Here is a 72,089-nt window from a genome sequence, read left to right on the forward strand (position 1 = left end):
CTATCCATGCTGAAAACCGACATTTTATACCTATCTATTAACCAATTTCTAATCCATGAAAAAATCATAGAATTATAGAATCATAGAATAGTAGAAATGGAAGGGACCGCAAGAGGTCATTGAGTTCAGTCCCCTGCCCTCACGGCAGGACCAAGTACTTTCTAGACCAGTGGTGCTCAACATTTTTTCATTCATGACTCCTGGAGCTGGGAAAATTTTTGAGCCCCTTTAATTTAAAGCACCGGTTCATTCCTCTGACACTTCACCCGCCCCCACCGTGTTTACATCAGGCACCAAACCAGGAATGCAAAATGCCGGCCAGCCCAGATCAAAGCGCTGTGATCTCCCCATGAAGACATGTTGCGCACCAGTGATCTAGACCATCCCTGTCAGATGTCTATCTAACCTGCTCTTAAATATCGCCAGAAATGGAGATTTCACAACTTCCCTAGGCAATTTATTCCACTATTTCACCACTCTGACAGTTAGGAAGTATTTCCTAATGTCCAACCTAAATCTCCCTTGCTATAGTTTAAGCCCATTACTTCTTCTCCTATCCTCAGAGGCCAAGGAGAACAATTTTTCTCCCTCCCCCTTTTGACACTCTTTTAGATACTTGAAACCTGCTATCATGTCCCCCCTCTATCTTCTCCTTTCCTAACTAAATGAGCCCAATTCTTTCAGTCTTCCTTCAAAGCTCATGATCTCTAGACCTTTAATCATTCTTGTTGCTCTTTTCTGGACCTTCTCCAATTTCTCCCCCCTTTCTTGAAATGTGGTGCCCAGAACTGGACACAATACTCCAATTGAGGCCTAATCAGCGCAGAGTAGAGTGGAAGAATGAATTCTCATGTCTTGCTGACAACACTCCCGTTGATACATCCCAGAATAATGTTTGCTTTTTTTTTCCAATAGTGTCAAACTATTGACTTATATTTAGCTGATGGTCCACTATGACCCCTAGATCCCTTTCTGCTATACTCCTTCCTAGACAGTCGCTTCCCATTCTGTATGTGTGAAACTGATTGTTCCATCCTAAGTGGAGCACTTTGCATTTGTTCTTATTAAACTTTTTCCTATTTACCTCAGACCATTTCAAATTTTGACCTTATCCTCCAAAGCAGTTGCAACTCCTCCCAGCTTGGTATCATCTGCAAACTTAGTAAGCATACTCTCTATTCCACCATCTAAATCATTAATGAAGATATTGAACAGAACCAGTCCCAAAACAGATTCCTGTGGAATTCAACTTGTTATGCCCTTCCAGCATGACTGTGAAGCTTTAATAACCACTCTCTGAGAATGGTTACCCAGACAGTTATGCACCCACCTTATAGTAGCCCCATTAAAGTTGTATTTGCTTAATTTATTGATAAGAATGTCATGCTAGACTATGTCAGATGCTTTACCAAAGTCTATGTATACCACGTCCACCACTTCTCCCTTACCCACAAGACTTGTTATCCTATCAAAGAAACCTATCAGATTAGTTTGACATGATTTGTTTTTTTTACAAATCCAAGCTGGCTGTTACCTATCACCTTGTTTTCTTCTAGATGTTTGCAGATGAATTCCTTATTTACCTGCTCCATTATTTCCCTGGCACAGAAATTAAACTGACTGGTCTGTAGTTTCCTTGGTTGTTCTTATTTCCCTTTTTATAGATGGGAACTATATTTGCCCTTTTCCATTCTTCCAGAATCTCTCCCAACTTCCATGATTTTTCCAAAGATGATAGATAAAGGTTCAGATACGTCCTCTAACAGCTCTTTGAGTATTCTAGGATGCATTTTATCAGGACCTGGTGACTTGAAGACATCTAGCTTTTCTAAGTAATTTTTAACTTTTCCTTTTCTTATTTTAACTTCAAAACCTGCCCCATTTCCACTAGCATTCACTATGTTAGCCATCCCTTCTTCATCAAACTTCATGGTCAAGGCATTCCCTCTTCTCCCATGACAGCTTACTTTGTTTAGGAGCCTTTGGTGAGGGACTTTGTCAAAGGTGTTCTGAAAATCTAAGTACAGTAAACTTCCAATAATCCAGCACCTTTAGGACCGAGGGGGTACCGGATTATCAGATATGCCGGACTATCAGAAGGGGGGGGGGATATAAGGGGTCTGGGATGAGGTGGGGAAGATGCCACCCCAGACCCCTCATAGCCCCCCCTTCCAATAGTCCAACTCTGACCCAGGCATCCCTGATTCAGCCGCTGCTGGTCAGTTTCAGCAGCGGCTGAATCAAGATGCCTCAGGCAGAGCAGCTGGGGGGCTGCTGGATTGGTCCCCACAGTGCTGAGGAGCGGCGCTACTGGACCAACTGGGCAGCACCCCAGCTGCTCTACCCCAGGTGTCCCCAAGTCAGTCGCTGCTGATACTGATCAGCAGCTGACTCCAGGAAGCCCAGGACAGAGCAGCTCTGCCCCCGGCTTCCCCGATTCAGCCGCTGGTCAGTTTTAGCAGTGGCTGAATCGGGGAACCTGGGGGCAGAGCAGCTCCAATGGTCTGGCTGCCCGGAGCACTTCCGGGTTCCTTATGGTGCCGGACCATCAGGAGTGCCAGACCATCAGAGTTTTACTGTATATTACATCCACTAAATCTCTTTTGTCCACATTCCTGTTGATCTCCCTCATAGTATTCTAGCTGACTGATGAGGCATAATTTTCCTTTACAAAAGCCATGTTGACTATACCCCAACAAATTGTGTCCAACTATGTGTGTGACAATATCGTTATTTTCTATAGTTTCAACCAATATATTGCATATAGGATGGTTCTTTCACTCCAGAATTTGCTTTTCACTTTGCTTCAGCAATGCCTGGCTTTAATGACCTGGAGGATATACTGCAAGAAACACCCATGATCCAATGATTTTCCTTTGAGAATGAAAAAAGCTTGTGAAATGAAGTGGTAGAGAGATGGAGTTTGTGTCTGCTGCAGTGAATATCCTTTTAGAAGTGTTTTGTTACTTAAAATCTTTTCATAAATGTATAATGTGTCCAGAAGAGAGAATATGCTCAACTAATTGATATTTTCTATAATACAATAATTTAATATAAAACTTCAGTTACGCTGTACAATTACTGTGACCATAGCTCTCCATGAAAGTTATATTATAACCACATTTATAATAGCAACAAATAGTATGCAAATTATACATTTACCATGTATGTGTATATCTACACACACATTACTTATATGAAAAGTATGTTATGTCCAATTTAAAGTATTTTTTATTTAATTATAATTAATTACAATTCTCTAATCTTAATCATTTTGTCCAATACTAGAAATTGTTCTGGAATTCATGAGGCCAATTTAGAGGGGAAAAAACCCTATTGTCATTGCCTTTTTGTAACTTTATTTGTATGTCTGATCCAAACCAGAATGAAGCTAGGACTGTGAGGTACAAGGGAGGAAAGCTCTTAATTTTCACCACCATTTTACAATGATGTCATATGAATGGTTGTTTTAGCCTAACCAGGTTTGGACACTTCAAACTCAGTTAGCATTTTTAGAGATGGTCTCAAACTGAGTATTGGCACAGAATTTCATTTCAGATATGATTCTATGTTCTTTTCCAATTTCACCTATTTTCGCTGACCCCAGTTTCATCTGCTTCAATTTCAGGTATTTTAAGTTGTGCATACACTGAACAAGTATATTTAAATGGACATACTAGAAGCTATAAAGACAATATTAACATTCACAAGGGCTTATCTGAATCCAAAATTGACAAATGCCATACAAATACGTACTTGTTTTATGAAACAAAAGACAGAACTATGTAGCACTTTAAAGACTAACAAGATGGTTTATTAGGTGATGAGCTATCATGGGCCAGACCCACTTCCTCAGATCAATATGTGGAAGAAAATCGTCACAACCATATATACCAAAGTGATACAATCAAAAAAATGAATGCATGTGAAATTGACAAATCAAATTTTAGAACAGAGTGGGGGTGAGGGCAGAAGGTTAGTGTCCGTGAGGTAATGACAATAGGGTTGCTAATTAGGGAAGCTATCTTTATAATGGGTGAGATAATTAGAGTCTTTGTTTAAACCCATACATAAAGTGTCAAATTTAAGCATGAATAACAATTCTGAAGCTTCTTGTTGAAGTCTGGAGTTAAAGTCTCTTTGAAGCAATATGCATGTTTTAAGGTCATTGAGGGAATGGTCAGTCTGGCTGAAATGGCAAGCAACAGCTTTCTCTCTGTGAGAGAGTCTTATGTCTGTTTTGTGTACATTGATTCTTTGGTGAAGTGTCTGAGAAGTTTGTCCAATGTACATAGCAGACGGACACTTTAGGCACATGATGGCATAAATTATATTTCTACATGAACAGGAATATGTGTTCTTGATCTTATGATAGGCATGGTTCGGTCCAATAACGGTGTCAGCAGAGTCAATATGTGGACAAAGCTAGCACCGGGGTTTGTTGCAAGGGAAAGTTCCAAGGTTGGCATTAGTGTGGTATGTCCTGTGATTGTTTTGTGTCTGCCATGAAGTAGGTAATCACAGCTATGAGTCACTCCATACAACATAATGTCCTCTCCTTGAATTCAAACACCAGGATTTGAATAAATAGATTATGTTGAAGGAAGACAAGTGCATCTGCTATAAATGCTGGTGAAACTAGCATGAACCCCACATAATTTCGGATACAATAAAAGACTAATTAAACTGGCCTAAGTCTGGAATTGAAAGATTACTAGAGTATGTCAAGGGAGATTCCACATCAGCAGCTGATTGCTTGAGATAGAAGATTTGATCAGTTATGACAGGGCTAATAAAAATGAGTATCAGCACCTGACCATGTTCTGGGAGTGTGCCATTAGTAGAATTGGGAATCACAAGAGAATTTTGGCAAATGCAGGTGAGTAAATTAGGTCAGGCTATAAGAGTCTGGGTGACTTTCCCTACATCAGAGGGGGTCAAACGACAGCTCATGGACTGCATCCAGTCTATAGGTCCAGTCTTTCTGGCCCCATAGCTCCTATTGGAGAGTGGGGTCAGGACTACCTTGCTGACGAGTAGCTATCCCAACTCTGGGGCAGCTCCCTCACAGCTTCAGTTCCCCTGCACCTGGAGAGTGCAATCACCATGCCTCCAGTCCAGTCAGGAGGCAGGGACCAGTGGAGGCTTGATAGATGGTGGGTAATCCTAAGGGAATGGTCAGGGCGTGGGGAGAAGTGGAGGATACTTGGGGGCGGCAGGACACACCTGGCTGTTTCAGGAAGCACAGCAGCCCCCTGACTTCCCTATCTGGCCCTCCATATAATTTCCTGAACTCTATGTAATTGTCAGACCAAAAAGTTTTCCCATCCCTGTCCTAGAATTATGGAATCTTTTATTTGATAGTGGTATTTAGTTAGGGGAGCATGTCATGGTGAGAAGTGACCATCAGGGCTGTCCTTTGGATTTATGGGGCCCTACACATTACTTTAAGCTGAAGCGGTTATGCCCAGTGGCAGCCTGGGGGTGGGGATGATGAATTTTTAGAAATGTAATTTTGTAATCATCAGCCACTAATGAAAATACTAATGAAATATTTTTAAAACAAATTTTTAACTAAGGTCCTGTAGACTAACTCAATAAATACAGAAACTGACAAGTGTTGGCAAATGACAGTTAAATGGCTTCATTACCACTTGAATGGCTCTTTCACAGGTATTGATAATAGATCTGACAAGCTTTTTCACTTTTAAGTTAACCAGATCCTTTCTGGAGGAAGCAGATCCACAGAACAGGCATAGGAAGAGTCAGATGGGTGAACATTAAGACCCAGTGGTGCCCCAAATATTTGGGTGCCCTACACAACTTGAATTCTGCATATGGATAATTCTGCTGTTACTGGAGTTTAGCAGATTAAGCAGCACTGGGATTTGGCATGTCTGCCTAGCCTAATGCAATTAAATTAAGCGGTTAAAAGACAGTGCTTAGCAATGGACCCCCAAAGAGAGGCAGCAGGGAAAAAGAGACGGTGATGGGTAGTGGCGATGGTAGTGCATCAGCTGGAATCAGAAATTTGTGAGTTGATCAAAATTTAGGTAAATTGTAGGTAAAACACTAGACTAAAATCTCACCTTCAACATAAATAATTAGAACTTTCCTGGCAAAACATCATATTGATCATAGCACATTCAGGAAAAGTTAAAGACCAGATAACCAAATATCTGATAGTGACACTCAGGTGCTACAGATTCAGTCCTGTAGTATGTTTCTTCAAATGAACAAAGCATCAGACTATATAAAAGCAGATCAGCTGAATACTGGACAGAAGAAGCTAATGTTGTCTTCTAAAGTGCAATCAGAAAGATCTAGCATTAACACTCCATTAAGATGAATAGTAGTTCATACCTCGTCAAGCTAGCCATAAGTGTAAATACAGAACAAATCAATAAGAACAGTAACAATCTTCAGATCTTATATTGTATTTTACATACAAATGTGTCAAAATGCTTTAAAAAGGAATTTAAATTACATCATTTGAAAGAAAAAAGGATAGGGAATCTGAAGAAAAGAGAAGAAAATTGCCAAAAATTAACAGTAAATTGGTGAGGGCATGTCTATACTTACCGGAAGATTGTCACTCTGATAGTCAATCTTCTACCATTCAATTTAGTGGTCTAATATAGACCCGTAAATCCAACGTTGAGGGCAGCTCCCACTGGTCTCTGGTACTTCTCCTTTTGCGAGGAATAAGAGATGCCAATGGGAGCTTTTGCTCCTGTCAGCTTCCCACAGTGTGAACGCCACGATGTCTCAGCTTAAGGTAAGCCGACTCTAGGTCCAGTGTAGCCCTAGCCTGAAAGTTTTGGAAGCAGACTCCAATTCTTCTGATTCCCAGTAAAGAGCCCAGTTCAGTGGATCATGTTGCACTCTTGGGCTACATCAAGACTGCAGGCTTCTTTCTGGAAGAGATCTTTTGAAAAATCTTCTTCCGAAAAAGTGAGTCCACAATGCGAAAGCACATAAAAAAAGCACTATGCTTTTTCAAAAGAGAGAATCCACACTGAATGGATGCTCTCGCATTTAAGCAGCGATTACTATGTGCTTTTTCCTCTTTCCTCGTCTTTTGAAAGAACTCCCTCTTCCCCGTCCACACATGCCTTTTTCCGAAAGAACTCTTTCAGAAAAAGGCTTCTTCCTTGTAGAAAGATGTTTACAAATGTCAGAAAAACCCCCTCTGTTCTGTCAATTTTTTGTTGAAAGAATGTGATTGCAGTGTGCATGTAACGGGAGTTTTTCAGGAAAACAGCCATTTTTCCGAAAAAAAACTCTGCAGTGTTAACATAGCCTTGGATGTATCTATTACAGTTTTGCAAAAGTTTGTCTTCATAACAAGAAGGATTGCAAAATGTTTGAAGAAAACATAAATGAAAGTATATTGTAAATCCAAGGAGAGAAACTTGGCACCTGCAGATGAGAAAGGCTGGACAATTTGGGTGGCAAAAAATTAAAAGTTCAGTTCTGAGTGTTGCTTTAAATGTGGAGCAGCTGTAATGGTACCATAATACAATAAATTATATTTACAGGGTATTGTGTTAATGTTTACAATGAACAAACTGAACATACTCAATAAATGTTATCCACATTTTCTGTTTCATAAATTCTCTTTGCATGTTCTCTAATGTTCATGAGAATGAAAGGTTATATTAAAGTGCTAGTCAGGAAGAATGTCATGGTCAAAGCAATCTGCAAGCACAGCAGTACTTTGACTGTAACCTGAAAGCAATTTTCAATGGAAGTGTTACAGCATCTCACATAAAAATTGATGTACGTGTAAAGGCATGCTTTTAGAGTCTGTTAAGTAAGCTAAAGAGTATGCAGAGTTGGTATTGTATATAAAATCTACAAGATGTTATTTCCACTTATTGTCAGAAGGTAACACATACTGTGTCACCTTGATCTCTCTAAAATAATTAAGAGAAAAGGCTTGATGCAATTATATCATGGGTTTCTTTAATGTTATGTAAGATTAATAAACAATTTATTTATGATTTGTAGCATGTAGTAATCTAACTTACTTGCTTGGCTAAGGAGATAGATCTTGAAACATGCTTTTTATGGTGAAATCAATTTAAAACTTCCTTTCCATATTTGGTTGTCAGTCACTATCAATCAGTATAACCTTTTAAAAGGAAAGCATAGGAGAATTCACTGGTTCCCATTACTTTGTAACTTTTCAAAGTAATCATATGGGAAGTGTGAATATGAACTATACAATGTTGCATAAAGTTAAATAATGTTTTAGCTGCATTGCATCGTATATTTATTATATGCTGTATGCCATTTTCTTTGTTTTTAACTAGGTTGGAAATATGCAGCTTTTCATACATAGTCATGGAAAAACATCAGTATATAAGAAAGCTAGATATATGCTGTGATTACAAAAGCAAACCTTGCAGTTTTCTCCTGAAGTCAGCAGCTTGAAGTCAGTTTTCAGCTATGCCAGTGTAAATTTGGAGTAACTGTTCTGACACCAGTGAAGTTACTCAAAGTTTCTGCCTCTTCAACAAAGCAAGATTTAACTTCTGGATAGACCACATTTTTTTCTAAACTGTTGCATAACATTATGATGTCATTAAAATCAGATTAATCAAACCTTACTCATCCAGTCATTGGGATTTTTCAGTGAACATGGGTTGCAATATCACAGGTAAACTGGATAGGCTTATTATTCAAAAGTGTGAATGAATGCTTTTCATTATATGAATTATTCATCAGGTACCTAGACTGTTAAGTACTAATGATGGACAAAATCCACCACTCTACAAGAGGGTCCACACAAGAAATAAGCAATGTAGCCAACTCATAATTTAGTTGGTATGATGTGGTTACTTTAGGAATTCAGTTTTCATTGAAAAAAAAAAAAAAGTAAGTTCCTGCTTTCATGGTTGCATAGAACATCTTGAAAGTGTTTCTGCTAAAGACTCAAAATTCAAAAGGCAAATACAAATGATTCATTTTAAAATTCGAATTCTTTTAAAAGTCTAATGATTTTTGGACTTCGTCCATGATTTTTCAATGCTTGGGTTTAGTAATACATACCATGTACCACATACATTTCATTATAGACCTGTTTTAAATAGAACTTAAGTGGTATGAAGGATTTGAGAGACACCTCTGTCTCAGATTTATTCTCAATGAAAATCGTATGATATTCTTGCTATGCACTGATGGAAGGGTTAAAAGATTTTAGAACAAATATGAATAGCAAATAAAAAATACACATTCTCTCACAAATAACACTAGTCATATTGCACCCCAAATTGATAAAATATAATCTGGGTTTCTGAGGCCTGGTCTATACTAGGACTTTACATCAACTTTAGCTTCATATTGTCGATTTTCTAAGTGATGCAGCCATGCTACCAAGGTTCTCATGTTGATCTTAAGGACCATGGAAGTAGATTTAAGTACTCCTGCTTTTTATGAGTAATTCTATTCCAGACCTTGCACAGTCAAATTTATGGTAGCATAGACATACCATTGCCAGAAAGTTGAGGCTTTCGGCCTCTGAGAGGCTTCCCACAGTTCCCTTCCCCGCCCAATCTGGCCAGAACTTATGCCTTTACTGCTCTCATTAATGAGCACAAAAACATTGTGGGAAATGTTGACTGGCCTTCCCCATGTGGTCAACTTTGTGAGCACATTTTGAGTAAGCAGCATACCGTGGCACATGTGGAGATGACCTCCAACAATCCTACTAACACTGCAATGACTTTGAATACTTCTGCTCCCATGGGCTCCAGTTTCCAGGGCCACAGAAAAGCACCAGTGTGGAGTGCCAGGAGATCTCATTGAGTCTTGGAAAGACGAAGCCATCTTCTACAAGCTCTGAACCAGCAAAGAGAAGGCTGACACTTATGGGAAGATCACAAGTTGCTTGGTGGCTAGAGGCTATTCCAGAGACTCCCAACAGTGCAGAGTGAAAATCAAGGCGCTGAGGCACTCTTGCCACAAGATGAAGGAGGAGAATGGATGGTTTGGTGCAACACCTCACAGATGCCACTACTACGAGCAGCTGGATGCCATTTTGGAGAGGAATCCAGACAGCTTCCCTAGCATTGCCATGGAGCCCAGCCAAGACATGCTTGGCATCAGCATGGTGGACAGTATGGTGGGAAAGGGGCAGGAGGAGAAGGCAACGACTAGCAAGCTGGCAATGCCCGAAAGCTAGGAATTGACTTAAGGCAATGGGGTGTGATGTGCAACACACTCTGTGCCTACACAGTATGGGGGCCCTGGAACAGTTTGTTAATGTGTCTGCAGGAGGAGCAGGAATCTTGGCTGCACAACTCTATGAAGCTCTCATACAGGAACTCTTTGATCCTTCTCACAAGGTTTCTGGGGAGGCCAGCCTCATGCACCTTTCCTTACCAAGCCACCAGTAAGTGGTCTGGAGTCATTGGACCACTAAGCATTTCAGCATAAGGCTCAGGTTTATGGCCAAATTCAGTCAGCATATGCTCCCAATCACTTGTGTGATTTGAAGACTGATATCTCGCATATCAGCTTGGAGGAATGAGAAGAGGAACCTATTAACACTCTCCCTGTGAAGCCACAGGAATTGCCGAGACCCCATGACATGGGAGGAAGAGAACTCAAGGAGAGCTGGACCCTCAAGGTCCGTGGGAGGCAGAAGGCAGTCTCACTCCTGTTTCCTGAGCACCCCTCTCCCTTTTCAGTTCCAACTTCATTCCTTTCCCTGCTGATTTCTCCAAATAAAAACTCCTGTTTTTTGAACAATGATCTTTTTACTGTTTGAACTGCAGGTCTAGGGGATTAAAGACAAACACACAGAATATAGAGGCAACTTATTGATAGCCACGTGGAAGAGTCTCAAAACAGGTTTTGCATAAAACTGTCCTTCACAACTTTTGATTTGCACTGCACCTTGCTATGCTCTCCGTATCACACTGGTGTCTGGCTGCTCAAAATCTCTGGCTAGGTGCTCTACTTCAGCCCCTCACCCTGCTAGATAAGTTATCTCCTTGCTACTGCACAGATTATAGAGCACAAAACATGCTGCCTCCACAAAGGGAATGTCACATTCTCAGTGGTCCAACTGAGCCAGGAGATTCCTAAATCTTCCCATTAAACATCCAAATGCACATTCAACCACCATTCTGTGCCTGCTCAGACTGTTGTTGTACTCTTTGCTGGCATGCAGGCTGCCCATTTACTGATTCACGAGCCATGAAGCAAGCAGTAGGTTGGATTGCCATGATCACAATAGGCATTTCCACATCTCTGGATCTGATTTTTCTACGTGGAAAAAAGGTGCCACTGTGCATCTTTTATAAGAGGCAGGAGTCTCTAAGGATGCAAAAATTATGTACTTTTCCCAACCCTCCCACACTGATGTTGGAGAAACCACCCTTATGATCCACCAGCACCTGTAGCACTATGGAGAAATACTCCTTATGGTTGAGGTATTCTAAGGCAAGATGGTTGGGGGCCAAGATGGGGATGTGCATTCTGTCTATGGCCCCATGTTCTGTCTACGGTGTCCATGTTTCCCAGAGTCACAGCCTTCTGAAGCAGGATGTTATTGATGGGCTTGGCTATTCATACAATAGCAGCCCTCACTGTAGATTTTCCTATTCTGAACTGATTAGCCACTGAATGGTAGCTGACTAGCCTGGCAAGCTTCTATAGGGCAATTGCCACATGCTTCTTCATGGTGAGAGCGGGTCTCATTCAGGTATTCTGGTGCCTCAAGACAGTGGAAAGCCATTCACAAAGTTCTAAGAACATGGCCTTGTATATTCAGAAGTTCTGCTGCAATTGCTGATCATCCCATCTCTGCATCACAATGAGGTCCCACCAGTCTGAGCTTGTCTCATAACAACAGAACCAGTGTTGTACTGTGTCCAGAGGATTGACAGGCGGCTGTGCTAGCATAAGCGCCAGGCCTTGCATGAGCAGGGCCTCCATGCTACACCAGGCTTCGTCCTTGTCCTCTTCTTGGAAGCACGACATATGTACTCTCTCTCAGTAGTGCACTACAACACAGGTCACCATCACAATGGCTTGCTGCAAAGCGGGCTCATGTTCACACTGATATGGCATCTACACAGGTGACCAGGGTACCATAAAGCACAATCACACTGCTTCCTCTTGATCTCACACAATGGTGAAGGGAGTAAATGGTGACACTGGTGACATGAGCCTATCTAACCACCTGCTGCAAGGTTTTGGATCCAACAGGCACTGCAATCGGAGCCCAGAATTCAAAGCTGCCCATGGTGCTTCACTTTCTGAGTAAACAGTAGGCTCCCTAATAGGGATGTGCTACTTTGTACTACATTCCATTCTTCCCTGCAGTGAAGACGTGGTCCTTCAACTTCATAAAATTGGGTGGTAAGAAATCAGCCATATTAGATTCAACCTTATTCATAGTGCAGACATACCCTGAATGTTCACAAACAGAAAATAAAAGCGCTTGAAACATGCCAGTACAAGTGACCCATGCAAGACTTATTACATGTTATTACATGTTTCTTTGTCAGTTTGTTTCTTTTTGTGAATTTTATGTAAATTATAAAGTAGGGATTTGATTATCTAGTTAAGGTTCAACAGTAATAATGTGATATAACAACTACACCAATCTGGGTAAATGAAACCAATAGCCTAAGCACCCTTTTTTCCTGCTTCAATTTTTAGATCACAAACTAAACCTTGATTATTAGGTGGCTAAGCAAGATTAGTGTAAATGAAATAGGAAAGGTGACAGATTTCATTGACTATAACCATCTGTGTACAAAAACTGGAGCTAATTTGGAACAGGTCAAATACAAAGCCTACCTCCAGAGCCAAGTTAAAAGCATATGATTCATTATGTAAATCAAAGCTTAGCTTAGGTTTTATTGAAAAAGTTCAAGCTCGTGCTGTTCAAGTAGGTTCAATTTCATTTGTTTTTCCTGTGTTGTTTGTATGAGTCTCATTGAAGCTGTTTCCATGAGTGCCATCTCATTATTTTACTTCTCACTGTAAAGAATTTTAAAGTACTTTGTATGAAAGATGCCTTATAAAATAAATTGGTTTGAATTTTGAATAGAAGAGTGAGAAAGTTTCTTACATTTCAACCTCCTCAGATTTTTGTCATTAAAAAGTTATCACAGTGACTCCTCAAAATACTGATACTCCTCTGTATGGGCTGTGAAGAAATAAAAAACAATGTCAAATTTTACATAAATAGTTCACCTTTCTTTTGGTGAATTTCTTTTTTTTTTCTTTCACCGCAACCTCTTTGTTATAATTGGACTCATACACCCCACCATTTTCCAAAGCATATTTTATGCACAAAGTATATAATTATATTTAATATTGACACATTTCTAAGACAGTTAATAAATACATGTTGAAAGATTAAAGAAGTTTCAAGCAATTGGGTTAAAGTACAGAGTGATAACTCCTTATAAAAGGCTTACACATACCAATGTAATCACTCAAAAATATCCTTATGCTTCTATTCTGCTTTTTATTTTCATCTTATAGTTAAATTCCCTGAGGGGTAGTGCCTGGCTGAAGCTAATGGCCTTCAGCTGTGCCTTGTGCTTTCAACTCCTCCCAGTCAGTCATTAATCCCCAAGAAATGACCTGCACCTTGATCATTATTGCTTTAAAAAGTCACTAAGGATGTTAATGAAATCTAAGTAGTATCTAGGTTACCACCAGAGAGCATAACTTCAGTAATATATGAGGAATGATGTTTGATGATCTACAATATTTCATATTTATGAGTAAAGAAGAAAGTTAAGGAGGCTGCCTGCAATACTCCTTACTGAACAGGCAATGTCATCAAGTGCCTTTAAGGAAATATTTATTGTAATGAGACCTGCTGGTATAAGAGTTACAGGAGAAAGAGGGCAATGCTTTTAATTAATGGAATTTGTGTAACAAGAGCTGCAGGCAAATTGGAATAGGGCACACAGATTCACACAGAATCTAAATTAATTCAAAGTCTGAATTTGTCAAATTCCTACAAGCACCAAAAGCAAGTGTCAGTCTCCTCAGACATTTAACATTGACACCATAACCATGGCACTATGGAAAGCTTGTTATGCAAAACAACAGCTATTTTTACTCCTTAGTGTAGATTATCTACCCCTACATTTTCAAAGCATTGCACAGAGATTTAGCTTTGAGACTCCCATTTGCATTCAAAAGGAGTTTGTGCCAAGCTAACTCCTTGCTCAGCACTTTGAATCATGTCCATGGCAAACTTTGGGGGGCATTTTGAAAATGCTACACACCAGTATGAAGAGGAGACAGAGAAGGTTGATAAAATATTAGTTTAACTATGAAATAACTTTTGTGCGGGATTTAAATATCTCTACCTGTCCAAAATATAGTTGAACGAGTAAATATTGCTTCGTTTATTAGGCACAGCGATAAAACTTGTTGCATAAGAAATAATTCATATTTTGAGGAACCTTAATATTGCTGACAAAAAATGAATCCAACAATATCAGCAAAGTATCAACATTATATTTTGCACACTACAGAGCTTGCCAGTCCTTTATGGCATTTCACTGTATGTGCCATTGCTAAAGATGTTCCCATTATTATCAGGTTTTGCTCTTTCTCTATTGAGCTAAACAATGCTCTATTATCCTTCTGGTTTTAATGCTATTGATTTCAGCAGAGGTGGGACTGGTGATTTTGTAACAGGGACTGCTGCCACCCAAGTCAGCCTGGTGGCCGGAAGTTACTTTGTGGCACCCTTCTACTTTTTCTCCTTCTTAAACTTCACACCCTCAGTGCAAAAGTAATTTAAATACCCCCTTCTGGGGTACACTTTATTCAGTCCACTGCCCCCCCGCTCCGCCCCCAGCTCCAACTCCAATTTAGAATTTATATCTCCATGCACACACAGTTAGAAAGGGAGTCCCCAACCCGCCTTGCTGCATTAGGGTCCCACCCCAATTCAAAGGTCTCATTCTTCAAGCAGAAGTTTGGCTCTGTATATCCCAACCACCTACTTAATGTCTTTCTCCCTTCATAAGTAGAGAGCTCTCACCACACCTTTCCAGTCCTGGGTTCCAGTCCATTCACCTGTCCCGGACTTTATCTATCTGGAACACATCCTTCAGGTTCTGATATCAACTCCTCAGGGTTTTCTCCTGCCTCCATGCACAATTTCAGAGGATGCAACCCCTTTTCCTGCATCTATCATTGGTTGGAGTAACCCCCCAGTGCGCCCTCCCAGTGTGATGTATAAATAAAGGAGGACACTCTAAAATAAGATAAATGTATTAGGGAATTAAATTACAATAACTGGGAAAAATGGGGATTTTATATAAGAACTAAAACAATCACACAAATGATAGTAAGCATCCTAACTCAACCGTGACTAAATAACAGTATATAGCAGTGTAGGGATTTCATCAGGAAGGCATGAAGCCTCGGCCCAAATGTTCCTGTTGGTCAGGAGGAAAAGAAGAGAGGACAGGAGAGAACCCCAAGAAAGTAAACCCCTGTTACATTCAGAGGTTATCAGCCTAGATGGTGCCGTGCTGCCGAGGCCTGGGACCTACTATCCTCAAGCTATTTGAAATCTCTCAGGGAGGAGCTCCAGGGAGATCTCTGCATAGAACATCTGTGATGGTGGTGGATCACTGATCGTTGATCGTAACTCTTCTCCCTTCCTTGTCACAGCTATGGTGGTCTGATGCTGACAGGAGCATAGATGGAAGATGCAACATTCCTCAGCAGCTGTGCAGGACCTTAAACTCACTTCTGTGGTGCGCCACCCTGGGGTGATGGCATGTTCTGAAAACCAGTTCTGGCTGGTAAGAGCCAGCATAGTTCAGATTCTCTGACTGCTGACAGGCACTCTAATCAAAATGGAATTCTTGGGTCTAAAGTTCACTGCCTCCGTTTTGAATAGTTTTAACTGAACTGTTTTAGTCCCAACAACTCGTACCTCTACCAAATGCCAATGCCACTTGCCTGTGCAGAAGGCGCAGATGAGCCACACATGACATGAGTCATCAGTAATTAGTCAGCATTTGATTGCAGGATCTGAAATCTTGCTAGCATAAGATGTCAACAGAAGGATCGAACTACCCTGTACAATGGCATTTTTTAAAAGCATCATGCATTATAGATAGCTATGAAGTTATACCAGATGTCTGAAACTGTGGGCATGTATACTTTTTTGGGTAAATGTTTAATATACTGCTATTCTCTTTGTCATTTACATACATTCTCAACCTTAGAAACCACTTCAGTATTAATAAATAAACTGCTATCTCTATCTACAAACATCCCATCTCTGCTTGTTCAAGGGTTAACAAGGATTTAAAGATAACAAGTGTTGTGGATAAGGGAGAAATGGTGGACGTGGTATACCTAGACTTTAGTAATGCATTTGATATGGTCTTGCATGATCTTCTTATCAATAAGCAAGGCAAATAAAACTTAGATGTGGCTTTCTATAAGGTGGGTGCATAACTGGCTGGATAATCATTCTCAGAGAGTAGTTATTAACCGTTCACAGACATGCTGGAAGGACAAAACAAGTGAGGTTCTGCAGGGGTCTGCTTCGGGAACAGTTCTGTTCAATGTCTTCATCAACAATTTAGATGACGGCATAGAGAGTACGCTTATTAAGTTTGCAGATGATACCAAGCTGGGAGGGATTGCAACTGCTTTGGAGGATCGGGTCATAATTCAAAATGATCTGGACAAACTAGAGAAATGGTCTGCGGTAAATAGGATGAAGTTTAATAAGGACAAAAGTAAATTACTCTACTTAGGAAGGAATAATCAGTTTCACACATACAGAATGGGAAGCGACTATCTAGGAAGAAGTACTGCAGAAAGGGATCTAGGGGTCATAGTAGACCACAAGCTAAATATAAGTCAACACTGCGATGCTGTTTCAAAAAAAGCAAACATGATTCTGGGATGCATTAACAGGAGTGAGCAGGACATGAGAAGTCATTCTTCCACTTTACTCTGTGCTGTTTAGGCCTCAGTTGGAATATTGTGTCCATTTCTGGGCACCACATTTCAAAAAAGATGTGGAGAAATTGGAGAAGCTCTAGAGAATGATTAAAGGTCTAGAGAACATGAGCTTTGAGGGAAGACTGAAAGAATTGGGCTCATTTAGTTAGGAAAGGAGAAGATGGGGGGGGACATGATAGCAGTTTTCAAGTATCTAAAAGGGTGTCACAAGGAGGAAGGAGAAAATTTGTTCTCCTTGGCCTCTGAGAATAGGACAAGAAGTAATGGGCTTAAACTGCAGCAAGGGAGGCTTAGGTTGGACATTACGAAAAACTTCCTAACTGTCAGGGTAGTGAAACACTAGAATAAATTGCTTAGGGAGGTTGTGAAATCTCCATCTCTGGAGATATGTAAGAGCAGGTGAGATAGACATCTATCAGGGGTGGTCTAGACAGTACTGGGTCCTGCCATGAGGGCAGGGGATTGGACTCTATGACCTCTCGAGGTCCCTTCTAGTTCTATGATTATATGAAGGCATTTTTCTGTATACTATTCTTTCTATATTTTCTCCTTCATACCTTTTTTTTCTGGGTGATTTGGTCCACCAAATGGCCAGTCTTTCACACAGCATCTGCTTTCTTTGTTAAACAAGGATAGTAATGAATTAGTCATGTTAATGGATTTTGGTTGAAAAAGTTCAAAATTTCTGACCTTAAACAAATTGCACAGTTTTACCTGGAGTTGCATTTCAATAACTTTATGTTAGATCATATCTAGTCTGATGTAACATGATGTGATCAAAATGATCACAGGTTAATCAGACAGCTGTATTTTTACTTGTTAACCTGACATATCTACTCTAATTTCCAATTTCATATGGAGAGGGAAAAAGGGGAGCGAAAAATCAAAACAGACGTTTGGAGCAAAGCTTCAGAAACATTACATAGAGCCAAACCATCATTTTGTTTAAAGATTTATACAATCAGTGAAAATCATCTTTCCAAATCAAAAGCTGCTATTCTGATAAGCTCTGTACATATTTTCTCAGCAAAAGATAAAGGAAAAAATGAAAACAATTATGTTCACTGGCACTTGTGTAAATTCTGGAATGAAAAGAAACAGAGTAAGACACGCTGTTTCTAGACTATGGAGTTTATGCATCCAGGGACTGCGTCTGCTCTTCCAACATTTTTTATGGAAGAGCAGATGTGCTCTTTCAGAAACCCTGTCTTCCTCATTTCACAAGGAAGAAGGGCTCTTCCGAAAGAGGAGGTTTTTCTCAAATTTGGGCCAGTGTAGATAGACCAAATTTCAGAAAAGCCTCTTCAAAGAAAATCAGAAAAAAGGTACGCAAATTGCACTCCACAATTTGCGTACCTTTTTCTGAGAAAAAGTGGTAGTCTGGACATTGCCTTAGACTGTCTCCTGTAATAATTTTTCAGTTTGGTAAATTAAAAACAAACGTTGTAAACTAAAATAATGGCAGTTGGTTCCTCCAAAATGAAAACTTTCAAATGAACCATGAATATTCAGCCTTCCAGAAGTGTTCACCATGAGATTACATAATAAACCCACATATAGTGGTAAGGTAATTACTGTGAACAGAAAAACCATATAATTACTGAGGGAACTAACTGGTTGTTCTGTCCTCCAAAAATGCAAGTAAATAAATTGCTAATTACATTTGTACCCGAATTTAACTACCAAATAATCTGAAGTAAATACATATGTACTATTGAGACTGTGCTCCCCTGCATACTACAAAGAATAATAAAAAGAGTAAGAAAGGTCTCTGACAGTTACAGGGAGAAAATTAGCAGCACGGTAGCATGTCCTTCCCTCTCCATAGTGTCATGATTAGTATGTAACTAAAGAGAAATGAGTCTGTGCTCTTCGTTGTTGGACTGGAGCATAAAACCCAGGAGTTCAGCATGAGCTTCTCCTTAGATAATGTAATTATAATTATACAATTTTACCAATTTTCAATGTAGCTTACTATATTTCCATATATTTCCACATTTTCCATTTATTTACCTTTAAAGGCAGGGGCAGCTTCCTTCTTTTATGTGTAGGTAGAATATTTATAGAGCCTCTGTGTTCTCTCTCTCTAGGACACTTCACCTTTATTTTTGCTATTTTCTTTACTTCAGAGTCCACTCTAAACTATATGAGCTTCATCAGAAAGGAGTTATGAGGTAAAATCCTGGCCCAGTTGAAGTCAATGGGAAAAGACTCAAAGTTGGCATATGTATGGTAGGTCCAATATGGATCTTCAGACAGTTGTAGTTCCTTAAGAAATATAAACATAGGTCAGAGCAAAGGAAAGGCTTCTGCTCTCACAGGTGTTGTAGGATTACTGGGGCTGATGCCATCATTCCTTATAGATCCGTACATTTGCTGTGGTTGAAAAGTCCTATTTACTCCTTTCTTTCACTAGCCCCTGGATTGTGTGAATGATTCAGACTCCAGGAGTCCAAACCAAGGAGTTCAGCATGAGCTTCCCCTCAGATAATGTAATTATAACTATAGAATTTTACCAGTTTTGTGTCTAATTTTCTACATTCCCTATGTAGTTACCACTGTAGTAAGGAGTAATTAAAACTAAAATCATTCTACAGGCAGTCCCCGGGTTACGTACAAGATAGGGACTGTAGGTTTGTTCTTAAGTTGAATCTGTATGTAAGTCGGAACTGGCGTCCAGATTCAGACACTGCTGAAACTGACCGCCAGTTCTGACTTACATACAGAATCAACTTAAGAACCCCAGACGTCCCCAAGTCAGCTGCTGTTGAAACTGATCAGCAGCTGATTCCAGGAAGCCCGGGGCAGAGCAACTCTGCCTCGGGCTTCCTGTAGTCAGCGCTGGTCAGTTTCAGCAGAAGCTGACTTGGGGACGCCTGGGGCAGAGCAGCTGGGGTGCTACTGGACCAACCCAGCAGCACCCCATCTGCTCTGCCCCAGATGTCCTGATTCAGCCGCTGCTGAAACTGACCAGCAGCGGCTGAATCAGGACCTGGGGCAGAGCAGCTGGGGTGCTGCCGGGTTGGTCCAGTAGTGCCCACGGGCGCTGCAGGATCAATCAGCAGTGCCCCAGCTGCTCTGCCCCAGAGTCCAAAACAAAAGCCTGGTCTGCTGGGGGGGGGAGCACACTAGCTGCGCCCCCCCCCCCCCCCCCAGCAGACCAGGGACACGGGGAGCAGAGCCGCAGCGGCAGCGAGGTGCCGCGCCTCTGAGGCTTTGCTCTGGCAAAGCCTCAGAGGCGAGGGACCCCGCCACGGCTGCGGCTTCAGTCTGCGGCTTCAGACCACAGGCACCCGGACTGAAGCCGCAGCCGCGGGGGGGTCCCGCGCCTCTGAGGCTTTGCCAGAGCAAAGCCTCAGAGGCGCGGGGAACCGCCGCTGCTGCCGCTCCAGTCTGGGTGCCTGTGGTCTGCTGGGGACCGTCCCCAGCAGACCACAGGCACCGGGTCTCAAGGGGCAGCAGCAGCGGTTCCCGCGCTTCTGAGGCTTTGCTCTGGCAAAGCCTCAGAAGCGCGGGAACCCGCCCGGTGCCCCTGGTCTGCTGGAGACGGTCTCCAGCAGACCAGGGGCACCGGAGCAGCTTACCAACGGGGCTTTCTCGCCCCAACTTCCGGGGCGAGAAAGCTCCGTTCGTAAGTGCGGATCCGACGTAAGTCGGATCCGCGTAAGTCGGGGACTGCCTGTATATATTTTATAAATGTATGTCTGTCTTGTCCGTCCCCCAGCTGTGTGACATGCACCCCTCCTCCAGTGGTACCAGCTGCAAAAATCATATATAGGTGCTTCTCACCTGGCATCAAACAGCTGTGATGAGACAAGGTTTGGATTGTCTTCTATACTCAGAGCAGCCTGCATACGCAATATTCCTCATCCCCAGCCCCATTCCAGAGCGATGATTTAAATGAAGAGAAACAAAACTTATTTGAGTTAAGGACTGCAGCAACTCTGGATAAATCTTCTAGTATATCCATGTGAAGAATAGAGATCTGAAAGAAAGAAAAAAATACTTGCCAATCAAAATGCTAGATTCTGGAACCTAGTGATGGCTAGGTATAAGCTAGAAATGGATAAGTTTCAGTTGCTAAAGTGTCCTTTTTTTTTTTTTTTAACCTAAAGGCCACCTTTGATTGAATTAACCCTCTGTGTGACCATCCATCCCTGATTTTAAGATATGATTAAATGTTTATAATGGCATCAGTTTTAGTACATTTGATTGAAGTTTATGATAATTTGATTGTATACCTGAAAAGAGTTGAAACATGCATTTGAAAAAAATATGTAATATACAAAAGGAAATTATGTTCCCTTAAAATGTCCCTTAAAATAAATTGCTGTCCCTTATTCTTTTCTGTTTTCTTCCTTTTTCCATTCAACAAAGGTGGTCACCCTCATCGAAACAGCTGAAAATAAACTGGAAACCTTGCACAGACTTAATACTAACTTGTTTTTATATTTACTTATTCTGTCTTTTCCCAATGGCACAATTCAGAATTTTCACGGTAATAATATAAATATGCCAGATATGCTTTAAGTTTCATTCTGATATGTTGATACAACATGAAATTATTGTATGTTTTGAAACTGAGTATTAAGGCTCACCACATTTACTAACAAACAGCTCCTTGTACAGTGGCTTTAAAGATGTCTAATTAAAACTCATTTCACCTGGCATAAATATTATTACATCATGAAAGGAATCCTAGAAATAACTGCTAACTTGTTATATGTCACTGTCCTTACTCTCACCTTAACTCCCAGTGATTTTGGAAAATTGTGTTTAGTTATTTAAAATTTTGTCATAAGCTGGCATAAGAAACACAATATAGGGCTGAGTAGATGTATACATTCTTTTGAAAATTCAGTGCTGCAGTCTACCAAATACCACCACTGGCCATATCTATATTTTGAGCATGCATTTCATTTCATTTTCAGCATGTGTAAGCTTATGTATTTGTAGACTGATATTCATTTGTACAGTCCATTGATCTATCTTTCAATGTACCAAGAACACTTTAATATAGAGTGACTTTAGGAGACTATATCATACAATTTTTATTTAGGTATTCCCATGGTGATAAAAATATTGAAGGATTGCCTTTTTCATAATAAAATACATTAATATCAGGTAAGCTATCCAGACATGAAATGGTATATTTCTATGACCATAAAATATACATATAGATTTCTAAAGAGCAGTCAAATGCACACATTAACAACAAACTTTTCATTCTTAAAAGATGACCATTGGTTTTAATGATAGTTTATTGATTATGTTCAAGCTTATGGCATAACATTTTACATTAAAACATATTTCTATTGGTAAGTAGATTTGGCAGAATTTGACTTTTTCATAATTTTGTCAATACTAACATAGACAGTCTTATATTTAAATTTTTTAAATTTAGGGAAATGATTGGGGCCAGCCTGCTGTTTAATGACAGATATTGAGGACCAAAAGTTTAACACACAAATTATCAACATTACATCAAATAATGCAAAATATCCTTAAATCAAAAACTTCTCATGTAGCATTTTTCTTACTTTGCCTATTTGTAAATGTCAACTATCAATAGAACTATATTTCATTGGTACACCGAAATTGATGTTCATCAACACTTATCAATAAAAATCTAATTGTTGCAGACCTGTTCATTGGAATTAAGCTAAATAAGGGTCTGTAATTGACTAGGATGCTGTATAAATTTCTCTAAAAAGTATAGATAGAGACACTTACGCATATGCCTAGCCTTAAGTATTTGAACAATACCATTTAAGTCGTCATATACTTCAAAAGAGACATGTGCTTAAATACCTTTCTGAACCAGGATCATACCTTTCTAGCACCAGTCTACACTAGGGAGTTATTTTGAAGTAATCCTTCCCCTTTATTTCAAAACAACAAGCAGAGCATCCACACTACCAAGCCCTTTATTTCAAAATCTGTACTCCTGCTTTCCTCAGGGAATAACACTTATTTCAAAATTTTGAAATAATGTTAGGGTATGTCTACACTTGCAGCCTAATTCAAAATAGGGCTGCAAATGTAGGCATTCGGAATTACAAATCAAGCCCAGGATCTAAATGTCCCGTGCTTGATGTGCATGTTCCCGGCCAGGGACCAATTTTTTTTGAAATTGACAAGCCCAGAATAACTGCCTGCTTCTACACGCGGCAGTGAAACGGTCATTTGAAATAAAGCCCTAGTTTGAAATACCTGTTCCTCCTGCAATGAGGTTTAACAATGGGTATTTTGAACTAGGGCTTTATTTAGAATGCCCATTTCACTGCCGCGTGTAGACGCGGGCAGTTATTCCGGGCTTGTCAATTTAGAAAATGGTGCCTGGCTGGGAACATGCAAATGAAGTGTGGGATATTTAGATCCCGGGCTTGATTTGCAATTTCAAATGCCTACATTTCCAGCCTATTTTGAACTAGGCTGCAAGTGTAGACATACCCTTAGTGTGGACATTAGCATGGCCAGGGACACAGGAGAGCTCCGGCCTACACTGGTCAGAGATCCTAGACTTCATCAAGGTCTGAGTGGAGGAGAACAACAATCCAAGATCTCCACACCAAAAAGTGAAATGTTGATGTCTATGGTCAGATGGCTGCCAGCCTGGCCAACAAAGGCCACCCCAGACCTTCGACCAACTCCAGATAAAAAGAGCTCCATCAGGCCTACAACAAGGCCAGGGAGCAGAGTGGATGCTCTGGAGCAGTACCACACGTGCCACTTCTATGAACAGCTCAATGACATCCTGGGAGTGGGTCTGGTCACCTCCCCCATCTCTTCCCTATCAGTATATAGTCCAGCCAGGACACACCCTGTGTCAGCCTTCACAAGGGAAGGGTTGTGAACAAGGAGAAGTAGGAGGAGGCCAGCCAGGCGATCATGCCCACCAGCTGGGACCTGCTCCTCAAAGGATGTCTCCCACATTTTTAGGATCCTGGGGAAGGCACTTCAGGTTAGTTCTATAACTTTCCCTATGCAAACACGGGAGCAGGTGATGGGCTGCAAGAGGCTGTGCACTCCTCACTCGACCTACTCATCCTGGGGATCACACAACAGCTTGTGCACTTGGGTGCACATGGAATGACAGTTTGGAGCACTCATCCCCATGATAATCTGTGATTGACAGGAGTGCTGGCCAGCATTTGGTTACTAAAGGGTTAATTTCAGGTAGCTAGGGGGCCTTGGCAGGGAGCCAGGAAAGCCAATGGGAGAAGGTGTTGAGATTTGGATTGGAAGACATACCTGCTGTTCTTTGTATGAATTTTAAGCAAGGAGTTAGGGAAGCAAGATGAATTGAACCAGGCAGAACTGCCTATGAAGAATACTGGGCATGGAAATGAACTGGACTTTAAGGCATGGATCATAAATAAATATGGAAGTCAAGTTGCAATCAAGTTTTTTTTGTTTTATTGTTTGGTTAAATTTCTCTGTGTTAAGTCTATATGCCCCCATGCCCAAACACTGTATTTTAAGCTGTATTCCAGAGATACAATTTCTCTGTATTTTAATCTGTTTTTTACTCAGCTGCTTTGTAACACATAGCAACCAAGTATGCTTTATCAAGTATATCTTTTTGTTTTGTTAATAAAAATCACCCTTTTTAAGCTGATGATTTGATTCTTGTGTCCTGGAAGGGAATAGGAGGTCTGTGTATGCGTGCCTAACTCTGAGAGGTCAGCTATCACGGACTGCAGTTTCTTTTCTCTTTTTTTTCCAAGCTCTCTTGTAGTAAAAGAGCTTTGGGGTGCCCCTTTGGAAAAAGTCCAAGTGCTTTCTTCCTGGGTTCAAGAAGAAAGGTACGGGTTTTTTTTTCCCCACTTGGTGGTGGCAACTACCTCCCACGGCTAGAGAAATTGTGACCTTGGGGAGTTTTTAAAGCAGAAGCCAATAGAGGTAAGGTATTTTTAAGGTCTCTTGAAGGACCCCACCTTTGGCACTCAGAGTGCCAGGTTCTTTCCTTAGCCCCTCCCATGTTGTATATCCCCCAAATAAACAGTCTTGTTTTTTATTTGCTCTACAGAGGAGGGAAGGAAGGTGGGAAGGGAGGGCAGATAAAGGGAAGGGGTAGGAGAGAAAGACAGAGGAGAAATTCAGGGGCCCCTTGTGGAGAGACCCCGGGGAGAGTATCACAGCTGGCCTTGGTGAAACTCTTCCTCAAGGCCTCCCTGATGAGCACAGCCCCTTGATGTGCTCTCCAAATGGCACTGGTGTCTGGCTGCTTACATGCCCTGACCAGCTGTTCAGCCTCTGCCCCCTCACCCTGGCAGAAAAGTCTCCCCTTTGCTCTCACAGAAGTTGTGGAGCACACAGCAGACTACCACCACAAAGGGGATGTTGTGCTCATGAGGTCCAGGCAGGTGAAGAGATTCCAGAACTTCCCCCTTAAGTGGCCGAACACATACTCCATCACCATACAGCACCTGCTCAGCCTGACAATGAAGTGCTTCATGAGCCAGGAGAACAAGGGGTTGGTTGCATTGCCCAGGATCGTGATGGGCATTTCCACCTCCCTGACTCTGATGATGCAGAAGGGGGAAAAAAGTGCCAATGGGCATCTTTTGGAGCAGGCAGGAGTTCCGGAAGATGCAGGCACTATGCACCTTCCCAAGTTTATTTTGGGGAAGCATCCCTTGTTATCCAGGAAGGCTTGCAGCACCATGGAGAAATACACCTTCTTGTTGATCTAGTCCAAGGCACAGTGGTCATGGACCAAGATGGGGGTGTGAGTGCAACACATGCCCCTCTCCCCCACAGTTAGGGGAGCCTGTCGTGGCAAAGCCATCAACGATGCTGTCCGTGTTGCCAAGAGTGACAACCCTCCATAGAAGCATGTGGTTGATGGCCTTGTCTACTTGCAGAAGCGTGGCCCTGACTGTGGATTTCCCCATGCCAAACTGGTTCCTGACAGGGCAGTAACTGTCCGGCCTGGCAAGCTTCCAGAGGACAACGACAATGCACTTCTGCAGGAGGATATCAAGTCTCATTCAGGTGTCCTTTCACCTGAGGGCAGGGATGAGCCACTCAGAGCTCCAGGAAGGTGGCCTTCTGCATGTGGAAGTTCTGGAGCCACTGTGGCATTCCACGGTGTCCAGGGGATTGAGGGACATTTGCAGCAGCTGGAGCACCAGGAGCTGGGTGATCAGACCTGGCAATCTGTAGTGGTTGTCATCCTGCTGGAGCAGCATGTGGGAGGTCTGGATGAACATACGAGGCCTGTGAGTCTGGCACTACTCTGAAACAGCTCTGGTTCCATCTTGTGAGTGCTGTGGCATCTGCAAAGGCAACCAGAGCACACTGTATCCATTTTGTGTCCCATGAGGGGGATTCAGTGAAGAAGTGGCTTGTGAGACATGGCTATAGAGAGGATTCCCTAAAAGCATGAGTCGCAGATTACCCGACCAAGTAGCCAAAGGAAGCGTTCACTGTCTTGGTGTCCTACCCAGAGTGCTTCAGGGAGCTCTAAGTGTGAGGCAGGCTCCAATCAGTGTGGACGTGCTATTTCAAAATAATAATTAACTAATTTCAATGCTCCCCCATAGTGGGGACATGCTAATTTGATGTAATTTTGGAAGTTTTTTTTTTAATTTTAGTAATTTTGAAATAATTTCCTAGTGTAGATATGCCCCTACAATTATGTATTCCTTATAGATAACTTTAAATTAAAATATACAATTTCATATGGAATTCAGCCCCATCTATAAGTGTCAAAAAGTTGGTTTAAGAATGTAATGAAAACAAATAGTTTCCTATTAAAGATATTTTTCATCAGAAAAATTTAAACATTTCAAAGTTGGTCGCAAATCTTTCAGTCATACAAAGCTTCCTAATTCCTAATTATGTGAATTGGGGAAGCAACAACATTGTAGGTAGTGAACAATGCAAAAAATGTAAACTTATCTGCCCGCCCATCCACCAAAACACTGCTACTTGCCTGGGTTTACTGGTGTCTACAGATTTCATGCCAAAACATTAATCAGAGAACACCACCTAGCAAAAACAATCAGGTACAGTAGGTTTGGAATATATGCAAGGAGAGTTCAGCAGGCAGCACTAGTCATTATGAAAGGAGTACCCCAGCATTAAGTAGGGCTAGCTCTACATTAGGAACTTTTGTTGGTACAGTAATATTACATATGCGCTGTGTCTAGACTGGCAAGATTTTCCACAAAATCATCTGCTTTTGCGGAAAAACTTGCCAGCTGTCTACACTGTCCGTTTGAATTTCCGCAAGAACACTGACGATCTCATGTAAGATTGTCAGTGTTCTTGAGGAAATACTATGCTGCTTCCGTTCGGGCAAAAGCCATCTTGCACAAATCATTTGCGCAAGAGGGCCAGTGTAAACAGCACAGTACTGTTTTCCACAAAAAAGCCCCGATCGCTAAAATAGCGATAGGGGCTTTTTTGCGGAAAAACGTGTCTAGATTGGCCATGGACGCTTTTCCGCAAAAAGTGCTTTTGCGGAAAAGCGTCCTGCCAATCTAGACGCGCTTTTCCGAAAATGCTTTTAACGGAAAACTTTTCCGTTAAAAGCATTTCTGGAAAATCATGCCAGTGTAGACATAGCCATGGGGTGTTGTTTTTGGAAACGTGTAAATGCAATTATACCAGCAAGCTCATTTAGAGAAGTGGTATAAGCCAGAAAAAGTGTATTTGTGCTTGCTGTCTCTCCATAGGAGGGTTTGCTAGTATAGAAATACCAGGCAAACACTTTCCAGTATAGACCTGACCTAAGTGAGTTCTATGGAACTAGATCTTAGTCAGAAAGGAACTTTGGGCTGTTGGCCTGGGGAGAAATTGTGCCTTCCTTCAGCTCTCTTCTACTGGGGTTGCAGGTCTGCTCTCTTCTTTGGCCTGCCACCAAATGAGAAGAACTCCTGCCTTTTAACTCCTACTCCAGTCAGTGCATTTGCTAACAGATGTGGTGGAGAGGTGCTCATCGAACCCACAGTAGTTCCTTAATCCCTTATCATAGAATCATAGAGTTGGAAGAGAGCTCAGAAGGTCATCAAGTCCAGCCCCCAGCTCTAGGCAGGACCAATCCCAACTAAATCAACCCAGCCAGGGCTTTGTCAAGCTGAGACTTAAACACTGCTAGGGATGGAGACTCCACTACTTCCCTAGGTAACCCATTCCAGTGCTTCACCACCCTCCTAGTGAAATAGTTTTTCCTAATATCCAACCTGGACCTCTCCCACCACAACTTGAGACCATTGCTCCTTGTTCTGCCATCCGTCACTGCTGAGAACAACTTCTCTCCATCCTCTTTGGAACCTCCCTTCAGGAAGTTGAAGGCTGCTGTCAAGTCCCCCCTCACTCTTCGCTTCTGCAGACTAAACAGACCCAAATCCCTCAGCCTCTCCTCATAGGTCATGCGCTTCAGCCCCCTAATCATTTTGGTCGCCCTCCACTGGACCCTTTTCAATGCATCCACATTCTTTCTGTAGCGGGGATTATGGCCCAGTATGGGGATTGTACAGACCATCATCTCCAGCCTATTTAAATGCCATTATGCTGGCCAATATGAAAGAGCACATGAACATATTTGACTTTTTTCTGAAATCTGAATCCCAAGAAAAAAGTGTTTAAAGACAGGTTAGGATCCCATTCACAATAGGTGATGTGGGGGTGGGGGGTAGGGTGAGGAGATGTTAACCATGTGAGGAAGAAGTGTGTTTGTAATGTGATTTACAGCCATGTCCATAATGACTACAGACAGTCTCCCTTATGACTACAAGTAGGAACTTAGCTTACAAACAGAGAGCAGAGTCTAACACCTTTTCTTAAAGTAGCACCTTAATAATTGAGACTACTCAGAAAACAGGCTGCTGCACAGTGGGGCAGACTCTGAACTCAGTGATATCAGATATACATCATGGTAAATGTGATTGGAACCTGAGCCCAGCGTAACTAAGATTGACAAGATCTGGACCATGTTGATTTAAGACATGATCTTGCAATCTTTGCAGTCCCCAAATTCCCACTGATTTTACTGGGAAATTGATAATAAAGGGTGGCAAGAACAAAGTTTTCAGTGTGTTTTGGAAATTGTTCCATTTAAAAATTGTTATAAAATACATGCAAATGTTCCCAGGATAATCATCACTGTGATGCTGGATCTCCTAGTTATAAAAAGATATAGGTCTGCTGGCACAGAATGTTGTTATAGCTCTGGAACTCCACAAACTGCTACCCCTTGCTCCCAGATAATCCTGAATTTTGGGACCTTCTGAGCATCCTAGAAAAAGTATCTGCTGGAAAGAGCTTTTGGAGAAGATTGAGAGAAAGCTTCCTGGAAGAAAGGGGAAAGAGGAATTTGCCTGGCTGAGCTCCTACTGAATGTTACTTTTAGTGCGGTTGAGTTTTAAATTACATTGTTAATGTGTTTTAGGGCACCTACAGCCTTGAATATGTCTTTTTAGTTATTTAGTTATTCAAACAAAATACATAATTATATATATTTAATAATTTTTCAGTGGACAAAGATTACATTGTAAGCTAGTGTGTAATTACACTGCAGTATAACAGAAGCTTGTGACATTGGTAGACTGGGTAAGCGCAAACTGAAATATTACTCATTTAATATCTAAAATTGCCAGATTTGGAAATAATATAAATTATTTTAATGGCGTAGTTGGTACCTCTTCTGGATTATGAATGAGTGAATTTATTTTCCTAATGGACCTCTGTCATGTTGATGTGTTTAGTCAGGCCCATGCTAATCATGAACTTTATTCTTCCCAATAATGCTGAGTAATACAACTTGTTAAAATTAAGGATCTCAAGAAAAAATAATTTACCCAATAGACCCAGGGTTTTCTCTGGCAGATATATTGTTCCCCTTAATTTGCATTTTAATTACTTCAAGGACATTTAGCCATATATTTGGATCACATTAGCAACTAAGAGATTAAGGGAAAACAAATTACCTCAGATATTACCAGCTGCCAGTTTAATGAACAAAAGGTTCTAACTTTACAGATCTGGGGCATGTTGTGTAACGGCACTTATCTACCTCAAGGACATGTGGGAAATTACTGAACAATAATGCTATGTTTTCTTCTTCAGATGCTCAAATCTACATGTATAGTCTCCATTGTTCTGAATTCCTTTATGAAAGAAAACATTGATTGATTGGTCTTTTATAAATGTGAACCAATCTCCTTTTTCATGTCATTTCCCTGGGGTTTCCCAGAGACCTCTTTTCCATAACTGTAAAAAATCCACTAGACAATTTGTAACCAGGAAGGAGTTCTCTTTATATGCTGACCTTTATTCCGTTATTGAAATGTCCCGTATTTTAATAAAGGGACATTCATATTAGCTCTTAACTAGCATAAGGAATCCATATTCTCTAAGGCAGGACTACTCAATTTTGGAAGCTCTGGGGGCCACAATGATACTCACACCACATACCAAGGGCCACAACTTAAGTGTGGTTGCAAATACATGCAAATGCATATGCAAATAGCTTCTTTCACACCAACAGGCATGAACATGAAGATTAAAGCAGAAGTACACAACACGTAGGCCCCATTTAAGTCAGTTCTGCTGATATTAGTAAAACACAATATGTACCCAATTTCCACCCATATAACAGCACTTTTAATGAGCAATGACAGTCCAGGAATTTAACTACCAAAACACATATCAACAGAAGACCATTATATTTTGTACTACTTTGTTTTGACTTCCACCCATGGGCTACATGTTGAGACCTGCATAAACCCAAATTGCACTGTGGGCTGCCAACAAATGGGCTGTTGGCTGCATGAGGCCCGCCGGCCATGTGTTGAATAGCTCTGCTCTAAGGTATACACTGCAATTCAATAAGAACAGCTGGGTTGTGCCAGCTTTCTCAGGAATTATAGGGTTCAGTACTGGGGGTTATTTCTTTGCAATGTAGGCATTCCTGGCTTGGGCTTCATCTCAAGTTCTGGGACCTCACACTTAATAGACCAAATCCTATCATTCTTAATCACAGTAAGTCAGATTTTCAGAAATACTTACATCTCTTACGTCTACATAGCAACATTATTTCAAAATAACTTCGTCCGTGTCTACACAGCAGGCAGTTATTTCAAAATAATGTTGAAATACTGTCAAGCTGGAGGACTTCTTACTCTGACTCCTATAACCCTCATTGTACGAGGAGTAAGGGAAATCAGATAAGAGTGCTCTATTTCAAAATAAGTGCTGTGTAGATGCTCCCAATTTTGAAATAAGCTACACAATTGATGTAGTTCAATTAGCATAGCTTATTTTGACTTAAACCATGTTGTGTAAATGCACCCTTAGAAGCCCAGATCCCTTTTGATTTCCAATAGAATTTAGGTTGCTAAGTTACCTAGGCACTTTTGAAAAGGGGACTCAAGCTCCCTAGGGTGGGATTCACTAAGGTACTTAAACATCTAATTCCTAATGATGTCATTGGGTACTAGGCACCGAGTAATTTGGAAAGCCCACAAAATAGTCCCTTACTATGTGTATAGCCTCTCTTGAATCACTGCTACCCTGAACCTATCCTGACTGAGTTTGAGGTAATAATAAAATCCTTCATATGTTCTTAAACATTTTAATGTCACTAATAAAGTCTCATAATATGTTGTCTGTAAATATTAAATAACCATTTTATAGTGTTGCGGGCTACAGTACAAACACAGGTGGGGTTTTTTCAATTAAGATGAAAATAATTGCATGCAGGATTAAATGCATGATTTGTTTTTAAACATGTCAATCATGTTACATTGAAAATGGAATAAAAAATCTTTTTGGAACATATATAACTATATTAATTTCAGTATATTTTTGAGATTGAATCATTTAAAAATTGTGTGAAAAGTTCAGTAGTTGATATTATGATGTTGTTATAGACCATTTGCTAATTACCAATATTTTTCTGCAAAGAGGGCTAGAAACTTGATTCCTCCCACTCTCCTACATGCAGCTGGATGAACTTGATGGCCATTTTAACATCTTTCCATGAGAGGCATGTGCGGCCCACCAGTATGATCACTAACCTTTACCCTGAATCTGAGATGGCCCTTGTAGATATTAGGGTACTGAAAGTTAAATCCCTATAATGATTGGGAGAAAGAAAACCACGTCTCCTCCATTGCCAGGTGCTCATTCGTTGATCACCAGGAACTTTACAGGGCTGCTGAAGTCATACACGTTATGGAGTGTTACATCCCAACCTATCAGAACAAAACTAGGAATGATGAAATCAGCTCCAGGAGGCAGCAAGGGGGTAAATCAGACCCCACCACATGAAACAGTAAAGGTTGGCTCACTGCAATTTTCTGCTCAGAATCCCTCATTGTAAGCCCGTTGATTATAGGCGAGGGGCATAAAGGGGGTAGTTGCCCCAGGGCTTGGTGATTCAAAGGGGGCTGGGGACTACTATGACAGCAGTGATGGCTGGAGCCCCAGGCCCTTTAAATTACTATGGGGGCACCACACTAGCTGCCCCACACAGATCTGAGGGCTGGGGGTGGGAGGGACACACACTACATTCTGGGCAGTGCTGAGGGCTGGCTGTCCCTGGTCCTGCCCTTCTTCCTGAGGCCCTGCCCCTTCCAGGGGCACGGATCCGGGCCCCCTGCACCTTGCCCAGGGATCTGCAGTGGCTGTCAGCTCAGCTGCCTCAAAGTATGCACTCAGCTCACATGAACTGGATGCCTAAAGACTTGTTCAGCCCATATTTCTGCACACACATGGGATATTATATATTTAGTTTCTGCAACTCACCTTCTAAATTGCTTTTGTTGTGAAAAGATATAACTAGCATGTGCAGTAACAATAAGGAAAGAATTAGGGAGTGTCAGTAAAGTAGGAAACAAAGGGACTGCCTATTCCAATACATAGAATACTGTATTGACACTCATGATGAGACTAGTGTTCTACTCTTGGTTTTGCCATTGGTTTGCGTGATGAGCTCAGGCAAGACACTTCACTCTGCTCTTCCTCCTCTCACTTTTTATATCTATTTAGCAGTTGTTCTTCTGGGAACAGCATCCCATGGTCCAGGAAGTCAAAGCCCTCCCGGTGACAACATCTTCACAGCCTTCATCTCCAACATGCATCTGTCTCTGCCTGGGCCACTACCTTTGTCTTGAAGGATCAAAGAGACCACCACCTAAAAGTCTCTAACCACCACTATCCTACACTTCCTCCTGGGAGTGGCGGCTACAGACCTCTCAGGCTTGGAAGTACACATCTTCTCCTCTTCCACCTTAAGGAGTGATTGTTCATCCTTCATAGTCTGGGCATCATAATGTCTCTCCAGAAGCATGATGGGTAGGTTGGGAGCAGGGTTGGAGCACTGCCTGCTTCTAGAAATAACCAGCTTCCAGTGTCCTCCCTGAGACAGAGCCATCTTCTCCCTCCTCTCTCCTTCCCCCCCATCCCCCCCCCCACACTGGTGTGCCAGCAGTCCTCTGTAGCTGGACAGTATCCTTAGCCTTGGATGTCTCCACATGAATAGGCCTCAGCATCAAGACAAATAAACTATATTTTAAAGACTTACATTTCAGGGTTTATTAATATTATTATTCCACATCCGATAGTCCAGAATGAATGAAGAGGAATGCAAAATGAAATAATTCTGGCAATGAAAATAATTGGAATTACCGTGGACACTTATATTGCATATGCAAAAATATCCGCAGAACTCTTATCATAATAGAAAAGGCCTTTATTTTGTACTTGCATCTTTCTTTAAAATTAGCTAGAGTTTATCATCTCTCAGTACACATAAGCACCTCAGAGCACTTGCCATAAAATTAAAGAGGGTATATCTTGTTCATTGTTACTATATGTTCCCAGTGAAACATCTTGATAGGAAATATAAATGAAGGTCAATGGATGTTAAGCTTACTTAATTGTTACTATCTCAAGGTATGTCTACACTACCCCTATAGTTCAAACAAGGGGGGGTAATGTAGTCATCCGCACTTGCAAATGAAGCCCGGGATTTGAATTTCCCGGGCTTCATTTGCATAAAGCCGGCCTACACCATTTTTAAATGCCAGCTAGTTTGGACTGCATGCCGCACAGGCGTTTCACGAGGCGTACAGCTAATTCCGATTAGGAAGCCTAATCCAAACTAGCTAGTCCATGCCGTGTGTAGCCGCATGGCACGGGGTCCAAGCTAGCCGGCATTTAAAAATGGTGCAGGCCGGCTTTATGCAAATGACGCCCGGGAAATTCAAATCCCGGGCTTCATTTGCAACTCCGTATGACTACATTACCCCCCCCAGTTCGAACTAGGGGGGTTGTGTAGACATACCCAGACTTACTTGACATTGCCCAGGTTCTTCAGGGCATGAGGCTAGTGGTGTGGGGAGTGCAGGACTCAGTGTATGGCTTTGGGGATGTGAAGCAGGGAGGAAGCTGGGTGGAGTGGGGAGGTGCAAGAGTGAGTGTTGGGGGATGAGGTGGGGCTCAGAGCAGGGGTTCCACTTGGCTCAGGCCTTTTCTCTCCTGAGCCTGCCCACCCGAGGCATTTTCTCTCCCCCCAGACTACCCCTTTGCTGCCAGAGGAATTCTCTCCCCCCCCAGGCCCTCCCAGTTGCCAGGGCATTTTCTCTCCCCGCTCCAAGCGCTGCGCCCAAGAGCTGGAGGGAGGGGAGAAAGAGTTTGCAGGAAGGGGGCTACTTACTTGGTGTGCTGGTAGGCAAGATGATGGAGCTCCAGTCCTGTTGGCCAATCCCTTGGTGGTACCGCTGCCTCCAGTAGACACTCTCCAAGAGATTTCTCCCCTGCAGACTCACTGCCCCCAGTGGCCAGTCTTATATCACATGCCTCTGAACAGCAGCTCTTCCCTTTTCATGTTATAGAAAACTCTGTCCTTTTCCTGGAGCTTCCAGTTCTCCTGGAACAATGAATCCCTGACCTTGCTGTAAGTTGGGGAAGAGAAAGCTGCATAGCAAATATGGTGGCCCTTGCTCTTATCATTTAGGAGGAGTTCTTGAATAAACAGATTTGCAGACAGACCCTTCTCTCCTGGGGTGGGCGGGCTCTCTCTCTCTCTCCCCCCTCCTCCTCCTCCCCCCCCCCCAATGGCTGTTTGGGCACCGCACTCCCCGTGCTGCATGGGGAGCGCAGAGCCCAAAGGGTCGCTTGCGCCACTTGCTCCCACACGGTGGCCTGGCTGAGCAGCACAGAAGTCAGCCAAGCCCCACTGTGGGAGGTGAAGGGAGTGGGGTGGTGATGTTCATGGCCAGGGGGCAGGGCCCGGAGCCACTATCATGCCGCATGTCACCGCCCCGCCACCCTTCGCCTCCTGCCATGGTGCTCGGCTGACTTCTGCGCCGCTCAGCTGGGCCATTGCAGGGGAGCAAGTGGTCGTATGGGCTCCCCTGCAGCAGCCCAGATGAGTGGTACAGAAGTCAGCCGAGTGTCATGGCGGGAGGCAAAGGGGGCTGGCGCGGTGACGTACACAGCCGGGCCCCGCCCTCTGGCCGTGTACGTCACCGCCCTGCCCCCTTCCCCTCCTGCCATGGTGCTCAGCTGACTTCTGCACCCCTTAGCCGGGTCACTGTGTGGGAGCAAGTGGTGCAAGTGGCTGTTTGGGCCCTGCACACCACATGCAGCACTCCTGCGGGGCCCAAACAGCCACTTGCACCACTTGCTTCCCCGCCGGGGTCCCGGCTGAGGGGTGCAGAAGTCAGCCGAGCACCATGGCAGGAGGTGAAGGACATGACTCAGGCAACAGCGCCGCCCAGAGGGAACAGCCAGCATTTCAGCATTACAGAGTCACAGACATTGGGCTACTATATATATATATATATATATATATATATATATATATATATATATATATATATATATGATTCCACCTTAAACTTATTTGTCTATAATTCATTTTACTTTTTTGAATCACCAACTCAATATTAGAAACATCCAGGCTGTGTCTAGACTGGCCAGTTTTTCCGGAAAATCAGCCGCTTCTCCGGAAAAACTTGCCAGCTGTCTACGCTGGCCGCTTGAATTTCCTCAAGAACACTCACTTCCTACTGTCTGAAATCAGCGCTTCTTGCAGAAATACTATGCTGCTCCAGTTCGGGCAAAAGTCCTTGCGCAAAAGCTTTGCACAAAAGGGCCAGTGTAGACAGCTCAGATTTGTTTTGCGTGAAAATTGCGATCGGGGCTTTTTTGCGGAAAAAGCGCATCTAGATGGGCACGGATGCTTTTCCGCAAAAAGTGCTTTTACGGAAAAGCGTCCGTGCCAATCTAGATGCTCTGTTCCGAAAATGCTTTTAACGGAAAACTTTTCCGTTAAAAGCATTTCCGGAAAATCATGCCAGTCTAGACACAGCCCCACAGCTCAAAGCAGCAAATATTTCTGTTTCTCATAACAACTCATCTGGCCTGAAATAGCCAAGCCAACCAACCCTAGTTAGGAAATAAATAAAAATATCTCCCCTTCTCCCCCACATAAGAAGAGTTTTACCTTCTTAAAAAAAAATTAGGTTCTGCAAGTTTTACTTTTACACTGAGTATCATCTTAGTCTAACTCTATGAGCATTTTCACTGGTTTCAGTGAGTATACTCATGGCTTTGCCCTCTCAGTTTTACTTGTCTATGTAGAGGTAAAATGAGATCACTATTCCTTTCGGATAAATTGTGTACCTTAATTTCATACAGTCCTAGTGCTCCTTGAAGGTAAGGACGACAAATGATGAATTGCTTAGTTATGAAATCTGGGCATACCTGCTCTGTATTCAGAACCTCTTTTCACAATTTAAGGCTCTACCTACATAAAATATGGACAACTTTCCTGCATGAATGATTTCTGAAAGGAATCAGGCTGCAGAACAAAGCCAGAAAGGTAAAACACCATTTTACATCAGAGAGATGTAGAATTGTCTGGGGTCCTTTTGCTCACTGAAACTCCACATTAAGTCATGCCAAGCCCCTTTTTCCTCCTCTTCTGAAATGATTTACAAAATTTTCAACATCATTGAGGCAAGAATAACTCAAATAAGGTGTCACCATTCCCAAATGGAATGAGAACGGGATTGCCTCCACTAAAATCAGATGAGGAAATAAAGCTTTTTTGACTCCCAATCAAATACTCTTTTAAGAGGTGAGATTCTGCCCACAGCCCCTCCCAGACTACTGCAGAGTGCTGGGGCTAACAGTATGTTCTCTGGAGGGTGATATTTCTCCAGTACTTGCAAGTTCAAGAAGGTAAATTTTTTGGGATCCCATTAAAGTTTTCTAGATGACTTCTCCATTTTAATGGTATCCTCAAGATAAAAGATAACTCACATCAAATGATGCATTAATAGCTATGCATAGCTCACTTGGACCATATCTTTCGCTATTAGTTTAATTGAAAAGTTGTATATGATCTTGTTCTAGATATAGCCACCATGGGGTACAGCATAGCTTACATAAGGTAGACATTTTGAAAACAAAATAGACACTGCACTTGCAAAGTTTCCTATGCAAGCAAACACCTTCACTTGTTCATGCAGCTCAGCCTACCTTTCTTGACAACAGGCAACTCCATATGTGAGCACGTGCACAATTAGCAGACCAATGCACACAATGAGGGTGAACAGAACTCAGCCCGTCTTTTATACAATAAATACTGAATATTATAGCTAGTAACTGCAACCTATTTTTTTCTATTTTATTCATTTGTTTAGAAAAAATATTTTTTCTGAATCACTATATTGTTACTTGAGTCCCAGCTGACACAGGATAAAAATGTGAAGATATCGAGAAAGTCTTTGTTGTTACTTAGTCGTCAGAAAAACCATGTAGTGATCTTAGGTTCCACTTTAGTAAATACTGTATCAAAATAACTTATCACAGCCTAATCTTTGAAGCTGTTAAACACATACTAGAATGTACAGATTTAAGTTAGTTCAAAACTTTTAAGCTTTCATTTTAACACTTTTCTAGAAGAATAAAATAGCACAGGTCTATCAAATTCATTAGATTGTATCAAAATTGTGCATATCCTTCAAAGGTTCCTTAGAGAAAATTACTAAGTCTCTTGAAAGAAAGAGGCTGAATAGGTCTACTATTCAACACTATAAAGGTACATGCCTGACACTGAAGAGAAAAAATATCACAAATAAAAGCACTTGCAGCCAGAAATATGTTCCAAATTCTTTTATCACCACATATACCAGGAGAGTGATTTTCTTCCCATAGATATAGTTACTTCAAAATGATGGTCAGTAATCATAGTACAGGTTTGACCTCCTTGGTTCTGCACGGCTGGGACCTGACCAGTCATGAATGACAATTTGCTGAACCGCTGACAAGGGCCCCAAGCCAGCCGGACCCCTACCTCTGGCCCCCTCTTTGTTGCAGTCGGCCCTGTGTTGACTTCAGTGGCCAGGGTTCTCTGGCCCTGACCCACACTGCCATGTGCAATCAGATTTCCTCAGCCCTGTGCTGCCACAGGTAGCCAGGCTTTTCTAGGCCCTGACACTGCACTGCTGCTGACTATCAGATTCTCTGGCTCTGTGCTGCCATGGGCACCTGGGCTTCTACAGCTGCTGACCCCATGCTACCACAGTCACCTAGTTTTCCCCAACCCCCAAATCCACACTGCCATGAGCTGTTGGGTTTCTCCAGTCCCTGGCCCTAGCATTGCTGTGTGGCTCCTCCAGCCCTGCTGTTCCTAGCCCTGGCCGGGATGCTGGCCCTCCTGCTATTAAGCTTGGGTTCCCTGGTACAGGAGCATCTGTGGCCCTGCCGCACCACTGATGTTGCTGGACCAGAGAGTATTGGTTTTCAGAGGTGCAACCTGTATTATACACAACTGGCAGTGTAAACAGCTATTAAATAACAGGTTGGACCTCCCTGGTCTTGCACCTTTGGGACCTGACTGGTCCTGGACAAGAAAGTTTTCTGGTCAACAGAAATCCTGGGAGTGTGGACATCAGCCTCTCTGCTGGGCTCCTCTCCCCAATCACTAGAGCTTCTCACTCCAGCCTCCTGGACCTTCAAGCTACAACAGCCCTGCCAGAGCTCCCAGCTCCATAAGCTATGGCTGTTCCCCTGGAGATCCTGGTGGCCCCACCAAGCTCACAACAACCCCACTGCCTCGCTGGAGCACCCGGCATCCCCGCTGACCTTGTGGCATTCCTATCATCCCACTGGATCTCCTGGCATACCTGCTGGCTGCGGGCTGTAGTGCCTCACAGGCACCACTGCCCAACTGGCCCCATCAGCTGACTCTGCTCAGAGCCACTGGTGACCTTTGCTGTTGGGGCTCTCTAGTTCTATAACATCCATGGTCCTTCCAGACCACAGATGTTGTCAGACCAGAGTCCCAGACCACAGAGGTTCAACCTGTATTTGTATTCATATCTCATCATTCCATCCTTCCAGCCAACCGTTAATCTAGGCACCCATAATTATATAAAGTTTCAGAATTGTTCCCAGGGTGCTAGGAGAATACCATTTTACTGGTTTCACTAATGTTATCCAATGATGGAAAATATGTGCCAACAAAATTCCCACCAATTGTCCTATGAAATGATTATATTGGTATCACTATAGTCCACATTATAAAAAGTGCATAGGTAAAAGTCTATCTGCACTTCTATATGTGCCTAGCTTGCATTTTCAAAATCCTTGCTGGTTGCACATAAACCCTGATTTTATTTTGATAGATTTATAGGCTACAGTTCATTAAATCAGTGATTTTTCAGTTTGATGACTGAACTAAAAGATGTATCCAAAACAAATTTTGGGGGTAACTAAACATTGCATTTGACCTGAAACTAGGGCCAGGTCTACACTACAAGGGAACATCAAATTAAGATAGATAATTAACTTACGTGGAGTTGTGTAACTGGAGTCAATGAATCTTGTTTCGAGTTTCCCTGCCATCTCCACAGTGGGAAACTGACAGAATTGTTTTGCCAAAGGGGGGCCCCTCTGAGTTCAATTTAATGAGTGGTAACTAGACTTGCTAAATTGAACTCTGGAAGATTGATCTTGGCAGTGTTGATCTTCCATTTAATGAAGCTATGGCCAAAATGTTTTGTTTTATTTTAGGGGTTATATTTTACCTCTTAGTTAAATCTAGCTAAAATTAGAAACAAATAAGTGTTTCAAAAAGAAAAATTGAAATATTTTAAAACATCCTCAGTTTGGATTTTTTTTTCTTAAGTGCCAAATGTGAAACACACAAACAGGTCGGTCAAACCCAAATGATCTTTTTTGGTGAATAAACTTTGCTCAACTCCACTGTAAGCAAGTCTGGAAACCACAATACATTGGAACCTCATTTTGTGATCACTGTGTTACACAGTCTGAAAGATTTCAATATTCCCTAAGCACTTTACTTAACATGTTATTAATTCTGCCATTAGAATTGGTTATATTGACTGCCAAATAAGCCTCTCTAACCTGCTGCTCTATGGCCTTTTTAATTGATCCCATCAGCTTTGGTAAACAAACAAAATAAGGAGTCGGGTAAGCCAGTGAAGGGATGGGACACCACTACCAACACCTAATACAGTAACTGCTATAATGAGTGATGCTGCTCATTCAGTATGTGGCAATATTCCCTGCGACTCATCGTTGCATCAACAATTCACCAGGCTTTTGGAATATGCACAAAACATAAATATATCATACAACTGAATTCCTACTGTGACCCAGAGTGTTCCTTTGTGCCAGCTGGCAAAGGGCTCACCAACACTGTTGTCAGTATATTTAGCCAGTGTTTTGTAAAGCATCATATTGTCGTGTGATACATTTTGAGTTTATTTGTGAAGAGTTGTGTTCTAAAATATGTTCCTGAAATATGGTCAGACCACAAATATAAATAGAATGAATAAACAGGATTGCCTTAAACAAAGCAATGTGGCTCAAGGTTTGTCAGTCAGACACAATGGAAGCACACTTACATCTAAGGTAAGAAAAGAAGTCGAACAACAGAAAGAGCGAATCCACAAGAAGATAAAGAAGGCAGCATGGCATCTGCACACCAACAGGGGGCATACACTTTAAAAATATGTATTTAAACAGTTTAATGGACATATAGAAGGAGAGAAAACCTTCAATTATCCATCACTTAAGGGACCAAAAAGGCCAATGCTCTTGGAATCTATAAGACATGGGTCCTTCAGTCATATGATTGGAGGAGAGGTATTGCCTCAGACCAGAGTTGTGAACTGTTAAAATTTGAAACATTGTACATCTTTTTTTAATACTTGTTTGTGACCATATGTGTCTCTTTCTCTTGCTTACTATAGCCTGTAGAGCTAGCTTTAGTATTAGTATTTTGCTTACTGACACATGGAGACTACAGTTCTATATTTTATAAAACACTAGAAGAATTACCTGGCATTACTTGGATCTATCAGGGCAAGGGGCTATAGGTATGGGGGGTGCAGGAGTCAGGGCAGGGGAGCTGAAGCCAGGAGGCTCAGGCCAGAGAGTGGGAGGCACGGGATCCTCAGGACAGCAAGGATGCAGGATTCAGGGCAGGGAAGGCTTAGAGCCGGGGTTTGGAGGTTGGAAGGGAACATGGGGGCCACTCATGGAGGTGAGGATGGTGCTGCTCCTGTGGTAGCTCCTCTCAGGAAGCCATCTTTTATGTCAGTTAAAAACATGACTACAAGAGAAAGTAAATACTATAGGTGACACCACAAGTCCATTCTGCCATTTTTATGCACATATTATTCCCACAGATGTTACAGAAACTTATGAGTGTACAGTGCCAACAGAATAGGCTCCCTAGAAGAATACAATTTTAGATATCACTCAGCAATTCACATTTTCTTATACAGAAATATTATAAAGATTAATTGCTACAATATTTACTTCCTTCAACTGAGTTTAAAGCTTTTTTATTCAGAAAAATGTGATAGGAAGAAATGGATTGTATTTATTAAGATTAAATCCTAATATATACTTTGTTAGAACTGGATAGAAAACCTCAGTGAAACAGTGTTCTATTAGAAAATGTAGATCTCTCAAATTAAAAAACTTAGTGATTTTTTTTGTCAATTTTACTGAAATTTTATTTCAGAGAAAAAGGAAGAATTTCTAACAATATGCGTGTCTCATTCTGAAATGTCCAGAGTGAAAGATTAGGATTTCAATTTAGGAAATTTTTTTTCTTTTGAATTTTCTTCAGATAATTTAGAAGCATTTAGGGTTTTATTTTGAACTGGAATAAACACACAATTTTTAAATCTCAAAATACTTTGTAAAACAGAATTTCTGTTTTCTGTCCAATTCTAACACTATACAGCAAGCAAAGAGGAGAAATATGATGAACACTTGGAGAGTTACTTAAAGAGATGATTTGTCCAGCATTTTGGAGGAAACGGCTTATAAAGCAAATTATTGGACAGAAGAGTCAGACTGTTCCAGACATGAATTTTTAATTATACCTGAAATTTATCATTTATTTTAGAAATGAATAAACAATCATATATAACACTCACTTGTTTGTCTGTCCACATTTTCCTTTAGGGATATGATTGTTACAAAGTCTCTCCAATGTCCCCCATGTTTATTGCCTTCTAGTTTGACACCTTTTTTAGGCATGGTTCCCTGGAGGATATGAAGAATGTCTTTGATGTCAGCTTCTGTGATTTTACAGTATCAAAAGCAGGCAAAATTAATGATAACAGCAGAAGAAATGGCAAAGCACAGTTTCTAGAGATCTGAATTTCATATTCTTTAAGCATATGCCTTAAAGGATTGCCTCTGTAACTGCTACTGATAGTTAAAGAATAACTTTATAGTTTATTTCTTTCATATGGAAGGAAATATAACCTTTTATACTTTCTCTGTCACTAATGGGAAGCCTTTAAGCAATTGAGTACCTAATGGGAGATATTCACAGTTTGCAATTTACAGTTTAGTTAGATGAAATGCTCAGAAGCAGAGGCCTCTATAAGAATTTCAAAACTTACCTGGCAAGTAAGCTCTTTCTTGTTTTTCTCCTACAAGTTATCCAAGCTTCAGAGCACAGAATGAACTAATTAAAGTCAGAGGTTTTAGAAGGGAGAAAACACTAGAGGCTTTTGTTTTATTGTAAGAAGCCCTATTTCTTTCCCCTCCCCCTCTAAAAAATCCCCAAGCAAAACAAGGCACCAGGTCTCAAGATGAGCTAGTGCTAAAATACTCTGACCTGAAAGAAATTTGAGCTCTGGATGCAAACTCTATCTATGACGGGCTGAAACAAACCCTAAGGGTTTGTGTACACCGGCAAGTTTTGCTAAGCAAAAGTGCATTTTGTAGACAAAACTGCATGAACATGTACTGTGTAATCCAACTTTTCTTGCAAAACATAACCATTTTCATCAACAAAAACTTCCAGCTCCGCGACGATTTGTCTCCCCCCCTCGCCCCCGCACTGTCAACAAACATGAAGAGTAGACATCTCAAGGCACCTTGTCACTGATTCTTGCCTCCAGGAACTGGCCCACAATTCCCAATCAACCACTCTGGTCAACAGTTTGAACTCTGATGACCTGCACCAGGTGACCAGCTACATGTCCCTCAACCTTGCAAGCCATGTGAAATGTAAATCCCCTTTCCTGCAGCATGGTTACTTGGACCCTTCTCCCTCCTGAGGACTGGCTCAGCATGTAGTGTGTCATGGCATAAGAACATAAGAATGGCAGTACTGGGTCAGACCAAAGGTCCATCTAGCCCAGTATCCTGTCTACCGACAGTGGCCAGCACCAGGTGCCCCAGAGAGGGTGGGCCGAAGACAATGATCAAGCGATTTGTCTCCTGCCATCCCTCTCCAGCCTCTGACAAACAGAGGCCAAGGACACCATTTTATCCCCTGGCTAATAGCCTTTTATGGACCTAACCTCTATGAAATTATCTAGCTTCTCTTTAAACTCTATTATAGTCCTAGCCTTCACAGCCTCCTCTGGCAAGGAGTTCCACAGGTTGACAACACGCTGTGTGGAGAAGAACTTTCTTTTATTAGTTTTAAACCTGCTACCCATTAATTTCATTTGGTGTCCTCTTGTTCTTCTATTTAGGGAACTAATAAATAACTTTTCTTTATCGGCCCTCTCCACACCACTCATGATTTTATAGACCTCTGTCATATCCCCCCTCAGTCTCCTCTTTTCTAAACTGAAAAGTCCCAGTCTCTTTAACCTCTCCTCATATGGGACCCGTTCCAAACCCCTAATCATTTTAGTTGCCCTTTTCTGAATCCTTTCCAAGGCCAAAATATCTTTTTTGAGGTGAGGAGACCACATCTGTACACAGTATTCAAGATGTGGGCATACCATAGTTTTATGTAGGGGCAGTAAGATATTCTGGGTCTTATTTTCTATCCCTTTCTTAATAGTTCCTAGCATCCTATTTGCCTTTTTGACCACTGCTGCACACTGTGTGGAAGTTTTCAGTGAACTGTCCACGATAACTCCAAGATCTCTTTCCTGATTTGTCGTAGCCAAATTAGGCCCCATCATACTGTACGTATAGTTGGGGTTATTTCTCCCAATGTGCATTACTTTACACTTATCCACATTAAATTTCATTTGCCATTTTGTTGCCCAATCACTCAGTTTGGTGAGATCTTCTTGGAGTCCCTCACAGTCTGCTTCTGTCTTGACTATCCTAAACAGTTTTGTATCATCTGCAAACTTTACTACCTCACTGCTTACCCCTTTCTCCAGATCATTTATGAATAAGTTGAAAAGGATTGGTCCCAGGACTGACCCTTGGGGTACACCACTAGTTACCCCTCTCCAATCTGAAAATTTACCATTCATTCCTAACCTTTGTTTCCTGTCTTTTAACCAGTTCTCAGTCCAAGAAAGGACCTTCCTTCTTATCCCATGGCCATGTAATTTACACAACAGCCTTTGGTGAGAGACCTTGTCAAAGGCTTTCTGAAAATCCAAGTATACTATATCTACTGGATCCCCCTTGTCCGCATGTTTCTTAACCCCTTCAAAGAACTCTAATAGATTAGTAAGACAGGATTTCCCTTTACAGAAGCCATGTTGACTTTTGTCCAACAAATTATGTTCTTCTACATTTTATTCTTTACTATTGTTTCTACTAATTTGCCCAGTACTGAAGTTAGACTTACCGGTCTGTAATTGCCAGGATCGGCTCTAGAGCCCTTTTAAAATATTGGTGTCACGTTGGCTACCTTCCAGTCATTAGGTACGGAAGCCGATTTAAAGGATAGGTTACAAACCACAGATAATAGCTCAGCAATTTCCCATTTAAGTTCTTTTAGAACCCTTGGATGAATGCCATCCGGTCCCAGAGATTTGTTAACATTAAGTTTTTCTATTTGTTCCAAAACCTCCTCTTCCCAAGTGCCCATTGCACCAAATGCTCCCCTGCTTGGGCCACCAGGAAGCTGCTGTATTTGATCAGTGTATGCATAGAGGAGTCTGTCCAGGCCCAGCTGCAAGTAACCTATAAGAACTGGGGCACATTTCTCAATCCTTGTGTGAAAAGAAGTGTGAACAAGACACACTACAGTGCAAAGCAAAGATTATAGAAGTCAGACAAGCCTATTAGAAGGCCTGTGAAGTGACTCAATGCTCCTGAGCTTCACGGAAGTCCTGCCATTTCTATAAGGAGCTTGATTCTATTTTTAGTGGTGACCCCACCCTCATCACCAAGAGCCCTGTGTATACTTTAAGAGAGCACAGAGGCAAAACAAAGAGAACCTAACCCAGAGGATAAAATTGTAGATGAAGAGGTTAAGGTAGATGAGGACCAGGGCTCTCCCTGGGATCGCTGAGTGTGTCTAGCCGCCAGGAACTGTTCTGCACTGCTGTCGGACTCAGTCAATCTGAGTAGCTGCATTCCAGGGAGCAGGAAGCAGGGGATGAAATGTGAGGCAAATGATATGGCTTCTGAACTGCAAGGTTGAGGTAATAGAAAAGCGAAAGGCTGGCTATTCCTGTGGGGATGCAAGTTTCCTTGTGTAGCTAATCGGTGTGGCTAAGCAGCATGTTGATTTTCATCATGATCTCGATGGAATCCTACTGAAACTTTTGGAGAGGTATTTGTACAAATTTTGGTGGCAGATTGCATGGCAGTGCTGCTTTGCCTGCTCCCCCATTGTAAGACGCTAGTCTGTAAAATTCATCAATCATCTGTGTAGGAACCAAAGCAGAACACAGGTGGGCTGCATATGGAGCAGGGCAAGAGCTTTGGGAAGTTGTGCCCTGGTTTCTTTGCTTACCCTGAGCAAGGAGATGTCTGCCAGAGTATTACCCACCTATGGAGAAGTGTGCGCCGAGATGCATTCCTTGCAAGGGTCATCAGGAAAGGGAGTGGAAATGTTGGGAAAAGAGGTTTGTAAGTGAAATGTTACAATGTCATATTCAATGTTAACAGACTCCTTTTAGTGCTTTGTGCTCCATAAAAGAGACTTTGGTGGCTCTGGGGCACAGGGCCTCAGAGAGTTTGGAACACAAAGAAGTGTACTCAGAAAAACAGCGAGGATTTGGTTCATAAAGTACTAAATCAGTGGCTGAATGAGCGAAGACATCAGGAACAGCATTTGTAAAGGGATCTGAGAAACCAAAAGGACAACCAGGCCTTTGCCAGGAAGGCCACAAAATATATGAACAGGGTGAAGGAGGAACAGACTTAGATCCGAACGTGCTTGGTGAAGCAGCACAGTGAGCCGACAAGTTGCCCTCCAGCACATAGCAGATTTAAAATTCTGTATCTAGCACCCCTCTCCTCCATGCTCTCACATTCCTTTTCCTTTTCTGGGAGTCCAAATTTTTCCATATACTCCACCCCTCTCCTAACTTGGATCATGATACCTGGACCTACAAACATCTGGGCCAGGAGAGGGGGGGAATGCTTTATTGCATTTCAGTGCACTGGTTCTAATGACGGACCCCCACACGTGCTTTATGAAATAGATTTATGAACACAAATGTGCATAAGTCAAAGATACGTTGTACAAATTGCCTCATGTAACCTATCAATTTTTATGTCTTATTCCACTGGGTCTGTAGATCTTATTTTGGTGTATGTATCATTCTTGTGTGTAAAATTAGACATATGGGGTATGGTTTATGGTTTAAAATGTGTAAAGGAAAGCCATCAAAAGTGGTTCCAAGGCTGAGATGCCTCACTATCTGGGCAATCAAATGCAAATAGCCTTTTGCTCTTAAATCTTAGCAGTGGTAGGTCTTAGGAAGTCACATGACCTCCCTAACTGCTAGGAACTGACCAGGTAGTGTTCCATGAGAAAAGTGTGAATCTTTAAAACAAGTGTATGGATCATGATTTGGTGACTTGTGTGTGGACGTTAGTTTCCTCAACAAAACATGGTAGTATAAACATACCCTTAGCTTACAAACACTACTACTTCTATAGAACATTTGATCCAGATCTGAGCTTTCACAGTTCACAGCCATCTCCAACATTTTCTTCCAGTACCTTTTGGCTTATCACAAAGCCAAATAAGTAAATTCCAGGAGTTGAATGGGGAGGGGAAGCTGTGCCTATACTTACAGTAAGCCCCTATAGGTTAATTCAGAAATAGCTAGCGTACCATGACTTATATGCTAAATGTAACCTATAATGTGATCTGAGACTGCTAACCATTCTCACCCTAAAGATTTAGTCACTGGTACAGCATGTGATTCCCTATTTTCAGCCAAGCTGCTAAATGAGTGTTACTCAGCAACTGGTCTGTGGACTGGCACCAATCCCTGACATGGTTTAGGAAAGCAGTAAGTTGATCCCCAGTATCAAAAAGATTGAGAAACACTTGTCTAGATGTATTTCACATTGGGTTGTGCACTTTTGTTGAGCCACAGCTACATCTAAAAGTAGGGAATGGTAAAATCTGCTCCGTTTCATGAAAATTGGCTTCAGCCCCTCATGCTTTTGGCAGGTTTTCAACATGGCCCAAGCTCAAGCAAAGTCTGTGTACACCTGTAAACCCAAGATGAAATCTTAAACATCCTTGTTGTAACGCTGCCTGTTCCCAATTTGTTTCCAACAGAAGCTATTAGCAAAGGTTCATTCCAGTTGCTAGTTATTCACACTTGCCAGCATGCTAATTGTTTGACGTGCAAACATTGGGGATAATGGCATTTTTAATTTAACGTCTTCTGCTATTTTTGCCTGCCTTTCTCTGAAACTCACCAAGTTTTACTGAACACACTAGTATTGAGGCAGCATGTATGGCATTTATCTTGCTTGATGATGAACAGCAGGGTAGAGCTCTCTGTGTTGTTTTGATGAAATTCCACAAAGTGAAATTTGAATAGAAAATAATGCAGTTGCAGAGCTTTCAAAGAGAAATAAACAAAATGTGAAGACAGACTTGGAGGTTGCCTTTGAAAATTGTTGCCTCTATAAGTCTAAGGAAGGTGACAGAAGCTTTCATTTAATTATGAATTTATTAAAATAGTGGTTTAGAATGGTGCCTGTAATCTCTTAATTCACTTAGCTTGGAATCTCATCATTTACAAAATAGTATTACTGGAGAAAAAAGTATAAGGATGCCAAAGAGCTATATGACAGTGTATGGGGAAAATTCTGTATTTTAAGTTGCTGGAGGATTTTAGATGCACTCCTGTCATTTAACAGAAAAAACTGGAATTCCAGAAAGTATTAGAAGATGATGTGATGCACTAAAAATATGTAGAAATCTCACACGTCTTCCTCAAGCAAACCTCCCATGGAAGCCAATGGTGTTTTGTCTCAAAGGCTACATGATCAGGCTCTAAGTATGCATCAGTTGATCATCTTAAACAATAGTAATCACCATATAATAATAGTTTGCTTATCTTACAGTTGGTAAGTCAGACGGTAAGAATATCAGCAACATAAATGGCTAACAAAGTTAGCTTAGTCAGGAAATCATATTACTTTTTGGATGAGTGAATCACAGTCATCCTTGCTCTCTTGCTCAGCCCTCACAGACTGAAAATCTGTAGAGCCTTTTCAGCTTTTGCTTTCGGAGATGTTGATTAAACTCTGTTGACAGTGTGCATGTCATGAAACATTCTCTTGGAGAAACAGTATGTCACCCAGTGCATAGGAAAGAGCAGTACACAGTGACATTTCTGATCCTTAGCTATAGGATATACTTAGTGTTTTATGCAATAAGCGTTAAATCTTTAAAAGGTAGGTAAACATGAGCAACAAATTTCAGAAAACATAAAAGGAGAGCAGAAGACCAGAATACAAATGGGGATTTCAAGATTAGATCACTTACAATGGGTATGTTTTTGAATGCCATTGAACTGACATTCTAATCTAATTGTTTGCTTCAGGCAACAGAAAAATTCAGAAGTATTACTGAGTTTTAAGTTGACCTCTTCAAGAACAAGCAGTGAAAAAAAAGGGGGGACCCAAAAATGCCAGACAAATGCATTCCGTAAAATCACTGTTAGAAAGCCAAGAAAAGTACAACTGGTTGTATGGGGACGGCAAATAAATATGGCCTGTAGTTTCAAATACAGTTTTGCCAGGTCAAGAATCGGTAATAAAATAAAATAAAAATAAAAATAAAAAAAGTTTCTTGTAGATGACTCATTTGTACAACTAAGGGGGTTGATAACTTCCCAGCATTATTCCCACTTCTTAATCTCATTGCATTAATACTAATGCCTGTTGATATACAAAGTGTTGAAACAAACATAATTTCTCCTCACTTTGTGCATTATTTGCCATTTATTTTTACGGGGTTTTTTGTGGCATCAACATTTCAACTAACAGCTCTTTTTCATTTTTAATATTGTCATTGCATAAACAAGAACAGACTGTGTTAATGGCTTAGTTTTAGAAACAGCATTAATCTTCACTTAGTTGGGAATGAGTTGATGCAACACAGTTGTGGCTTGCACCATTTGTGTTTTATGATCTAATCTTCATAACATAAATTATGAAGATTAATCATATACCTAAAAATGTGTGCGCTCAGGGGTGGGGGGGGGGGGGAAGGAATGTATGCATATAAATTGTGGGGACAGACTGAATTTTTTTGGTCTTTCTTGCCTGAGTAAATACTAATTCTAAAAGATTTAATTATTTTGTTTTTAGAGCAAACAAAATCCACTTCAAACGATGGAAAGGTTCTCTGCTGTTAAAATACTAATTGGGAGATTCACCTTTTGTCCCGGGTGTGGAGACCCATGTTGTTGGAATAAAAGGGCTTCAGCACTATTGCTGGTGAATCTCTGTGAGCGTGTCTACACAGCACCTGAAACTCAAAATAAGGGTATGCTTATTTTGACATTTGGCACGGTCTACAGAGCACCACATTTTGAAATACAGTACTATTTTGAGCCATCTCCTCATACAATGAGGTTTATAGGTATGGTAAAATAGCGCATCCACTATATTTTGAAATCGTGGATGCGCTCAAGAGAAATAATTTTGCTGTGTAGACTAGCGCTACACAAACTGGGGGGGTCGCAGCTGTCTTCCTGGGGGTCTCAGCACTTGGATTCGGCTGGCCACTTTTCCTGGCTTCTTGGCTCGGCATCTGATGGACATGTGGCGGGTGTGAGGGGAGTGGCAGGAGAGCAGCTGCTGCCCAACAATTAAAGGGGACACTTCCCTTTTTTTTTTTTGCTCCATCAAATTCGGCCACCCCCTGTGGGGGCCGCAAATGAAGAAAAGTTGTGCACCACTGGTGTAGACATACCTTGTATGGCCCTGCAGTGCAGCATATCAACAACCATCAATTTTTACAAGTTTCAGGGGGTAGCCGAGTTAGTCTGTACAGGATAAATTACAAAAAAAAAAAAAAAAAAAAAAAACAACAAATGGTCTGGTAGCACTGTATAGACTAACAAAACATATAGACTGTATCATGAGCTTTCATGGGCACAGCCCACCCTCTACTTCTTGTCCTCCTCCTTTTTTTCCTCCATCTCTCTTCTCCCCTATTTATTTTGTGTCTGCACATCCTAAACTCAAAATTCCAGTCATCTGAAGAAGTGAGCTGTGTCCACAAAAGCTCATGATACCATCTACATGTTTTGTTAGTCTATAAATTGCTGCCAGACCATTTGTTTTTTTGATTCTCTGTCTTAAATCTCATTATCTACTGTGTAAATTACTGAAGCAAGGTCACTTGCCTCCTGGTCCATGTAAAGAGCACACAAAATAGGGTAAACTTCATACTGCAGTTATATATTTAGATGGGCAGGGACCCTGTATCTGAGATGTTACACCTCTAAAGCTTGATCCTAAAATGTTCCTAAAATGTACCAGCAATGGGAGTTGAGGGAGTTAAAGATACTCAAAACACTATAGAATCTGGCCCGTCTGTAGCTTTTGTGACATGTTATCTTGCTCTTCAACTGTTTCCATGGCTCTAGCAGCTCTATTTGTGGCAGCAGCTGTGCCCCTACTAATCATACAAATCATTTGAATTAGTACACAGAGGAGTTGTTTTTGTAATCAGCAGGGCATTCCTTTCAATCTGATTTGGAATTAAGGTGTTTGATCAGGAGTCAACACCCTGTTTTTTTTTGCCTGACCATGCCCCTCTTACAAAAAAATGATTCCTGCACACATGCCAGGCACAGAGAATGAACAGGCCATTCAAACAGAGATAGAATCCATCTGGAAACTGAGAAATTGACTTTTAGTCACAATCTCAGTTCAGAGGCAAATTAAAGATGTCCAGGTAGTTTTAACAAAAAGTATAGGAATTCTGATTAAAATTGTCTTAAATGTTTTGGTTTGAAATATCCCAATGAGATATAATTTTGATTCAATATATTTTGCTGTGGGTAAAAGAGTATCCTCATCCAACATGAATTGCATTTGTCACCATAAACAGATATATCCTAGGGTGAAGATGAGAAACTTCTGACATTTATATACCATAGTTTTAGAAATACATGTATACAGGAAACAATGGCACTTAGCAGTTTTCATGCAGACATCTCAAAGCATTTTGATATTATTACACATTATTTTAATTGCAGGAACCCCAAATGGGCCTCAGTCATATACCAGGACCTAACTCTGCTAGGAGCTGTACAAGCACAGAACAAAAAGGATATTCCATGCTGAAAAAAATATTAATTATAAGATATGTAAATAAGCATTGTTATCCAATCATGAACAAAAGCCAAGTACTCAAAACACCTGGGAAGATAAGGTGTCAGCCAGCAATAACTTATGCACATTTATACTACATGTAATAGTTATGTTGTGAAGAGAGCATACCTCATACAATAGCTGCTTATGAGAGAATGCCCCTTTATTGTTAAATTCTTCAATTTTTTTAAAAAAATACACACTACTTAGTAACTAACATATTACAGCTTCTAACTGAACTCTTAGTTTCCAGGTTGCAGACCTTAGTTCCTATGTTTTGGAAAATGAGGCAACACTGGGAAAGACTTTGGAGATTCAGAACACAAAGCATGGCATGAAAGATATAGCAATATTTCCTGCAAAATCCTGGAAAGATCTTGCTGTGTTAAATGTACGTATTATTGTAGTTTGTGGGGGGTGAGACGGGTGGGAGATGTAACAGATGTCAAACTGAAGAGAGTGAGGGGTCATTTTCCAGGATAGGTTGTAGATTGTTGATAATGCATTGGAGGGGTGTAAATTATGGGCTATAGGTGATAAATGAAATTCTGTTGTTTTCTCTTCTTGGCCTATCTTGAAGTAGTTCATGTCTGGGTACTCTTCTGGCTCTGTCAATCTGTTTTTTCACTTCTCTGGGTGGGTATGTCACTTTTAAGAATGCTCTGTATAGATCCTGTAGGTGTTTGTCTCTGTCTGTGGGATTGGAGTAAATCCAGTTGTAATTTAGGGTTTATCTGTAAATAATAGATTGAGAAATGCATCTGGGATGGAAGCTAGAGGCATGAAGGTAAGTGTAGTGGTCGGTAGTCTTCTGGTATAAGTCTTCTGGTCAGTAGTCTTCTGATCCAGGCTGAGGTTGACGGTGAGATGGAAGTTGTTGAAATCCCTGTGAAGTTCTTCAAGGGTTTCTTTCCCTTGGGTCCATATGATGAAGATGTCATTGTAGCCAGACAGGAACCCCCCTTGTAACATCCATCTTTGCTTGCCTGGAGCATGCAGGGCACACAGAGCAGTAAAAGCCTTGAGCAGGAGGCTCTGAATATGGCAGGCTGAGTGACCGTGAATGGCTGTAAACAGAGATATGCCAATTGCTGACCAAGAGGCTGCCGAGGAGTGCCCTTGACCAAATCCCATATTGATATGAACACACAGCCGTCCGCGCGGGGGGGGGGGGGAGGAGGAATCTCTGGCCTAGTAAAAATATGTCTAGTACTCACAATTTAGTTCTCTCTCTTGCAAGTGTAAATTAACTTGAAACTTGCTTGTAAGAACTGGTGCCACAAAACGGACCAGTACAATTTGGCATCTTAGATAAGAAAGAGGATACGGGTCCCTAGGGGTATAAAGATGGGTCCAGCAGCGCATTTACTCCGAGTGTCAACCTACCATCTATCTGCTGGTCGGGTTTGGTGTTTGACCTCCCAAGGTTCTATGGGGACGCCCACCTCGTATTTGTCTTTCCTAGGAATTGAGGGACCGGCCCTGGCTTGACCCGCTGGAGTCGAGAGGCACAGAAAGGGGTAAAAATTGAACCTGGATGTGGTCCTTTGTCTTAAGTATACACATAGACTTAGAGCTCTTTAAAGATTAAGCTGTCACTTGGTACCATTATTTCTATTTTCTATCTTTATTTTCAAGATCTATATTTGCTAGCAGTTAAGAAATAGAGCAATAGCCATTGTAACCATATGATTTATAAGCTTCTTTAATAAACCTGTAACTGTTTAAGTTTTTAACCTGACTCCTTCAGTTGCTGTAACAGAACCAAGCACAATTTAAAAGAACTTCAGCCGGTCATAAGGGACAGGTATAGGAAGAGCTTGGGCATTTGGATCGTGTCACTCCCAGGTGACAGATCCGTTGGGGCATCTCTCAGTCTTCCCTAGATTGCCTGCTGCGAAGGGATCCTGTATCCTAGCAGCTAAAATCTGAGGTGTAATAAGCTCTTCCTATAAACAGGGGCGTCTGTCAGCCAACAAGCTGACCTCTGTGACGGACATTAAACCTTTTCTCAGCACACACACACACACACACACACACGGCCCTGACTGTCAGCTGACAGTCATTGATGTAGTATAAGTAGAGTAAGGGTGCTAGTCGGCAAGAGCTAAGGAAATGTTGTTCATGGTCAGCCATAAAGACTTTGGCGGGTGCCTATGGCTGTGCCACTGATTTGAAGATATAAATTGTCTCTGAATTGGAAGTAGTTGTTGTAGATTCTCCAGAGGCCAATACATGAAAAAAGAACTTTTGGATAAATAGCCTAAATTTAATCTGACTCAGGGCCTTTTTTCACATCCAACAAATTGACATGAACTTCTCTCCAAGGGAGAACCCCCCAGTTCCTTCAGAAGTACTGGACTGACCCAACCTATTATAGCCCCAGGTGACCTCTGGTATTCCGTATAACATAACAAAAAATTATTTTGTTTTAAATACGTTTTCTCTGTAACATTCACCTTGAGAACAAATGTGCTCACTTATAAGTTATCACACAGTTCCTTCTAACTGCAGATAATTACACTGTCTGCAGCCTGTGCAAGAATCTAAGTACAGACACTGGCCTTTTAGGTAGTCTGGCTTAATGGGGATATCACAAGCCAGGACAAATCCCCAGTCAAGAGGGAATGAGATGCAGATCTTTGCCCAAGAGACATGACTTCTGGGAGCCAAGAACCTTTAGCTGGCTGTCCCCAACAGACCATGGTGTATGTGTGTGGGGAGGGGGGAGAGGGATGGGGACGGAGGGAACAGTAACCCTGAAATTGACACACAGTACCAAATTCTCAGCAAGATTTCCCTATAGGAAATCTTTAAGGAAAACAGAATGACTATGAATAACGAGGTAGAAGAGTATACACAATGTAGTGTTTAAACTTTGTCATGTTAATTAAAGGTGACAGGAGCATGGTATGCTGCAGGTGAAGTTTTAGGCTTATTATATGATTTGATCTCTTTAGTTCCACGCAGATAAACAGAACTATTTAGTGACGGCCAATTTTACTACCGTCTTCTTAGACACAGATCAAAGAAAGCACCCTAATAAAATTATAAATATTTACATGATTTAATCACTTTCCCAGTTTCAGTAGTTTCTTATCAAAATTAGTTAATATCTCTGGGTAAAAAAAATCCAGAAAATTAAACATAGGTCTCTAATATATTAATCCCCCTTACTTCTCAATGCTAGTTGCACCATGATGGTTAATGTTCTGTCAACGTGTCCATTTCCTGGGAAGGGGGAATGTATTGTAACTTAGCTATAAAAATTCACACTGGACTGTCAAATATCTTTCAAAACTCTAGGATGAGGAACATTTAGATTTTGCTTATGCGACTGGCATTTTTTAAAATGTTATTGATCCATAACAGGTTTTCATTCCTTCACTTAATTTATGTGATTTAACAAACAAAAGTGGTTATTTTACGCAACCATATATATTTAAGCTTTCTACTTTTTAAAAAGAAGACAGTAAAATTAATCATGTAAGTGCCTTTGGAATATAAAAATGATATGATTGCTAAATAATTTAACCTTGGAATATGGACTTATTATACCTTGCTTATGTAAAGTGATAAAGTATTGAGAAGATATATATGGTAAGCAGTTGCAAGAGTTATTTTTATACTATTCCTCCCACTTTCTGCAACCATGAGTGCATTGGGTGCTTTTCGGAAACAAAAGTGTAATGTTCCTGTCCTGAAGAATTTACAACCTAATTTTAATCTGAACACAATGATATGGTAACCAACACTTGAAAGGGAGAGCTGGAAGAAGAAACAGTGTTACAATACTAAGATCATGAGGGGATTCAATTTTGGTGCAGACTCATGGAAGGTCTGCTAATTGTATTGATTCTTTTTTTAATTCACTCCTTATCATACTACAAGAGTAAGAGAGTTTTAAAGAATTCATGATGCCTGTAAAGTCTACACTTGGCAGAGTTTAGCTAACATTGTTATTACTAGTGATAAATCCAAGCTGCCAAATTCACATCCTGATCTGAATTCTGCTGAAGTGCAGGGGTCTACAGAGTTCCAATCAATAATGAGTTTTAAGTTCAGCTCATTCTAGACACAGGGTTTGATCCTGTGAATACTTATGCACACAGTTTTACTCACATGAGCAGGACATCTATAGGAAATATTCATATTGAGGTAATGAACCCGTCATGCGCTTAAATATTTATTGGATTAGGTCTGTGATGGCAAGCCATGAAGCTGAGACATAGATCCAAATTTACCCCTCAGTTTGGAGGTGTTCAGAACAAGAGATTAAATTTGGGTTTGGACACATCTGAGTTATAATATAAAGACTTATATATGCAGCTACAGGTCTTCCTCACTTCTATATTCATGAATGACTGTAAAACCTCATATGTTACATTTTCATATCTCTTTCCTCTGTTCTTTTGCTTCATGGAATTGGATCCACACTTAATTCTCATTGAAGTTAATAGCAAAATTTCCATTGTCTTTTAATGAGAGACTGGGTCCTGCAGTGAGTGCATCTCTACAGAACCTTTCATAGACAAATTGTTGTGGTTTTCTTGTGTCCTAGTGGTCTGTGGGCAGAGAGCTTTTTGTGACATGCATGTAGTGTACCATTCAGCTTGAACATAGCAAATGGAGGGCACTAACATATGTCATGTCAATATATCTTGCAGTAATGCACTCACTAGTCATTTTACTTTGCCTAAGTTTAAATATAGCACAGGGATTTAACATCACTTTTAGTTCAAACCTCCTATCCAAAAATGATAAATTAAGTTTTACTATAGTCAGGATGTAACAACGTATGAAATGTATTTACCCAGTAGACCAGAACAAATTCTTTGCAGCAATTTAAATCTGTGTGGATAAGTACATCTTATTTCCAAATAAATTAAATGGTTTGGCAGCCTAGAAGGAGTACAATGCTCAAATGAAATGGGATGAAAATATGGGATATTATTTTCATTATTATTATTTATTTGTACTAGCTGGCTCCATAGCCCTGTATGAACATGTCATAGCCAGACAATGGTTGCTGCCAAAGCCTTGCAATCTAAGACTGTATCAAGACACAAAGGTGATTGAAATAGAGAGATGGAAGGAAATGAGCTTTCCAACTATTCAGCTATTGATCTGAGTTTGAATCTTTACTGCCACTGCTCTAGAGAATATTCTTGTCACACTCCAGCCACCTCAGGTGATACAACTCAAGGAGCAACATTAACATGCTCCAGTAGGACTTATGTGCACCCTCCTCAATTCTAGGTGTTATCTAGAGGCAAGTTTAAAGATGGCAAAATAAAAATGCAAGGAATTTGGGAGATCCTGGGAGTGATGACAGGGAAAGCGTCATCTGTCACTAATAAACTGAAACAGCCCAAAAGAACAGGAAAAGGAAGTATGTACTCTGTGACTCGTTTTTCACAAGCATCCTTCAGTTTTTGCCTACCTAGAGGTTCAGAATTGTGTATATTTTACTTGATACCATTGATAATTTGGTTATCCAAAAGTTGTGTGTGGGAGTGATAGATAAATAGATACATTCTAAATTTTGCTGCTTGGATACTTGTGCATGGTAGGGAGGAGGCTCTCACCTTTGCTAATTCTCAGTGAAAATCCTATTGGTACTTTTATTTGAAGCAGATTCTTTTTGAATGAAAATCTTAAGTACATCACTTATCTTGTGGAAAAAGCCTAAGACTCTTTAATACCTGGCAATTGAAGTATTAGATATTTCCCTTGAGGACTATAGATTCCCTTGACCTTTGCCTATAATGTGTCTTTCTATAGCGGAACAGAATCTTCTAACATGTACTTAGCAAATGACAAGATGACACTGGTTTAGATAAGTACAGCCACTTATTTTCTAATAATCACTTAGGTATAGGGCCATTTGGTTAAAATCTTGTTCTGTTTAGGTGACAACTCATTTAAAACTGACAGTTTATTTAGAAAGATAAATAGATACATGGTAGTAATGATGCTCAGTACTAATAAAGGTGAAAATCACTAACAAAGATTTTCTCCCTAAAACCCTGATGGAGCAGTTCTGATGAGAATAAGTGATACAATTACAAGAACAGACTGCGTAAAACAAAATTTGTTGGTTCATATGTGTACAAATTTCTACCTGACTTTCTCCCTATCATCCAGAGGTATCCCTAAGGTCCCTAACCCCCAATTGCTTGCACTTTTAACAGAAATTTTAGTTCACATTAGAGATCTGTCTCTCATGTCAATGGAGGGAGGACAATTAAGAAACTATGATTTCATCCTTAATTCACACCATAGCGCTGCAGTATAACTGGAAAGTAAAATTACCAACCTGAGTTTATAGTCTCTGCAATTTCTAAGTACAAGAAGATGAGGTAAGGATAGAGTTGTAACATTAATTCAGAATATCTTAACACTTTTGTTTAAAGCAAGAATTTTAGCTCTCCTGGAAAGTACACTAGCTCCTGGAACCAGCTTGTAGGATGAACCTTTAAAGACCAGAGAAGTGGTCTGAGGTAAATGGGATGAAGTTCAATAAGGACAAATGCAAAGTACTCCACTTAGGATGGAACGATCAGTTGCACATATACAAAACGGAAAATGATTACCTAGCAAGAAGTACTGTGAAAATAGATAGAGTCATAGTAGACCACAAGCTAAATGGCAATCAGTGTTACTGTTTGGGGGGAAGCAAACAGCATTCTGGGATGTATTAGCAGGATTGTTATGCTCAAGACACAAGAAGCAATTCTTCCACTCTACTCCATGCTGATTAGGCTTCAGCTGGAGCACTATGTCCAGTTCTGGATAGCACATTTCCAAAGAGATGTGGATAAATTGTAGAAGGTCAAGAGAAGAGCAACAAAAATGATTTAAGGTCTAGAAAACATGGCCCAAGAGGGAAAACTGAAAAATTTCTGGAGTCATTCCTTCTGATATTTCTGCATTCCCTAAGTCAAACAGCAAGCATCTGATTCTACAAGATGACTTCAGGATTTGATATTATTAACTATTTGCTAGACTGTTCTGATCTACTCCCTTAGTTCATGCTCTATTGAGTACTTTTAATCTTTTATTTTTTTTCATTCTTTTGGCCTTTTCCTTTTATATACACCTCTTATTTGTTCAGATTTCATACTCTCTTCCCTCTTATGCACAGCTTCAAAACTTATCCATTGCCTTATTTCTTGCCAACTCATGAGGAAAAAATCCTAATAGCTTGTGACCCATGACTCCCTGAATGCCAACAAGTGAAGGTAGACAGGGCAGGGAAGGGAGGTTATGAAAGTATCTTGATTTGTAGTATATGCATTCTGCTTCAAAGAATGTCATGTGAAATCTTAAATAGTCAGCCCCACACTGGTCATTAATATTTTTGTATCATATACATATAGATAGATGGTAGGGAGTGATGTATAATGAAAATATGTTCTAAATTCTACATCAAAGTAGACTTCTCTCACAGATAAAAGATGTTTATTCACCTCTCTAAAAGCACTGTAAGGCAGCACAGAGTCAACAAGAAAAGGAACAGGAACAGGAAAAAGAAAAGAGAAAAAGAAAAAGGAACCCAGAGGGGAGAAACAAACCGGGAAGGGGCAGAAGGGGGAGGGGGCGAGGAAGAGAGAAGAGTTATCATCTATCCACATGCAAAGACCATAAAAATTATTTGAAACTATGTTGTGATTTTGTTTTATATGTAACCTTTTGTTTTCATTATCCATACTCCTATCTTTTAAATCATTGATAAAAAAAAAACTTGCTGCTGTTTTCATTATAACTACATCTCAGTGCTGTGGTATTATACATGGAGCTGATCTTGAGTTGAGTCATGTAGGCCACCGTGTATTTCTTTGGGAACTGAGGACCTAAAATTTCTGAGGGTTCAGCGGAGAAGAGGCTGGACACTACTCTTAGCATAAAAAGTATGGTTGCATTAGGGTCCACCTGCCAAATATCAGTTATAGAAGATTAACATCCAGGCTACGTCTACACTGGCATGATTTTCCGAAAATGCTTTTAACGGAAAAGTTCTCCATTAAAAGCATTTTGGAAAAGCACGTCTAGATTGGTAGGATGCTTTTCCGCAAAAGCACTTTTTGTGGAAAAGCTTCCGTGGCCAATCTAGACACGGTTTTCCGCAAAAAAGCCCCGATTGCCATTTTCGCTATCGGAGCTTTTTTGCAGAAAACAGTACTGGGCTGTTTACACTGGCCCTCTTGCACAAATGATTTGCGCAAGAGGGATTTTGCCCGAACAGGAGCAGCACAGTATTTCTGCAAAAACACTGATGATCTTACATGAGATCATCAGTGTTCTTGCGGAAATTCAAACGGCCAGTGTAGACAGCTGGCAAGTTTTTCCACAAAAATCACATGATTTTGCTGAAAAACTTGCCAGTCTAGACACAGCCCCAGTGTTTAGGAAACCATGGCGTATATAATTTAAGGTTCCTGAGGACTGAAAGTCAAGGCTTCCAGACGTATTTCTGCACTGAACATGGAAGATGGCACAGGCATACAAGTCTTCTCAATCTAAAACATTATGAACTCTCAGTTTATTTTAAATATTGCAATTTGTAGGGGAAACATGTCAGTATAAACATATTCATTTGTTTAAAAAAAGTTTTGTAAGAGGCAAATACCTATATTAATGATAATACTTTGTAATGCAGAACAGTGCACCTCTTCCTACTTCTATTACCCAAACTGTGTGATGAGAGAAATTCCTAAGGTCAGAGAATGATAGAGAAAGAGAATCTTGCCTAGTGTAACATTCCATACTGTGACTGCTGGAAAAGCATGCAAACTAGCCAAAACTGATGTTGAACTCTGCCTCTTTGTATATTATGATTTAGTCTTTAATTAGATGAAAATGGGAAATAATGTTACCACATATAAGCTGAACTGTATTATACACACAAAGGGGTATAGTCAGCAGCCTGGCTTTACCAAACTTTTTTTATTTAAACATTTAAGTATCATTCTCTTCCTAAAGTGTTTCTTTTAAAGCATTGAGTTGTCCATTATGTGTGGGGATTAACATTTTGTTTTCCTTTTGTTTTATTTTGTGATGGATCTGAGATTTATATTTGGGAGATGTTGACCATATATATTAAGATCCATACATCAGCCTTTGAGTATTGAGTATAAAAATAGTTAAACAACAGACAATTTTCTTTTCCCTAGGTCCATACACAGTGTCTCTCACCTAAATGTATTTTTCTGGAACATAAAAATCTAGGTATTAACATTCAAATCCCCTATGCAGTGCATGCCTTTGAGAGCACTAGTGTTTGATTTCCAATTCTTTTATCTTTGATTATAGATACAGAGATTTCGACGGTACTGATTCTGCTTTTAATTGAGGCTTCATATAAAATTTCTCTTATTTTGAAACAAGATTTCAAAGTTATCATGAAAGGTTCTGAGGGTGCAATGGAAGGGTCATGATTAGGGAGGACCCTTGAGTATCAGAGTGCTCCTAGTCACAAGTATCAGTCTGTTGGCTAAAGGAAGATCACTCTGGTAAGAGCAAGGGTGAAGTTCTGGTAATGTGTATGTTTGATTTTGCAGCATTTGAAGTCAATGCCAAACTCAGACTGACTTCAACGAGTACAGAGGCAGGACCATAATAGGCTGAATTTCCTTTATACTGCAGAGAAGTCTTTGATCTGCTGATCAGGGAAATGGATTCATCACAGGTTTTGGTAAACAAATTATCCTATACTGTAAGCACACACTTACCCCCTGCAATGCTGCCACATTTCTCTAACTCCTCTACCCACTTCATGTTAAAGTTCTTTTTATCTGAATTCTTGGCTCCCTGGAATGTAATGCAGGTGCAATAGGTTTTGAAATATCCTACCATCAGGGCTACAATATATTTATTCAGCTTTTATTTTATTTTTGATGGATAAATCACATATCCACTACTCCTGACACTGTACAATAAGTAAAACATAAACATAGGACAAAATCCCCCAGAATAACTGCATACAAATATCAGAGGAGTAGCCGTGTTAGTCCGAATCTGCAAAAAAGTGACGAGGAGTCCTGGGGCACATTATAGACTAAGGGTACATCTACACTTGCTCCCTATCTCGAGATAGGGATGCAAATGTAGTGAACCAAAATTGCTAAGAAAGCATGGGATTTAAATATCCCATGCGTAATTAGCATAATCGCATCCGGGCGCCATTTTGAAATCGCGTTATTGCGAAATAAAACTCTCCGTGTAGCAGCATTATTTCGAGAGAAAACCCTTCTCTCGAAATAACTGTAACGTTACAGAGAAGGTTTTCTCTTGAAATAACGCTGCTACACGGAGCGTTTTATTTCACAATAATGGGATTTCAAAATGGTGCCCGGACGCAATAATGCTAATTAAGCGCAGGATATTTAAATCCCGTGCTCCATTAGCAATTTCGGTACACTATATTTGCATCCCTATCTTGAGATAGGGAGCAAGTGTAGATGTAACAGATTTATTGGAGCATAAGAATGCAAATAGCGTATATTGAAAACAAAACAGAATCATGCTTCAAACGTGATTAAGAGTTTCCAAATAATGTAAATTTTAAAGTGTATTCATTATTTTGATATCATTTGCTGAGCTCTTCAAAACCACGGTGGTAATAATATGAACACAGAAATCCCTGAGCTTCATATATAAGAATACATATACAAATACCAGCTTTGTTGTCTTGCTGACATGTAAGTGCATTAGAATTGTATCCAGTGATGGGAAATCCATAGAAATGCTCAGTATTAAAAGTATTCAAGGGTATCAATGCCTAGCCAGACATTACAATTCTCTTGCCTTTGTGACTATTACTAACCTCCACAAGACAGTCCTTATTTGCCTTTTTTACTTAGTGAGAAAAATCAAGAGTCTTATTCATGCATTTAAATCTAGACCAACAACAAGAACGTCAAACACCAGTTTTAGAAACTCTTGGATTAAATTTATATTTGTTAAAGTCAGCCATTTTGGACATGGAGTAGAGAAAGGTGGTCTAGAAAGCATGATGCAACAGAGGGAGGTTAGACATGTAGAAATGAGGCTGTCATTGTGAGAATTGATGAAGACTGGAAACGAGGTGGCAAAGACACAGAATATGAAAACTTCCTTGAAAATTGTCAGCAGAATCAATTCTATATCTTTAAGAAATCTTAATATTGCAGAAGAACTTCTACAGAAATGATTTAGTCAATCACTTTAAATACAATAATTGATTTTTTTGTCTAATGGTACTCCAGTGTGCTTAATAAGAGAATGGTTCAGCAGCATGAGCAGTCAATCTGCATTCTACTGAAAGAGCTGCCTTATTACATTCATTGACACCAGAATGAATTTACCTACAAATATTGTATTCTATGGCTCCCCAATGCACTTTTGCCTATTCATTTATCGCTTTCTTCAGTAACTGATTTCATTTTATATATATATATATATATATATATATATATATACACACACACACACACAAAAACATAAGCACAGATACAGCTTTGTCAACAAAAAGTGAAATGAAATGCTGCCAGAATGCAGAAACCAGAAAAAAAACATCATAGAAATGTATATATTAGTCACTGCAGAAGAGCATCTTTTTTCTTTCCCATTTATCATGCCAATGTTTGAGAGAGAAACCAACTAAAACACAACATTTTTTAAACACACACAGAGTATTTGCTACACCTGACCTGACCGATGAACCATCAGTGCCAATACTATACTCTGCCTGAAGCACCGTAGGAGGTGAGATTAGGATACAGAGAGCTGTAGGGTAAGTGAAATTTCTGCATAGTCAATAATATAATCAAAATTACTTTGCTATCTGACATAAAAAAATTGGGCTCAGTACTCTGTGTCAGCATCTTTTGTCAGACTTTGCATATGTGCTACGTCTCACACACAGTTATGATGTAAGTCAAATGCTCGTAATACATCGTTAGAAAATTAATAACTCACTGATCATTAATATTCTTGTATGGAAGCACAAAGAGTTTATGAACATGTACTGTAATTGTATTCTTGGAAAGCAGTGCATAAGCACAGTCTTCTTTAGGAAAGGAATGTGTATTTATTGTCATGCAGACACAATGAAAACACATTTAAATAAAAGATAAACAAAACCTAGTAAGTGAAAGAGAGAGCTTTTGGGCTATAAAAATTGGGTCTGAACCATAATATTGAATCAACTGATTTTATACAATATTACTGCGTTAAAAAAGTGTACCCATCACTGGATAGACAGAAGGGGGCAGAGCTCTTTCTAGCTAAGAAATATGGGTCCTTCAGCTTAAGGGTTTGAAATCTCAGAGAACAGAATATAGGTGAGAAATCTGTTTAGATAAAGGATATCTCACTTATTTAGACAAGGGAAGCCATCAACTTGTACTTCTCTATAGAGCCCTGATGAAGAGAAAGTCAGACATACTTGGAATGAAGAAATTGATAAGAAATTAACTTTGGATCAAGGCAGTAGCTTTTTAGGTTTTAGTCACTCTAAAGTGAATTTTATTTTTATGTGATTGTCACCATCCTGTCTTTATCCAATATATTTGAACATTCTTAAAATCGCTGTATTAATCTTGTTTTAGTCGGAGTCTAAGCCGTCCCAAAGCTATGTTTGAATTGAAATGTTGTTTACTTCAATTAAATCAACATACTGACTATGGTATAATAAGCAGGCTGCTGGAGTGAGAGTTGCTGAACAATAGCTATTTAACAGAGTAATATTTTAGGAGAAGGCCCAAGAACATAGATTCTATCCATGGCACTTATTTGGCCCTCCTTAAGCATAGTATCTGACAATCTTTAATCCTCAAATACAGCACTATTATATTCATTGTATCAACAGGGAACACAGTTACAGAGAGGTTAAGTGACATGTCCAAGGCCACGGAGGAAATCTGTGGCATAGCAAGGATTTATACTCAGGTCTCTCAAGTTCTAGATTAGCCCCCCCAACAATGACTTCATCCTTCTTCACTCTTCAATAGTAACTAGTAGATAAAACCAGCAGTCCCTTTGATCCAATATCTTGTATCTAAGAGTGACTAGTATTAGATGCCTGAGAAGACACTCTAACATGGGGTCTCTAACTTCTAGTGGCCAGGGGATCCTGTTCATTACTGCTCCCAAACCCAATCCCTTCCCACCATCGCCCTGCCCTCTTCCCATCATGGCACCCTGCCCTCCATGCATGTGGTTTTGCAAATCACCAGGGGAGGGGGAGCTGACACTGCTCAAGTGGCTGTGATCACACCTCCCTGGTAATCCCTTGACCAGTGCACACCACTTCCCGCACAGCTCCTGCCACTGTGGGAAGTGTGAGGGGGGGCAATAACTGCTGTTGATGCATGGCACCGAGCTCCCCAGGTAATCCCCAAAGTCATATGCCCTGGGGACTGGGTGCCACAAAGGGAAGAGGGCAGTGTGATGGTGGGAAGGGGCAGGATTCAGGGGCTGGTAATGGAGAGGCCCTATTCTGCCCCACCAGGAGTTCTGGGATGGATTAAGCAAGTGGGCAAGGTGTTAGAGACCTCCAGTCTAACACCTTAGTTAGTGGTTGTCTCAATCTGATGTGTGAACTGATATGCCTTCTTCTTTTATTCTGGCTAGTCTAACCTTGGGACATATGTATTGGTCATGAAATTGTTTAACCTTCTTTGAAAGCTAAATATGTAATACTTTACATCTCACATCATGCTGGGGAACATCCATGCACTGTCAGATTCAGTACAGTAGGACATAAGCAGTTTGCATCTCCCACTTTTGTCTTCATGAAAGCCTGTACACAAAATGGTAGATTTTAATGTAATCAAAACATAAGGCAAATGCAATAAGAATTGATGATGTTACTGACCTAGATGCTCTATCTTCTAATTATCCTTTTTAAGATACAGCAGACAGCAGTAGCATGAGCTGCCCTCACATTACCCTGGTGATGTGCCCTGAGGGACCCATCTCTGGCAGTGAGACAGTAGTCAGAACCTCATCACCATGATTGACGGGTCCATCAGCCCTCAGAGAGCACGCCAATCACAACACATCTTTCCTGTTGTTCTAACCAGTCCTTCAACCACCTGCTGAGCAGGCTGTCAGTGGCACCTGACACACAATTGCATAGTGAACCGCAGCCCAGAACCTCTGAGCCATCTGCCTTCCTCAGCCTCCCAAGTAGCTAGGATTGCAAGCATGCAGAAATTGTTATCAAACAGCACAAAGGTTTTTGATTAGGACACCTATACACTACTTGATGGACCCCGATAGTCAATTGATCTCACATAGAACATCATTAAAACAGTATGGGTGCATCTACACAGCAGTGTTATTTTGGAATAACTGACGTTATTCTGAAATAACGTAGTTCGCTACAAGCAGTTATTTCAACATAATATCGAAATAATGTCGAGCTGGAGGACTCCTTATTCCAACTCCTGTAACCCCTCATTTTATGAGTAAGAGAAGTTGAAGGAAGAGTGCTCTACCTCAGACTTCTTGCTGTGCAGACAGCTCCAAAAGCAGAAATAAGCTTTTGATTTAAACTACACAATTGACGTAGATGAAGATGCATAGCTTATTTCAGCTTCAGCCCGGCTGTGTAGATGTGCCCCATCAGACCAAGAGTTGGTTGAATATTTGCTTTCTTAAATATTTGCTTATAGTGAAATCAGTAAGCTGAAACCATCATGCAACTACATCCATTGAGTTCGCTTTTAAAACTCAAGCCATTTACTCAGATATTTAAATATGGATTTGAGTCTAATGATTGGCTGCTGAAAGTTTGGTCAGTATAGATATAAACTTTCAACATTAATCAAAGCTGACATTCAGGATACTCTTCAGAAGCCTCATACACCAATTTTTCTCAGGCCACTACTTTCAAGGCTTCTCACGTGTTTTCAAGACTGGTGATAAGCCTCCTTGATATTAATTTTAGATTCACCTTCTAATTCCTTAAATACAGTAATCTTCAGTATTGAACCTTTTGAATTTTTGCAGATTAAGTTGCATTAGTCCCCCATTCAAGCACAATATAGATAGTGCTACATAACAGAGCACACTCGCCTCCCATGAATGCTCCCTTGCTGAATGAATGTGCCTGCACTGTCACGCTGTGGTGGCTCTTTGGTGACTCAGCCCTCCACAGTTGAATTTAAAATAAGGCAAACCTCTTCCAGGGTACAAATCCAACAGGGGCCTTTCTTAGTGCCCTCAGTAGAAATGTCTCTCTGTTTGCCCCCACTCTGGAATTGAGTGGTGCCCCAAGACTCCTTCCCTGGAAGCAATGTCTTCACCCTCTCTGAACCTCTCTGGCCCCAGAACTTCAGCTGGGTCACTATACTTCAGTTTCCTGCTCTGGCTTGCCTCACAGTCTAGGACACTTTTCCTCCCTCCCCCACCCTGGTGGCTAATGGGATGTCGTGGAGGATATCTCTGTTCCAGTGACCCTATAGAAAGCAGCTGTCTGCAATATCTCTTTAAATAACTGCATTGTTGCTATAATTCCTGGGGCACTTTCCCATGACCCTAGCACCTTCGTCACCCTTATCTCAGGTCTTGTCTTGATGGAGTCCTAGGAGCCAGCCCAGAGAACGATCTGTTCTCCTTCAGCTCCAGCAAAAAACTGCTCTTGTTCCGGCCCTGCAGATCATCTTATTCTGATATTCCGGCCCCTGGATGGCTGCTTCCCACACAACCATGCTACACAGATTGGAGGACACATTTACTGCTCTTTTCTGTGGTGGAGTGGCAGGACCACAAGGCTGCCAGCAGGATTACTCAGGGTCTAGTGGATACCATCACATGCTGCCTCAAAATAATTGAGCAACCTGGCCTAAATACTTCCCTGTAAAAGTGTGTATACTAATATCCACCACTTTGTTAATAAATACCAATGAACTTTTAAGTTATAGTTCCAGAAAAATTAAGTGTGAATCACATTTGTCAAGTACTTACAACATGGTAAAAGGATTTGATCCATATTTATACATACATTATAGAGAAATAGTTTGACCTAGAAACCTAAGTATACTCACAAATTCTTTGTATTGCTGAACATCGGATGGGGGAACAGGATGCGTAACAACATGACAACACAAAGACCATGTTAACAAAGCCCTTACAAGAATCCTGGTACTAGCAACCATGAATAAGACAATATAGGTGATCCTATTCTTTGCAGCTGGGGAAAAAAACAAAAACAAAATCACTCTGACTGGTGACACATCACAATCAATTAAATAAGCAAGAAAAAAAAACACATGCTTTGGTCTTGCACTCATACACAACATGAAGAGTGTGTGTGTGTGTGTGTGTGTGTGTGTGTGTGTGTGTGTGTGTGTGTGTGTGTTTGAGAGAGAGAGAGAAAGATGAGGAAATAAGTCAAATTTAAATGTGGTCCAAGATGATGCTATTAAATGAAGCTGATTTGTTTGCTTGCTTTTGGGAGAGTATGAAGGAGGGAAATTTAAGAGTGATAATTAGGGTATGTCTGGACTACAGGGTTTTGTCGACAGATACTGTCGACAAAAAGCGTCTAGACTACATCCAGTTCTGTCGACAAAGCAAGCCACTTTGTCGACATAACGGTGTGGACACAAAGGACACTGTAGATGCAATAATGCCTTCTATCAACAGAACTTTGTAGATAAAAGGCGTTATTTCTCATAGAATGAGGTTTACATACATCGACAAAACTGCTGAGTTTTGTCAACGTTATGTCGACATAACTCAAAGGCAGTGTGGACTCAGGTATAGTTTTGTCGACAAAAGTCCACTTTTGTTGACAAAACCCTGTAGTCTAGACACACCCTTAGTATCATCATCACAGCAAATCCACAAGGGGGACAGATTCCTTGAAGATCAGACTTTACCAAGTCATTGGCAGCTAAGTCATTAAGATGGTCTGGCTGGATTTTCAATTTGTATCCAACATTGATTAACTCATTCCCCTAGGAGTTCCTGACAATGTGACAGCTTTCCTTGGAAAATGTGCTTGTAATTCTTTGGTCTTCTGTCCTAATATTATGTCCCCACCTTTACTGTATCTTTGTGGGTCACAACTGAAAATACCAGATTCAGGACAAACTACTGAGAAATAGTGCAGACAATTCCCAGAGCTGGTGGGTATTCTTCCATAAGCTAAATCAACTAGTAACAAAAGTAAACTTTTGTTCCATCACACTTTCTAACAAGAAGTCAAAAAAGCAATTTCCTGACCCATCCTAGTGCTTGTAAATCCACCAAATCACTGAACTTAAACTATTAGGGCTTATCTAGACTACGTGGAACAGTCAAAAGAGGATATGAAAATTCTGTGGGAATTTGAGGTTTATGTGGCAAGGGGGGATGGGCTCGCTGAAAAAGCTGCCTCTGCTTTCAAAAGGGCGATCAGAAGAAGACTGTTCCCCACAGTCTAGATAAGCCCTTAGTGTGTAGGGATAACATATTAATGTATTAAAAATGTGATTCCCCCAAATGGAAGTGACTCCCCATAATTTGTTCCCCACAACTTAAAGTATTTAGATTTATTATTAATTCTTATTATTATTATTAGTTAAGATTGTTAAATGTTTAGATTTATTATTATTATTGCCCCCTTTAGAATATAATGTATTAGGTCATGTAATTTAGAACTGATAAAAATATAATCCTATGTAACCAGAAACAGCCCCCCCCCCCCCCGTGCTCCAGGGCATGCTCAAGTTTGTGCAAGGGGCTGCTTGAAATTGACATTGCAAAGATACATTGTAACAATGCATTGTCAAACCACTAACTCTGCTATGGGAGCCAAGCCCTGTAATTGACTAAGGGCATTGTTACATAATTGACACCTGTTCTCTTTAAAACATTGTAACTTTACTCAGCACTCAGAGAATGTTTTAAGCAATACCACCCAGAAACTTTTTGTAACTACAACTCTGATATATGTAAAGTTATTATTATACAAAAACATTGTATGGGAAACATTAAGGAATGTATGTAAGAGAGAGAGAGTGCTTGGATGATGAGTGAATGGTTCTAAGAGGTGCCAGCCTGAGAATACAGCAACAAAGGGCTGAAGAAGGCGTCAGGTGCCAGTGCAACCAAAAGGTGTCAAGTGGAGAAACTGGAGGTCCACCCGATGAGATCACTGATGAGCACCTGGCAGCCACCCTGGAGACATCAGCATGATGCAGCAATTTCCATAGACTGGCATAGGAAGAAATTCCTATAAGAACTGGACTAAAAAACTATGGAACCAGAGTCCAAGGTTCTGCTGCCAGCCCACCAGGAGCTTCAGATGCGCATCTGATCAGGACTTCGCTCCCCACTCCCATCACTTGTGTACAGAATACCTGGCCAGTATTCTGTCACAAGCAACTTCCAGGCTGGTAACTATAACAATACACAGCACCTGAATGAATGGATGAATGAATGTTTATATGTATAAGGGTTAAGTAGTTAAACAATGTTGTTTGCTTCTATCTTTTCTTTATTTTTTATTATTATCTTTACAATAAATGTGGCTTTTTGCCTTATCCCCCTCATAAGATCCTGCTTGCTTTTATTTGGTACAACAAGTGACTATATGCAACAAATGTAATCGAATAAAAGGATTCTTTTGATCCCCAAGGATTTCAATATATAACTGAAATCTGACCAAAAAAAAAAAAATCATACTATTGCTAATCCTTTGGTACAGTGGTCACCAACCAGTAGATGGGGATCTACTGGAAGATCTTGGAGACTCTGACAGGTGATCCTGACTGGTTTGGTCAGGAAGCTATCAAACACTGGCACTTCAGCTGCCTCTCCACCTACTGTCATGCTGCTCCTGCCCTCTGCCTTGGAGCTGCCCCCATGGGAGCCTCCTGCTTGCTCTGCAGGATGTGGGAGGAAGAAGAAGGTATCCCTCCTCCTCCCATTTCTGAACCCTATCTCCACACACAAAGAGAAGGGGATGGAGGGAGCCTAGCAATGCAAATCTATGTCAGTCTCACACTGTGTGTGTGTCTGTCATTCTCACAAACACATACTGTCCTTCACTCTCATCTCCCCACCCAGCATATACGTGGGGCATTGTTGTTACTTCTTTTACTGCTTGCAAAGTGTGCTGTTCTGGGTTTGGACTGGTCTGTGCATTTCATCATTTTCATTTATCTCTTACGCTTACATTTAATTCTATGAGTAGTGAGTTCTAAAATGCGTAAGCTGTCACGGCTGGAGTCATTATCTCTGTGGTAATTGCTGCTCCTGGAATTGACTGGCATGTCCCTGCAGTCCCTGAGAAAGGCAGAGCAGGGGGCCTGCAGACACCGTTCCTGCAGCTCCCACTGATCAATAACAGAGAACCATGGCCAGTAGAAGCTGCAGGCTCAGTGCCTGTAGATGAAGGATAGTACATGGAGCCATTGATATACATGCCAGCTGCTTTCAGGAGTGGTGCAGGGCCGAGGCTGGAGTAAATCTGTCTTAACTCCACTGCTCCGCCAGCCAGAAGCCATCTCAGTTAAATGGTGCCCAGCCAGAGCAGTCTAGATGTGGTTCTTTTGAAAAAACAAAACAAAACCCTTTTCCGAAAGAACCCTGTACATCTCTTTTTTTTTTTTACAAAGAAGGGTTCAATCAAAAAAAAGTCCCCCCCCCCCGAAAGAACTGCGTCTAGACTGCTTTTTTATTTCAAAATTTTTTTCCCCGAAAAGATTTGCATATCTTCTTTCGAAAGCCTTGGGCATTCTAGTCATGCCCCTAAGCTGACTAGAAAACATCTGAGATGGAACAGGACAAGGATCGGGCCCAAGCTAGGATGCTGCCTAGCTTGTGAAAGAGAGTGTTTAGACTACTGTTAGAAAAAGAAATTGCATGTAACATGTTTCAGACTATTAAGCTTAGCTGGTGTGTTTTGTTTTATTTTTCTTAGTCATTTACTTTGATCTCTCTGCTATTAATTTCAATCACTTAAATCTTACTTTATATAGCTAATAAAAATCACTTTCGTTTACTAATAAGCCCAGTATAAATAATTGTTACTTAGAGGAGACAACATATGTGCATATCTCTTTTTCATTGCT

The 72,089-nt window shown here is 40.9% G+C and overlaps 1 long non-coding RNA gene across 1 annotated transcript; it reads right to left on the reverse strand.

The window, feature by feature from the left end:
- Positions 1 to 12,429: 12,429 nt before the first annotated feature.
- Positions 12,430 to 42,552, reverse strand: LOC142826774 (uncharacterized). Its single transcript, XR_012901009.1, has 6 exons — positions 42,441 to 42,552; positions 20,779 to 20,974; positions 19,003 to 19,257; positions 17,547 to 17,606; positions 13,094 to 13,171; positions 12,430 to 13,002 (listed from the first exon to the last, which is right to left on the reverse strand). It is a non-coding gene; the product is annotated as an uncharacterized LOC142826774 (long non-coding RNA).
- Positions 42,553 to 72,089: the final 29,537 nt, after the last annotated feature.

Source organism: Pelodiscus sinensis, chromosome 2 (genome assembly GCF_049634645.1).
Source record: "Pelodiscus sinensis isolate JC-2024 chromosome 2, ASM4963464v1, whole genome shotgun sequence".
NCBI classification, from domain to species: domain Eukaryota; kingdom Metazoa; phylum Chordata; order Testudines; family Trionychidae; genus Pelodiscus; species Pelodiscus sinensis.